Source organism: Clinocottus analis, unplaced genomic scaffold (genome assembly GCF_023055335.1).
Source record: "Clinocottus analis isolate CAN_PGR_092001 unplaced genomic scaffold, fCliAna1.0.p SCAF_89, whole genome shotgun sequence".
NCBI lineage: Eukaryota > Metazoa > Chordata > Actinopteri > Perciformes > Cottidae > Clinocottus > Clinocottus analis.
In genome coordinates, this window is record NW_027176250.1 from 1 (window position 1) to 71926 (window position 71926).

The window sequence follows — 71926 nt, forward strand, 5'->3', positions numbered from 1 at the left end:
GCTGGCGTGTCTGTTAGCAGCAGCTGCTAACAGAACCAGCAGCAGCAGGGCGAGTGACGCTGCCCTCCTCTGTGTCTCGCAGGCGGCTGCACCATCAGGAACCAGTCCAGTCAGGCGCTGGAGCACTGCGCTGAGCTGCTGGGCCTGGAGGAGGAGGACCTGAGGGTCAGCCTCACCTCCAGGGTCATGCTGACCACTGCAGGGGGCGCCAAGGGAACGGTCATCAAGTAGGAGAACACACACACACACACACACACACACACACACACACAGGCTCAAACATTCACTGTTGTTCACTTTACAAAGATCTCGCTCATAACATCTGCAATGACTTCTTTACAAGAAACAGGCATTTTTATGCGTATATACACACACACACACACACACACACACACACACACCCTTCGCTTATACTCTCCCTACCTGACTTGGTATCGTGTGTAACTGGATGAAGTGGCAGCTTCAGTGGATCAGCTGTGAGGCAGGAAGCAGCCGTGCTAACAGGATCCGTGCTAACAGGAGCCCTGCTAACAGGAGCCCTGCTAACAGGAGCCCTGCTAACAGGAGCCCTGCTAACAGGATCCGTGCTAACAGGAGCCCTGCTAACAGGAGCCCTGCTAACAGGATCCGTGCTAACAGGATCCGTGCTAACAGGATCCGTGCTAACAGGAGCCCTGCTAACAGGAGCCCTGCTAACAGGAGCCGTGCTAACAGGATCCGTGCTAACAGGAGCCGTGCTAACAGGAGCCCTGCTAACAGGAGCCCTGCTAACAGGAGCCGTGCTAACAGGAGCCCTGCTAACAGGAGCCGCGGTGGAGGAGTCGGGGGCCCGAGAGCATTATTTCCTTCCTAGCGGCTCGGCGGCGAGGGAGTGAGCGCTCCGGGCGCGGAGAGGAAGCTCTGCCGGACGGCGAACCCGCTCCATCAGACGGGCGCCGCTCTTTTCTGAAAGGTTCAGCGGCTAATGAGTCAATCCTTCGGGTGATGAAGATGAAGAGGACGGAGACCGGCCACGTGCCGCCGGGCAGCGGCGAGGAAACAACGCTCGCTCTCAAAGAGGCCGATCCAACGACCCGCGGCAGAGTTCAGCTCCCCCGTCTGAGGAGTTCAGGTGAGGACGGAAACACAGGAACGATCTTCAGAACATTTTACTGATCAATCAATACTTTCACTGGATTTGGCTCACGCATACTTTTACTTGAATAAAGTGTTGAGTGTTCTCCTCCACACTCACCCGCTGTTGGACCAAACCTCCTCCTCCCTGGAGGGGCCAACATGCTGGAAGACATCCCTTCTTCTTTCTTTCTTTGCTCCATCCCTTCAACCATCTGCCGTCAGCAGAAAGTCTGCCGCCTCCTTGTGCTCCAGGATCTTTTGCTTTCTCAGTCAAAAGGGTTTTTTTCTTTCTTTTTTGGCGTAAATGGAGAGCGTAAACAAGTTGGAAGCGATCGTTCCCATCAGCTTTTCCACCATCTGCCACCGAGCGACAGCGTCTCTGGGAGAACGGCGACCTCTCGGCTCCAGAGAGAAGCCCTTCGGCTGATCCACATCCGACCTGCTGGGTGTTGGTTTGAAAACGCAGCGTGGAGGATTTCAGGAGATGCAACAGTTTTACTGCACAAAATCCTCCGTCAGTCACTGAAACACCCGGAGGTGACCGCCGTCTGTTTTGGCTTCTTCTTTACAGATAAGAAGCCGCAGCAGGTTGTTGGTTTTCTACCGATAGGGTTCACACGCTCATGGGTTTGGTTTAAAGTCATGAACGTTTGGTTTAAAGTCATGAACGTTTGGTTTAAAGTCATGAACAGTTGGTTTAAAGTCATGGACATGTGGTTTAAAGTCATGGACATGTGGTTTAAAGTCATGGACATGTGGTTTAAAGTCATGGACATGTGGTTTAAAGTCATGGACATGTGGTTTAAAGTCATGGACATGTGGTTTAAAGTCCTGGGAATCCATTGGTCAGAATGTTTCTGAAGCTGACGGAGTGAGTTTGTGAGCAGCGGGCTGGGAGAGACCTTAGAGCAGCTTTTTAATTCCTCTTCTCTGTGGATGAACGAGGAGAAGACGACGTTAGCGTGGGCGGGTTTCTGGAGCGGAGGCGAGCGGCTTGGCATTCAGACGGCCGAGCTGCCAGCGAAAACAATGGCAGGCTTTTGAGCGGCCGGGGTTCAGGCTGAACGCCGCTCGTGTCTCTGTCCGACGCCGACTTTGTGCTTCTATATCTGACATGTTGTCATTAACCAGAAACCAGGACAATGTATCTGTGGAACCTATGAAAACTGAATGCCTGCAAGCAAAAAACATGCAAATGCTATTTTTTCCCAGCTCTGGGCTCAAAGAGGATCGATGGCAGATGTCGTTTGACAGGAAGTTTAAGGTTTAAACACAACTTAGTTATTTGAGTCGACAGCTCAACCTGTTATGTTCCCCGCAGGCGCTATTTGTTATGTTTTATAAGAAAGGACCACAAAAACCATAGTAACTCACTGCCACAGACATGAAAACACTAAATGAACAGTCTAAACGGGCTTTTTAATAAATGAATTACATGGAAGTTTAGTCTGTAAACATGGACATTAAGCCGGGTGCTTGAGGTTCACTTGAAGACAATAGAGAACATGAATGTTCAGCTACAAATTACTTACTTTTTTACTACACATACATTTGTTGATGAATCATTTCCCAAAGTTACTCTCATAGCATAACTAGCTAAGTTAACGTTAGCTAGTGTGAGCTCAAGTAGCTGCAGTAGCGTTAGCTAGTGTGAGCTCAAGTAGCTGCAGTAGCGTAGCTGAAGTAACGTTAGCTAGTGTGAGCTCAAGTAGCTGCAGTAGCGTTAGCTAGTGTGAGCTCAAGTAGCTGCAGTAGCGTTAGCTAGTGTGAGCTCAAGTAGCTGAAGTAACGTTAGCTAGTGTGAGCTCAAGTAGCTGCAGTAACGTTAGCTAGTGTGAGCTCAAGTAGCTGCAGTAGCGTTAGCTAGTGTGAGCTCAAGTAGCTGCAGTAGCGTTAGCTAGTGTGAGCTCAAGTAGCTGCAGTAGCGTTAGCTAGTGTGAGCTCAAGTAGCTGCAGTAGCGTTAGCGGGCTCACAGCATTACAAAACACATTTAAGGGAGAAGCAGAACATCTTGAAGCATTTTATTCATCAAAAATCACAAATATTATCTTACACTCAGTTGGTTAGTGACAAGTGAACTTAATAGCATAAAGTTTATATTATGTACAATTCCAATTTAAGAATGTAAAGTACTTAAAGTAAATAAACCAGTGTGAGTAAGAGACGTGAAGCTTTGTTACCGTGTGAGAGTAATTAATGAGTTGAGACTGAACTGAACAAATATATCCACCTACAAAGGAGTTTGTTTTCTTCATTTTTATATTGTAACTTTAATTATTGTGCTGTTTTTATATACGAATTCTATTGAGTCATTTGTATTTTATTATATAAATGAAGACGTTAAAACGGCTCTAAAATCTTTCTTGAGGTGAAGAAAACAAACATAATATGATTATTGTAAACATATAACGTGACATTAATACAACGGGCATCACACACACTCTTTATATAAGTTATACATAACATAATAAGTAGTTAATTTACGTACTTTTTACTTCCGGTGTCTCCCGTTGTTTCTTTCACGCGCTCGCACGAGAATCAGCTGTTCTACAATCAGCTGGTCGAGACGCTGCTGCTGTTGCTTGGCAACTGCGGCGCAGCTGCGCGCGCAGCTCTTTGTTTGCGTTGGCATTGGTGACGTAACGACAGTGGCTTTGATGAGAGCTGTGCCCGCAGCAATGAGAAAGCTTATATACGGTGCAGAGAAGCTCACCAGAGAGAATCTTTCCTTGAGAGTTTTTGCAAACTGCCGAGCAGAAGAAAAACGAAGATAATCCACCACAATATTCTTATTTTAATAATTATAATATTCATACTTTACCATGACAACCCAGAAGATCCCAGAAATCCAGTCAAGCATTTGCTCTCTGATCAAGTCCTTTTTCGAGACCTTGACCCCTGATCAGTTGCTACTCCTCATAACAGGATCGCTGGATCAGACCGTCAAAGCGCTGATGTTGGATCTCATTTCACAAATCATACAGAATTTATCCCGAGTCCTCCAGAATTATATTAGAACAATGAACGCCGACGTGACGCAAGAGCTGGTCCAGTCCAGTCTGGGAAACGCCGTCACGGAGAGTTTTAAAGCTGCTCTTTCCGTCACGGCCCGAGGCCAGAGCCGCAGCGCAGAGGTTTTGAGGGACATGATCTCCGAAGAGGTCCTGGTCAGCGTCCAGTGCTCCATGTCAGACACCGCGAAGGAGCATGTCCCCACCCCCAAAAGGCTGGAAAAGATGCTGAAACTCGCATCCAAGATGATAAAGGCGATCAAAAAGAAAGTGTTCACGCCATCTAAGAAGAGAGAAGATTTAGAGCCAAGCGAACCAATCCCTCAGTCGGTGCTTGCGGAAGAAACAGAGGACATCTGTAATGGGATCCCAATGGACTTCTCTGGTAGTAACTCATCGGATTTCTCTGAACAGAACCTAATGGACGTCTCTGAAGAGAACCCATTGGACGTCTCTGAAGAGAACCCATTGGACGTCTCTGAAGAGAACCCATTGGACGTCTCTGAAGAGAGCCCATTGGACGTATCTGAAGAGAGCCCATTGGACGTATCTGAAGAGAGCCCATTAAACGTCTGTAAAGAAAGCTTTTGTTCTGCAAGTCCTGTCAGCTCGATGAAGGTCACATTTTTGCCGACCAGCGATCGGGAGGGGTTCACCTCGCCGAGTGCTTCCGAACTTTTGGTGGACGAATCGAGAAAAAAGGCCATCTGGCTCGTTGTGGAGAGGCTGGTGTCGCTGACCTATTTGAGGAGCAATGTGAGCTATTATTTGACGGACCCCGTGATCCTCATCGAGCGTCTGGTGGCGAGGACGACGGCCGCGGTCGACGACATCTACTTCGATCCTTCCCCCCAAAACATCGCCGACCTCGAGAAGGTTATCTACAAGGATCTGTACAAGAAGTGGGGCAGTGCGGTGTTGGTTCTGACTCACATGAAAGCGGGGTCACTGCCGCTGGAGAGGTTCATCGCCAATGCCGTTAAAACTCACCTCGCGTTGCAGCACAAGAAGAAGAAGCGCAGCTGCCCTCGCCGGGTCTTCTCGACCGTGAGCAAAGCCTTCTGCAGCCTCTGCACTGCATAGCTGGCAAGACCAGGCCTTACTCCTGCCCCACACGTAGACTGGTTTGCAACCTCCCACACCTAGACCGGTCTATGAAGACCAGTCTACATGTGGGGTAGGACTCAAGCCCTGTGAAAGGGCTTGAGTCCTACCCCACATGTAGACTGGTCTACACTCTCCCACATGTAGACTAGTCTACATGTGGGGGAGCTTGAGCCCTGTGACAGGGCTTGAGTCCTACCCCACATATGTAGACTGGTCTACACTCCCACATGTAGACCTGTCTATGTAGACTAGTCCACATGTGGGAGCGCTTGAGCCCTGTGACAGGGCTTGAGTTCTACCCCATATGTAGACTGGTCTACACGCTCCCACATGTAGACCGGTCTATGTAGACTGGTCTACATGTGGGGGAGCTTGAGCCCTGTGACAAGGCTTGAGTCCTACCCCATATGTAGACTGGTCTACACGCTCCCACATGTAGACCGGTCTATGTAGACTGGTCTACATGTGGAGGAGCTTGAGCCCTGTGACAGGGCTTGAGTCCTACCCCACATATAGACTGGTCTACATGTGGGATAGTGTGGATGAGTACACTATCCCACATGTATACCAGTCTATGTAGACTAGCTGTAGTAATGTTAGCGGGCTCACAACATTACTAGCTAAGTTAATCTTAGCTAAGTTAACATTAGCTAGTGTGAGCTCAAGTAGCTGTAGTAACGTTAGCGGGCTCACAGCATTACTAGCTAAGTTAACGTTAGCTAGTGTGAGCTCAAGTAGCTGTAGTAACGTTAGCGGGCTCACAGCATTACTAGCTAAGTTAACGTTAGCTAGTGTGAGCTCAAGTAGCTGTAGTAACGTTAGCGGGCTCACAGCATTACTAGCTAAGTTAACGTTAGCTAGTGTGAGCTCAAGTAGCTGTAGTAACGTTAGCGGGCTCACAGCATTACTAGCTAAGTTAACGTTAGCACATTTCTAGACAAATCCAATTCCTATGTAGTCAAAGTTAAAAAAAAAAAGAAAAGTTTTTTATAATATAATTAAAACTTTAAGACATAAATAAAAAGGCACATGTGAATTTGTAAGGTAGATTTAGACACACACACACACACACACACACACACACACACACACACACACACACACACACACACACAGAGCTGCAGGTGTGTGAGCTTCCTGGGGTTGAGTCCCAGCAGGTTTTATCTTATTTATATGAAAACATTTCACAGATTACAGCTTTTGGGGAACGCGGATGAAACGAGAGCAGAAGGTGAATGAAGAGCGGCGGCGGGTTGGACCGCAGCCAGCTGGCTGCATCCCCGAAAGCTGCCTATTCAAGTGTGTGTGTGTGTGGGTGTGTGCGTGTGTGTGTGTGTGCGTGGGTGGAGATTTGGATTTAGAGAGGGTGCTAATTAAAACGTTTCTTTTTGTTTTCCTTTTATTTCTGTATTATTTTCTGCTCGGCATATTCTACCAAAAGGCAATCTAATTATGTGCAACAACAGTAAAGCTGATGTGCAACTGAAGGTGTGTGTGTGTGTGTGTGTGTGTGTGTGTGTGTGGAGGAGGTGATGAGAGTCCTGCTGTCCTTGAGTGCTCTGCAGTCTGAGGTAAAAGGTCCTGAGCACAAAGTTGAGCCTCGCAGCAGATTAATGCATTTTATCTGCCTCCGCCATCGGGTCCTTCTGTCTGACACACACACACACACACACACACACACACACACACACACACACACACACACACACACACACACAGGTGAGGGAGCTTCATGCATCTGTCAACAACACAATTATCTGCTCGGGAAGTCAGACGATTCTCGTTGGTTTCAACTGAACCAGACTCATGTTTACATTGATTACTGCAGGCGGTGAGCCAACGTGTTGCAGCTCTACCTGAAGCCTTTTCATGTCTGTCTGTGTGTCGTCTTCATTTCCTCTGAACCAGAAACATGTAGACTGATATTTACACATCTGAACAACATCTCACATGTGTTCCTTTCATGAGAACAACATTATTAAACAGCCCTCGTGGCTGCAGAGACACACACTTTACAACCTCTGTGTGGCATCGTGTGACCTCTGTGTGGCATCGTGTGACCTCTGTGTGGCATCGTGTGACCTCTGTATGGCATCGTGTGACCTCTGTGTGGCATCGTGTGACCTCTGTGTGGCATCGTGTGACCTCTGTGTGGCATTGTGCGACCTCTGTGTGGCATCGTGCGACCTCTGTGTGGCATCATGTGACCTCCCCCCTCCCTCCTGTGTTTCTTCAGAGTGCCGCTCAAAGTGGAGCAGGCCAACAACGCCCGGGACGCCCTGGCGAAGGCCGTGTACAGCCGCCTGTTCGACCACGTGGTGACGCGAGCCAACCAGTGCTTCCCGTTCGATGAGTCCGCCAACTTCATCGGCGTCCTGGACATCGCCGGCTTCGGTTTGTCGCCGTCAAAACCTCTTGTGACCTTGTTTGTGACCTTGTTTGTGACCTTGTCAACAGCTCTTCACCGAGCCCGAGGAGTAACGTTTTTTATTGGATGGGCTTGAATGATAAAACCTGCGTGTTGCTTGTCTGAGTTGTTCCAGACGAAGCTTCAGCTCGTGATTTAATGTTTCAGATGCTCCTTTGATCAACATTCACATCACTGGAGCTCAAACGTTTATCTCTGTACTTTGTACTTCTTGCTATGTAAAGTTGTCATGTAGCTCAACAGCGACACTGCTCCTTCATCACTAAGGATGGTCGAATGCAGAGAATACTTTACACACTGTGGGATTAATAAAGTATAGAAATATATATATATATATATATTCAAAATATGTGTGTAGTACCTCCGCGCCCCACTAGAGGGTCGCGCCTCACAGTTTAAGAACCGCTGCTTTAGGTGAACATAAGTCTGAGATTAACGGTCTTTTCGGGATCTCGGGTTCTTCTCCGGGTCATGACACACCTTTCCACCAGGTGTCATGGAAACTGGGCCAGTTGTTTGTTTGTTTCCTCCGTCATCCTGCTGACAAACAAACAAACTGAGAACAACCTCCTCAGCATCTTGGGACAAAGTCTCTAAGCGGCTTCATATTTGATTCTTGCCAATTTCTTCAGTCGTATTTTTCTCCTTCCTGTTCTCTTCTGGTTGAGCGCCGTGTTTTCCGTGTTTCTGCTCCTCAGAGTACTTTGAACACAACAGCTTCGAGCAGTTCTGCATCAACTACTGCAACGAGAAGCTGCAGCAGTTCTTCAACGAGCGCATCCTGAAAGAGGTGAGAGGAACCTGGAGGAGCAGCTGCTGCGCTCCACCAGCCTGCACTTAGAGACGCAGCGAGCGCCTCCAGGGTCAATGCTGCTCCTGGAAAGGTGTCTCTTTTTCAAATTGTAGGTGTCTCATTGATGAATAAAAGTATTGACTTTCCAAAGCTCAGCCAGACGCCTGAAAACATGAACTTTGATCACTTTTGAAGCAGACTTGTATTCCATAACAAGATTTTTGTGAAGGTATGAGTTATGATTGCTGTTTTAATGACGATGATTACGCCCGGATTCCTCTGAAAGGTGCTTTTACGTAAAAAAATTAATTCGCGTATTTCAGTCTTGAGGGGGGGGGGGGGGGGGCGTCCGAGTCTGCAGCGATCCACGGCGCTATTTATGAAAATAATGATGCAAGACGCATAATTTATGTTTTTACATCACGGACTAGAAAACACTCGAGTGCTAAAAAAACAAACAGTCGCCGTCGGCCTCGGAAAGCTCGCAGCCGTCATTTCATTATCGATGTTTCGAGTGTTTGAGAGGAAATAAATTGTGGGAGAAATGCTGCTCGGCCGCCGACACCGAGGTTCTCCATCCGGTTGAACGTCCTAGAAAGTGAAGCGTGGTTAAAACACGTTCTTTTGATTGTTTAACTTTCATTTTTAAAGTCTCGTTATCAGGACAATTACGCCCTCATTTGACCTTTTTAAAATCACACGTTTACTTAAAATTAGTCGTTCGGCGACCTGAAGGCAACAAAGGCCTCCTTAAGATGACCTGAAGGCAACCCAAAGGTGACCTGAAGGCCTCCTTAAGGTGACCTGAAGGCCTCCTTAAGGTGACCTGAAGGCCTCCTTAAGGCGACCTGAAGGCAACCCAAAGGTGACCTGAAGGCCTCCCTAAGGCGACCTGAAGGCCACCTTAAGGCAACCTGAAGGCAACCCAAAGGTGACCTGAAGGCCTCCTTAAGGTGACCTGAAGGCCTCCTTAAGGCGACCTGAAGGCCTCCTTAAGGCGACCTGAAGGCCTCCCTAAGGTGACCTGAAGGCCTCCCTAAGGTGACCTGAAGGCCTCCCTAAGGCGACCTGAAGGCCTCCCTAAGGCGACCTGAAGGCCTCCCTAAGGCGACCTGAAGGCCTCCCTAAGGTGACCTGAAGGCCTCCCTAAGGCGACCTGAAGGCCTCCCTAAGGCGACCTGAAGGCCTCCCTAAGGTGACCTGAAGGCCTCCCTAAGGCGACCTGAAGGCCTCCCTAAGGCGACCTGAAGGCCTCCTTAAGGCGAACCGAAGGCGACCTGATGGCCGTCTGAAAGCCACCTGAAGGCGCTGGTGTTTGCGTGCAGGCGGGCCGGTGCCGGAGAGCCCGGGCTAAGTGGCATCTAAGTGGTCTTTTGCTAGAGAGCTGGAACGCCCCCCGGGCGTCGGCCCCCTCCTCATTAGACCGAACACGCTGTGAATATGGTTCTGGGTTCTCATTATAAATATCTCGTTTGCATTCCAGGAGCAAGAGCTGTACCAGCGGGAGGGACTCGGAGTCAACGAGGTTCACTATGTGGACAATCAGGACTGCATCGGTAAGAGGACGCTCGTCGCATTCAGAGCGGCGCCGCTGGCTCCACCTCCATATTTGTTGACGAGTGTTTCTCTGCTGAGGTTTATTTTATTCTTTGAATAACTTGACAGTTTTGCCCACGTGTGAGGCCGGCATGAAGGACACGAGGAGCTCTGCGTTCCTCATCAGGAACTAAACATTCAAGCCGAGCTTTCAGATGGTTCAGCCGACACCTGGAGACATCAAACATCCAGCTGGGCCTTTAATGTGTGGACGACGTTCATGAATTAATCCGCTTTCTGCAGTCAAGCAAAAGGCTTCGACACTCCAGTAACTTTCTCGCCGTTGGCGTGGGATGCTCGCCCCCTGCGGTGCGTCACGCATTATCAACCCGAACCAGAAGGAAAGGACTCGGGACTTCCTGTCTGGATCCAAGACTTGAAGTTCTTTGTGCTTAACTTGGAACTTTCCTTTTCTGTCTTTTAATTGGGACGTGACTGTCATGGCTTTGAACTGAAGGTGAACAGTTCAGCGGAGAGCTTGACGTAGGTCTTTCCTGTCTTAACGTGTGACTTGTAGGTCTTAGCTTGGGTTTGGAATTAAGACTATTGGTCTTAGCGTGGGACTTGAATGAGGACTATGATGTAGGTCTTTCCTGTCTTGACTTAGGACTTGTCGGTGTTTACTTGGGACTTTGCGAGGGACTCGACATAGCAAGTTGAGTCTGAGGCGTTGCCTCTGTGACCACAGAGCAAACGTAGCTGCCGGTATCGCCGGATCTCGACCGTTCTCCCAAATACATCTTTGTTGAGTCCCCGCCTGAGGCTCTGGGCGCGTTGCTGCCGCCGGTGTTGTTGCTTTTGTAGTATTCATGCCTTTTAATCTTCTCTCTCCGGGGTCGTGTGCTTCCAATCTTCTGGAGGAGGGGAAGTCGTGTTTGCGAGCCCAGATCGGCAGAGCGCTCGCTCATTACTGGCCTTGATGTGCTGCCGAGAGCCGCCGCTCCACAGTTTGACCCCCGGAGCCTCGGCGCCGTTTTTCACGGACGGAGCGAACAGCGAGGCGCCGCGATGGAAACCCCAGAGCACGCCGACCGTCTGGCTGAGCAGCGTCTCCGCAAACAGAGAGGCAGACGGCTGCGAGGGGGATTGAGAGGGGAGGGAGGTTAATTATGCTTTTTGCTGATGTCCAGCTCTGTGAAATAGCATCAATATTAGATGCTTAACGACAGCGGAGGCAGCAGTCGGGGGGAAACACAGACTGCTTACAATGAGCTCTCTGTGTTGACTCAAACTGAAGATTACCCAAATGCATTTGTTTGTTTTGGGATCCTGTTGTGTGAGCAGCAGCCACTCTGTCCACACCGGAGAGAACATGAAGCTCTCACTCGATGCAGCAGAACATTTCATTCGTACAGACGGGAGATGCATGGGGACCAAAGTAAAAAATAAAACAAACTAATGGGAGCGTTGAGTCCAAACGGCCGTTTATTTTGTCACCGGTTTGGTTCTGTTTGGCCGCTTCGTTTCCGTCCATGTTCATGTTGCTTTCCTTGTGATGGAGGGATGAAGGGATGAAGGTCCGTCTCTGCGGGGTTTTGAGTAGGAAGCCTGGCTGCTGGTCACGGGCTCCTGTTGCCTCGCTTTTCTTGGATGCGGTGAGTTTGTTGTGAGTAGGAGTCAATTCAAGTCAGGAAACATGAGTCAGAGAGAGCCGCTGAATCATCTTCCACAACTTGCTCCTCGTCAGTGAAGCGCTGCTGCAGCGGGCTTCAGTTTCACACCGACAACCCCCCCAGGCGCTCCGTCAGGTTCACCGTGCCGCTGACCTTCTCGCCGTCACCAGAGCTCGCGATGCTGTCGCTGACGAGCCTCTCGGAGTCACGCTGTGTGAGCTGCCAGCCGCTGGTTGATCACACACGACATTAGAGTGAATCCCATGAAACGCATTGCATCGTGACCGCAGAGACGCGTTTTAAGTTATGTCGTTGTCTTTTATTTAATATTTCAATTCAAGCTGTCGTAAATGAGTCAGTTCGGGATGTTTCCTCCTGAAGTCACTGGGCTCGTCTCCACATTGTGTAACTGAGTCGAGCTGAGACTCGTCAGGTGACTCGGTGGCACGTGAAGGTCTGACCTTGGAACTTAACTTCCTGCCGTCCCGTCTTGGTGTTGATGTCTTGATTTGGGACTTCAATCTGGACTTCACAGCCAAGACTCAACTTTGTTTTGACTCAGCTTCTGCACCGCTTACGTAGTGGTCTTGACTTGGCATCTGACTCGTTTCCTGTTTTGACGTGGGACTTAAAGGATCTGTTGGATGTGACTTCAGAAATCCCCCGTGTTGACTCAGCTGAAAGGTCTTACGTTGGAACTTAAAGGTCTAAAATTAGAACTTAAAGGTCTTACGTTGGAACTTAAAGATCTTACGTTGGAACTTAAAGGTCTAAAGTTAGAACTTAAAGGTCTTACGTTGGAACTTAAAGGTCTTACGTTGGAACTTAAAGGTCTTACGTTGGAACTTAAAGGTCTTACGTTGGAACTTAAAGGTCTAAAATTAGAACTTAAAGGTCTTACGTTGGAACTTAAAGGTCTTACGTTGGAACTTAAAGGTCTTACGTTGGAACTTAAAGGTCTTACGTTGGAACTTAAAGGTCTAAAGTTAGAACTTAAAGGTCTAAAATTAGAACTTAAAGGTCTTACGTTGGAACTTAAAGGTCTTACGTTGGAACTTACAGGTCTAAAGTTAGAACTTGAAGGTCTTACGTTGGAACTTAAAGATCTTACGTTGGAACTTAAAGGTCTAAAGTTAGAACTTAAAGGTCTTACGTTGGAACTTAAAGGTCTAAAGTTAGAACTTAAAGGTCTTACGTTGGAACTTAAAGGTCTTACGTTGGAACTTAAAGGTCTAAAGTTAGAACTTAAAGGTCTTACGTTGGAACTTAAAGGTCTAAAGTTAGAACTTAAAGGTCTTACGTTGGAACTTAAAGGTCTAAAGTTAGAACTTAAAGGTCTTACGTTGGAACTTAAAGGTCTTACGTTGGAACTTGAAGGTCTTACGTTGGAACTTGAAGGTCTTACGTTGGAACTTGAAGGTCTTACGTTGGAACTTAAAGGTCTTACGTTGGAACTTAAAGGTCTTACGTTGGAACTTAAAGATCTTACGTTTGAACTTGAAGGTCTTACGTTGGAACTTGAAGGTCTTACGTTGGAACTTGAAGGTCTAAAGTTGGAACTTGAAGGTCTAAAGTTGGAACTTGAAGGTCTAAAGTTGGAACTTGAAGGTCTAAAGTTGGAACTTGAAGGTCTAAAGTTGGAACTTGAAGGTCTAAAGTTGGAACTTAACTTTTCTTTGTACTTGAATCTTGAAGCGTGTGTTCTGCCTCAGTCTTTGCATCTGCTGCTGCGTTGTGTTGTATTGTGTTGTTACGGCCGCTGTGGGAGCCAGTAAATGAAGTAACTTCATTACACTATTCATTGATCCCAGCCTGTTGGGTCCATTACTGTACAATAGTGCTCATTGGCCATTTTCCACAGAAAATCCAATAATTGGTTCTTTAGATTCTAGGTTTGAATGCCAATAATCAGATATTCACAGGAACAGTAATTCCTGTCATTCTGTCTTTAATCTCAACTGCACTTAAACTAAAGTTTTCTATCGATTTGCAGAAATGAACTCCCTCCACATTTTGCCTCTTTTTACCACTTTGTTTCTTTAAAGATTATTAACCGGGTCATGAAGCTTTTTACACCCAAAATGTTGGACATGAACTTACTTCTCTGAGCCCAGCAGGATGTAGTGAAGCTCTTCGGCCCTCCACTCGTTCAGATATTACACCATGCTAACAAATATCAAATTAAAATATCAACAATTAGCTTCCCCGTCACCTTCTGCGTTCGACCAGGTCACACTGTTAACAGCACCGCACCTCTTTAATTACATTTCCAACCATTAGCATCGCGCTAACATCTTTGATTTAATTGGCCGCAGCTGATCCGAAGCGGCTTCATTTAAGCCGTTAAACTCTGGAACAACGTTGTCTCCAGATCGTCGCAGGAACCCCAAATTAATTCCAAAACTTATGTTTATTGTTTGTATTTGTTCAGTAAAGTCTTGGGGAAAAATGTAAATCTGCAAAAAAAATCACTTTTAAAAGATATTTTGATGGTAACTATGAACATCCAGCATGATGTGAACTAGATTCCCCAAAAAGCCTCCTGGAGCGTCAATAAGACCTTTATGGAAAGATTAGGACCTAAAGAACCAGAACCTGCAACAACAATCACAATAAAACAAAGTCTTGTCCTGTTAGGAAGGAGCTTCAGTCAGAAAACTGTCGTTCGGTTCAAAAATGGAAAATCTTTGTATTTTAAGCCAAAAGATTGTCTGAATGGGGCATGCTGGGACTTAAAAATGGCCGCGGGAGGATTTCCACACGGTTTTTAAAAGGCTAACTCCTGACCGTCATGTTCTCTTTCTCAAAGACCTGGTGGAGGCCAAGATGGTCGGCGTCCTGGACATCCTGGACGAAGAGAACAGACTACCTCAGCCCAGCGACCAGCACTTCACCGACACCGTCCACAACAAGCACAAGAACCACTTCCGCCTCACCGTGAGTCGCCTCTAGAGACAGGAAGTCCTTCCTGTTGCTCTAAAACCAACAGGAAGTCCTTCCTGCTGCTCTAAAACCAACAGGAAGTCCTTCCTGCTGGTTTCAAACCAACAGGAAGTCCTTCCTGCTGCTCTAAAACCAACAGGAAGTCCTTCCTGCTGCTCTAAAACCAACAGGAAGTCCTTCCTGCTGGTTTCAAACCAACAGGAAGTCCTTCCTGCTGCTCTAAAACCAACAGGAAGTCCTTCCTGCTGCTCTAAAACCAACAGGAAGTCCTTCCTGCTGCTCTAAAACCAACAGGAAGTCCTTCCTGCTGGTTTCAAACCAAAAGAAAGTCCTTCCTGTTGGTTTCAAACCAAAAGAAAGTCCTTCCTGTTGGTTTGAAACCATAGGCTTGAATTGTCACATTTACCTGTAAAGAGACTTTTTGCCCATTTCTGTGAGTGTTTCAGTGCAGCACTCGTATGAAGACACAACACGTATCACGTATGTGGTAAATGTACATACAGCAGTTCATGTGCAAGAGGTGGTAGAATGTACATGAAAGGTATTAGATACGGTTTTTAAAAGTGTTATAAAACAGTAATAAATAGGCTATTGCACAGTTTGTTCTCTATGTATCCCTTTTGCTTTATACTTTATATAATAATAATATTAAAAACACAGTTTTTAAACACGGTAACATCTTCAGTCCATTATGATGCAGTGAAACTGAACACTGACTCTCTGAAGCTTCGTCTCCAGCCGGCGCGTCACTGTGAACGGCGGGAGGTCTCACTGTGTGTGTGTGTGTGTGCGTGCGTGTGTGTGTGTGTTTGCGTGTGTGTGTGTGTGTGTGTGTGTGTGTGTGTGTGTGTGTGTGTGTGTGTGTGTGTGTGTGTGTCCTTCAGGTACCCAGGAAGTCCAAGCTGGCTGTCCACAGGAACGTGAGGGACGATGAAGGCTTCATCATCAGACACTTTGCAGGAGCCGTGTGCTACGAGACGGTGCGTTCAGGGAACACTCGGCTTTCCAGGAACGAATGTCACAGCGGGGAAATTATTTATGACGTTCATTTAGTTTAAATAATGAATCTGCTTTTAAAAGAAAGAGGCTCAAAATATCAGCAGCATACATACAGGCATCTATATAAATGTTTATTCTTTTAATCAAACTATTGTCTCTCATTCATTTGAGTCATTTAAGGTTTACTGTATGCTTTGAATCCTCATTGTTAGTTTAAATACTGCATTTTATCACTTTTTACTGTCTACACACACATTTCACACAATGTTTGATCATGAACATTTAGTTTAAAGTCATGAACATGTGGTTTAAGGTCCTGGAAATGTGGTTTAAGGTCCTGGAAATGTGGTTCAAGGTCCTGGAAATGTGGTTCAAGGTCCTGGAAATGTGGTTCAAGGTCCTGGAAATGTGGTTCAAGGTCCTGGAAATGTGGTTCAAGGTCCTGGAAATGGGGTTCAGGGTCCTGGAAATGGGGTTCAGGGTCCTGGAAATGGGGTTCAGGGTCCTGGAAATGGGGTTCAGGGTCCTGGAAATGGGGTTAAGGGTCCTGGAAATGGGGTTAAGGGTCCTGGAAATGGGGTTAAGGGTCCCGTTAATCCATTGGTAAAGCGTGTATGAACCCGGGTTCCACGTCTCCGCCGTCTGACATCTTGTTCCTGAGTCTTTCGTTTTGTTGTTTTATTTCTTTAGACCAAGTTCGTGGAGAAGAACAACGACGCCCTCCACATGTCTCTGGAGTGTCTGGTCAGCGAGTCGAAGGATCGCTTCGTCCGCGAACTCTTCGAGAACTCCAACAACAGCAAAGACGCCAAGCAGAAGGCGGGAAAGCTCGGCTTCATCAGCGTCGGCAACAAGTTCAGGGTGAGCTGTGGGCTGAAATGAAGATAATGTGTTCAAAAACAACACGACGGACCAGAAACATCCCTCAGGTTCTCCTTCACAAAGAAGTACACATTAAATACCTAGTCCAGGTCTCCAGGAGTGTGTTTGAGAGCTTCTTCAGAGTTTCACAGCAGCAGATGGAGCAAAGTGAAGTCCTGCTGTGGAAGTATTTTAGATTAAAATAATCTATCTCTGTGCTCTACACACACACACACCAGACTCCATTTGGAAAAACAGCGATTTAAGCTCTCGGGACTCAGGAGCTGCTGCGCTGCTGCTGAACCCGTCTGATAGTGTGTCTGTGTTGTTGTGAGGCTTTAAGTGCTTAAAGGGTCAGTTTGGATTCACCGAAGTCTCACAACAACACAAACACACCACCAGACGGGTTCAGGCCAGAGCAGCAGCTCCTGAGTCCCGAGAGCTTAAATCACTGTTTTTGTGAATGGAGTCTGGTGTGTTTGCAAAAAGCAGATATAACGGCTCCAGTTCCCGTCAGAAAGTTAAATAGGTGAAAGTATTCTAAATATAGCGTTCACTTAACATGGTATTGATTCTTTTAGGAGTCTGAAACGCGTCCACAGCAGAGAAGAAGCTCTAAACATCACGGCTGTCACTTGTGGAGTCTTGAAGTCTTAAAGTCCGACGTGTTGGAGATGATGTATGGAGTCTCTCCGTCATCGGCTGTCACTCAGAGCAGCAGCTTCGTTGTGATGGAGGTTGTCTGTTTGTCCTCAACTGTGACACATCCAGCTCAGAGTCTCACCTGAGACGTGCTCCAGGTGTCAGCTGACCAGAGAAATAACCACAACCACAGCAGGTTATTCAATAAAACATGAAAGCTGTTCTTTAGTTGACACATGAGAACACTGCTGCTATGCTAACAGATGCTAATAACTGTTAATATATGTTAAGAGATGTTAATAATTGATAATATATGTTAAGAGTGGCGTATAGTGGCTAATAACTGTTAATTGCTGCTTCTAGCTGCTAATAGATGCTAATAGATGCTAAGTCTCTACAGTCTCTTTCCGTGCCGTTCCTCCTCTCAGCCCAGTTTGGTTTCTGTGTGTTAACATCACACAGATGCTCATCATGTCCACAGACACGACGACAACAACAACAACAACAACAACAACAGCCCGTCTAGAATGAACAAAGCGTCGCCGTCTCACCTCGCAGGGAGAAGTTTGTCTCTCTGTAGTTTTAAATACTGATGACTCATCACTAACAGCAGAGCTGGAAGACAGAAGCGTTTCTCTTTGTTTAGTTTGTATTTCCTGCTTTAAAATAATTCATGACTTCCTGGCGCTTCTCAGCCTTATCAGAAGCTCCACCCGCCTGGGCCGCGCAGCCGAGCAAAACCAACGACGATGCACATTTCTGCCAAACGTGGTGCCGCTTATCACCAGACGTGAAGAGTTGATCCTCCTGCTGCTGCAGTGCAGAGCCGGCGGCTCGAGAGCAGTTACTGTTGTAGTTCTCCTGTTGGCCACCGGGGGCGCGAGGGAGCGGAGGAACCTTGTGTTTTGTGTCAAAAGCACTTTGGAAATGAGGAATAAAGATCTTCTCCAGGATAACACTCAGAGCGGTGTTTCTGTTTCCTCCTGTTTGAATTGGGGGTAAACATTATTTAAGGCTGTATAGAAGCGTTCATAATGTTCTGTACATGCTGACATAAGGCGGCTAAGCCAGATGTCAACTTGTCCACCACAAAGTGAGACGTTGAGGGTTCTTACGGTCATGGAAAACCTGGAAATGTTCATTTTAAACTAGTTATTTCCAGGCTTGGTAAAGTCCTTGAAAAAAAATTGTCATGAACAGGTCATTGAAATTTAAGTCAAAGTCATAAAATTGGGTTTAAAGTTATGGAAAAGTCATGGACATTTGTTTAAAAGTCGTGTGAACCCGCTGGTGGACATGTGCATGACCTCTGTCCTCCCGCTTGACTCCATCTTGTTTCTCCTGCAGACGCAGCTGAACATCCTGCTGGAGAAGCTGCGCAGCACGGTGGGTGTCCGGTCTCTGCTTCTGCGTGCCGGCGTCCCGATGCCGGCGCCTCTCTCATGTCCACGCTCTCCCCCTGCAGGGCTCCAGCTTCATCCGCTGCATCAAACCCAACCTGAAGATGGTCAGCCACCAGTTTGAAGGAGCGCAGATCCTCTCACAGCTGCAGTGCTCCGGTCAGTGAGGTCCTGTGTGTGTGTGTGTGTGTGTGTATCTATATATCTATCTATAAATTTATAGATAGATATATAGATAGAAATACATAGATATTTTTTTATATATTTGTATATCTAAATCTATATTCATATATATTTTAAATATGTAAGTATGTAAATATGACGTTTCCCACAGAGGGTTGTGAGGGTTTTGTGCATCTGGTGCGTTAACTGCTGGTTGTGTTACTGTTTTACATCTGCAGTCGTCTGTCAACATAAACAACCACATGTTGCTGCTGCTGGTGGAGCCGGTTGCTGGCTGATTTCAGCTGGTTGGCTGGTTGGCTGGTTGGTTGGCTGGTTGGTTTCAGCTGGTTGGCTGGTTGGCTGGTTGGTTGGCTGGTTGGTTTCAGCTGGCTAGTTGGCTGGTTGGTTGGCTGGTTGGCTGTTTGGCTAGTTGGTTGGCTGGTTGGTTTCAGCTGGTTGGCTGGTTGGCTGGTTGGCTGGTTGGTTGGCTGGTTGGCTGGTTGGCTAGTTGGTTGGCTGGTTGGTTTCAGCTGGTTGGCTGGTTGGCTGGTTGGCTGGTTGGCTAGTTGGTTGGCTGGTTGGTTTCAGCTGGTTGGCTGGTTGGCTGGTTGGCTGGTTGGCTGGTTGGTTGGCTGGTTGGCTGGTTGGTTGGTTGGCTGGTTGGTTTCAGCTGGTTGGCTGGTTGGTTGGCTGGTTGGCTGGTTGGTTGGTTGGCTGGTGTTAGCTGGTTGGTTTCAGCCAGCCACCGCTCTCCTCCCGGCCGGCGCTCTGACTCCTCTGTGTTCAGGATGCATCAACACATGCACCGTCAGCGCTTCCTGTTTTCAGTCTCCACCCACACAGGCTGCTGTTTGGTAGAAAGTCCACAGAACACTTCTTCACCGGGGGAAACAAATAAAACCTGTGAGGAAACACAAAGAAAGTCCAGAAGCCCGGAGGAGGTAAAGAACCAAGGACGAGCTGGCGGTGACTCACCAGCCCGAAGGTCACCTCGCTGTTTTAAGAACGTCTATTGAGGACATTTCAAGTGTTTTTCTTCCACCTACAATTTAATGGTTACAGAATTTTGAGTTATAAAATGAACAAAAATAAGCAGACAGGGCGGCTTGTGATCCGTCTTGTCAGGATGATTTCAGACTTTGAAACCACTTTTTTAAAACTAATCCCCAAATCTAACAGCCCCGCTCCGTCCTCCGGTTTGGAAGAAAAGAAATGATGAGCTCGGGTTTAATATCCTCAGGGAGTCCGATCCTGCGCTCCAGCGCACGGACCTGTCGATGCCCCGCACAGATACGCCTCCCCGCCGCCGCCTTTATCACTTTTATTGGACGGGGAATCGAAGCGTCGATAGTTTGGATGAGACCGGGGACGCCGCCGGGGTCAGAGCGGGAATGTTCAGCGGACAGGAAGTCCTCATCCCGGAGCGCCGGCTCGAGTCCCTTTGGCAGCGGCGCTGAGGTGGAGCGGGTCGTCAGATCGGTGGAATATTTATTTACCTTTTTTTTGTTTCTTATTTCATCTCCATTGTTTGTTGAAAATCAGCCCAAGTTGGTCTGAAACTCGTCCTGTCGCTCGGCTGAGGAACAATAAAGTTGTATTGAATTTTCAGTCCATTCACCATTTAAATAAGATGAGATGTTAGTCCTTTATCAGTGGGGACATTGCAGCATTACAGCAGTAAGATACACATAGTAAATATCATATAATGATTAAATGCATTGAATACTTCACCAGATGATGAACGTAACCAAAGTGTTTGTGTCCACTGTGAGCGCAGCTTGTTGTGCAGCCTGACAGCAGCAGGAAGGAAGGACTTCTCTAAAATAATGCACTCAATCCAGAAGGGATGTGAGTGCTGATGAACACTGATGGTCATGTTTAGTTAAGAGATTTCCCTCAAAACCTTCCGTGGAAATAACTTTAATTTACTTTGAAAAGCCATTAAACGGCTCCTTCTGTCTGCAATCTGTTGATTTCATGTGTTTTCCTGATTAACGGCTCGTGTTAGAGTTATGTTTTTTAAATCTCTGTATAAGCAAAAGCAAGTTTCAGGATTTGGTTCTTAATCTGGTCGATTTAACAAAGCAAATCCAAGAACATGAACATAAAGTAGTTTGTTCCCCTGAGACCAGAGCAGCGTGGCGCTCACTCTTTGAGGGTTTAATTAAGTTGAGCGACATATTGGATCCGTGTGGCTTCCGTTAAGTTAGAAGTTAGGATTACGCACACTTAATAAGTGACTTTATTAAAAGTTACCGTAAAAGTCGGGTTACAGGCAGCTGCTACCTTAGCTGGTGTCCCCAGCAGCACTGTAGCAAGCTAGTGCTACTGCTAGCTCCCGCTGCTACTGCTAGCTCACTGCTGCTACAGCTAGCTCCCTGCTGCTACTGCTAGCTCACTGCTGCTACAGCTAGCTCCCGCTGCTACTGCTAGCTCCCTGCTGCTACTGCTAGCTCCGTGCTGCTACAGCTAGCTCCCTGCTGCTACAGCTAGCGCCCTGCTGCTACAGCTAGCTCCGTGCTGCTGCTTCCGCGTTCCCGTGCTCTGGTTCCCGGCCTGACGAGATGGCCGCTAGACTGGAATAAGAAGCGTCAGGTTTTTTTTAGCTTAATCATACATCCAGGTTAAGTGGTTCCTCATCAAAATGACTCCAAGGTGAACATGCACACTTCTGCAAATGGCCTTGATGTAACGGTTAAGACGTCTGGAGAAAGGGCGACACGGAGATAAGCGTGTCATTGGGAAACAGCAATTACAACAGGAGGTCTCACACGAGAGACGTGGCTGCAACTAGTGTTCATCTTTACCTGGATACACCAGAGGAAGGTCGTTCACAGGTGGGACACGGAGGAGGTCGTGTTGTGCTTTCCAAGTTTCAAAGCCACAGAACATATATATATATATATATATATATATATGATATATTCCTGTAGTTTAAGCAAACGCAGCACGTCTGCCTCCAGCGAGGCGTGAAGATACTTCAAAAGAAGCAACATTGAAGATGCAAACTGAACAGACGGAGAATCCAACAATTATTATGTCTGTTCATACAGAGAAAACAGGTCAAATATCACTTCTCATCATCCTCACGGATATAATGAAGATAAAAGATAGGTAGGTAGATATGTGGATAGAAAGATAGGTTAGGAAGCATGGTCACAAAGGAAAGGAAGCATGGTCACAAAGGAAAGGAAGCATGGTCACAAAGGAAAGGGAGCATGGCCACAAAGGAAAGGGAGCATGGCCACATAGGAAAGGAAGCATGGCCACATAGGAAAGGAAGCATGGTCACAAAGGAAAGGGAGCATGGTCACAAAGGAAAGGAAGCAGGGCCACATAGGAAAGGGAGCATGGCCACAAAGGAAAGGGAGCATGGCCACATAGGAAAGGAAGCATGGCCACATAGGAAAGGAAGCATGGTCACAAAGGAAAGGAAGCAGGGCCACATAGGAAAGGGAGCATGGCCACAAAGGAAAGGGAGCATGGCCACATAGGAAAGGAAGCATGGCCACATAGGAAAGGAAGCATGGTCACATAGGAAAGGGAGCATGGCCACAAAGGAAAGGGACCATGGTCACAAAGGAAAGGGAGCATGGTCACAAAGGAAAGGGAGCATGGCCACAAAGGAAAGGGAGCATGGCCACAAAGGAAAGGGAGCATGGCCACAAAGGAAAGGAAGCATGGTCACAAAGGAAAGGGAGCATGGTCACAAAGGAAAGGGAGCATGGCCACAAAGGAAAGGGAGCATGGCCACAAAGGAAAGGGAGCATGGCCACAAAGGAAAGGGAGCATGGCCACAAAGGAAAGGGAGCATGGCCACATAGGAAAGGGAGCATGGCCACAGAGGAAAGGGAGCATGGTCACAAAGGAAAGGGAGCATGGCCACAGAGTTGAGGGAGCATGGTCACAAAGGAAAGGGAGCATGGTCACAAAGGAAAGGGAGCATGGTCACAAAGGAAAGGGAGCATGGCCACAAAGGAAAGGGAGCATGGTCACAAAGGAAAGGGAGCATGGTCACATAGGAAAGGGAGCATGGTCACATAGGAAAGGGAGCAGGGCCACATAGGAAAGGGAGCATGGTCACATAGGAAAGGGAGCATGGTCACATAGGAAAGGGAGCATGGTCACATAGGAAAGGGAGCATGGCCACAAAGGAAAGGGAGCATGGCCACAGAGTTGAGGGAGCAAGCGGAGTAAAGCAGCGGAGGAGTGATGCTCGTGGGGATGTGGTTTTCTGTTTAATCAGGTTGTTTAAACATTGATTTGGAGATCGTTCCGTATTTGTACAAATAACACAATTTGATGGAAGTAGAAGGATCAGCTGAAGGACCTTGACCTGGATGGTGTCTCCTCTGCAGGCATGGTGTCGGTGCTGGACCTGATGCAGGGCGGCTTCCCCTCCAGGGCTCCCTTCCACGAGCTCTACAACATGTACCAGCAGTACATGCCTCCCAAGCTCACCCGCCTCGACCCGCGCCTCTTCTGCAAGGTCGGTCCTCCGAGCTGAACGCTCGCCACGCCGCCGCGTCCCGAGCTCCTCGATGCTCCTCGATGCTCATCGATGCTCATCGATGCTCCTCGATGCTCATCGATGCTCCTCGATGCTCATCGATGCTCATCGATGCTCCTCGATGCTCCTCGATGCTCCTCGATGCTCCTCGATGCTCCTCGATGCTCATCGATGCTCATCGATGCTGCTCCGTGTTTGTTTTGCAGGCTTTGTTCAAAGCTCTGGGGCTGAACGAGAACGACTACAAGTTCGGGCTGACCAGAGTGTTCTTCCGGCCCGGCAAGGTGAGACCTTTTTTATCCTGCTCTACCCTCTCTTCGCGCTAGCTAATAATGCTAATGTTCCCCAAAAGGAAGCCAATAGATGAGGCAGGAAAGCACAAAGGCAGTAGGGCTACAAAGGAAAGGAAACATAGTGACAAAGGAAAGGGAGCAGGGCCACAAAGGAAAGGGAGCAGGGCCACATAGGAAAGGGAGCAGGGCCACATAGGAAAGGGAGCAGGGCCACATAGGAAAGGGAGCAGGGCCACATAGGAAAGGGAGCAGGGCCACATAGGAAAGGGAGCAGGGCCACATAGGAAAGGGAGCAGGGCCACATAGGAAAGGGAGCAGGGCCACATAGGAAAGGGAGCAGGGCCACATAGGAAAGGGAGCAGGGCCACATAGGAAAGGGAACAGGGCCACATAGGAAAGGGAGCAGGGCCACATAGGAAAGGGAGCAGGGCCACATAGGAAAGGGAGCATGTCACGGGGGAGGAGCTTCGGGCGCCTGATGCTGGAAGGTCAGCTGGTAAGTGACAGTGAGCAGCCGGCGCTGCTCTGTTCCTTCAGCAGGCAGCAGCATCTCAAGGTCTCCAGTCGACATCCTCATGAAAGATGCATGAAGGACGAACGGAGAAGCTCAAATACATAAATACCTCCACAATTTACTGAGATATGGATTTGACTTTCACACGCAGATGTTTATCCATATGAAGAATCCATTTTTTTAGTTTCCATCCTCACTGATCACAGCGCCGCCACAAAGTCACAAAGTATTCTGACTCTAATAACGCTGCTGAGACCAGAACGCCTGGAAGAGAAACCTCACACACCCTCTGAGAATAAAGTCACACATTTGAGACCTCGTGCACGCTCCCCTGACCTCGTGCACGCTCCCCTGACCTCGTGCACGCTCCCCTGACCTCGTGCACGCTCCCCTGACCTCGTGCACGCTCCCCTGACCTCGTGCACGCTTCCCTGACCTCGTGCACTCTCCTCTGTTTCAGTTCGCGGAGTTCGACCAGATCATGAAGTCGGACCCGGAGCACCTGGCCGAGCTGGTGAAGAGGGTCAACACGTGGCTCCTCCACAGCCGCTGGAAGAAGGTCCAGTGGTGCTCGCTGTCCGTCATCAAGCGTAAGCAGCGAGAGCGCCGCTCTGTTGGTTCCCATGGAGACAGGGGCGTGGGGGAGGGGCATAGGAGGAGGCGCACAAATTCTGTTCTGAAGGCCTTAACGGTTCTCTTCATATTCACACACATCTTTCTCTTTTATTCATTTCACTTTCTATTCTGTTTATGGATCGAATGTAAAATGAGCTCCGATGGAAGGAGCAGAACTGATTCCTGAAGCATTTCTTTATATCCTCACGTCCCGTCAAACATTAAGTAAAAGCCTCTCAGGCAGCAGTTAAAGGAACTCATTTGGTTCTCTCGTAAAGCGTCGCGTGTTCAGTGAAATGAAAAGTCATTACTTTGGTTCGGTTATCGACGGCCGGACGTTAAATATTCTGAGGCCGTCAGCACACGAGCTCGGCAGCGACGTCATCGATCTCCGTCTGTATTTATCTTCCCTCCTTCGTCTCTCCAGAAGTGAACCTCCTGTTGGTTCTCCGTTAGCGGTGCTGCTAACATTGCTGCTAACATTGCTGGCTCTCCTCCTGTTTGTTCTCTGTTAGCGGTGCTGCTAACAATGCTAGCTCTTTTCCTGTTGGTCTAAACACTGACGGGTTGTTTAAAAAGTCACATGATCAGACATCAGAGAAACATCCATGACGTCCTGGTCTCATGATCTGCTGGTCACGTGATCACATGTCCTCCTGGATACTGGAGGATAAACGGGTTTTCTGTCATGGCGCCGCTGCTCTGAGCGGCTTGGAGCAGCAGTGATCGGCCATGAAGAACATCGGTCCTCTCGGTCGATACGCGAGGCTGCAGAAGCCGGCGGGCCGAAGGTCCATCGATCGGTTGATCGTCACTCTGAGCTGAGACAAAGAAATCCAGATAAACCTCCTAATAGATCTGGACCTTGAAGGCTCCGGTCCACAGGGTCCTAGAGTCCACCCTGACGGGGGAGACGTGGTGAAGTCTGACTTCCTGTCTGTCTGACTTCCTGTCTGCCTGACTTCCTGTCTCTCTCTCTGCAGTGAAGAACAAGATCCTGTACAGAACCAGCGCTTGTATCAAGATGCAGAAGACGGTTCGGATGTGGCTCTGCAGGAGGAAACACAAGCCTCGGTGAGTGGCAGGTCCTCTTCCTCCTCCTCTTCCTCCCCACTCTGTCTTCTCCTTCCTTCCCTCCCTCCTCTCTACCTCATCTTGTGCTTTCTATCCTTTCCTCATTCTCCCTCTTCTTCTGTCCTCTCTCCTTCTCTCTCTTGCCCTCCATCTTTTTTCTATCGTTCCTTTCTCTCCTTCTTCACCTTCTTTTCCCCTCAACCTCTTCCTTCCTGTCCATCCTCTTTTCCACACTCATCCATCGACTTCTCCTTCCTCCTTCTATCCCACCTTTCCTTCTTCCTCACCTTCCTTCCTCTTCCTCATTACTTGTATCTCCTTCTTGCTCTCTCTCTCTCCCTGCCTCGCCTCTACCCTCCCTCTTCCTCCTCCTCCTCTTCGTCATTATCTGCCACTTTCACATCTCAGCAGTGTCAGTCAGTCAGTCTGCCTGCACACACACACACACACATACACACACACACACACACATACACACACACACACACACACACACACACACACACACACACACAGAAAATGTTATTTGGGGAAGAATGTATTTCTTCATCCTCTGCAGGTTTTTATTCTGACCTGGCAACCTGCCGGTCCGAGCTAACAGGATGTGTGATGTCACATGAGGGGGCGGAGCTTCAGATGTAGTGAAACATGTTAATGAGGGGCGGAGCTTCATATTTAATCAAACAACATTAAATGATTTGCAATGAGTCTACATTTTTATGGTGATTTGAAGTACTATAGTTCCAGTTTTTAGTCCTATGAAAAACCTGTTTAAATATGCTAATTAGGCATGATATTGATATGTTATCAATATAATAATATTAACATAAAGGGGAATGTTGGAATGGATGAAGAGTAAAGCCTGGATGGTGGAGTCACCTCAGTCTGAGGGAAAAACTCATTTTGTTCTGTCAATCATTCCGTTGTCCGCTGCAAAATACCACAAAGTAATGATGCCTTCAGGTGCATCTGTGGGTCATGTTACTCTCACCTTCCTCATCGTAAAGACCTGGAGGAGGTTCCTCTGGGGGGCAGAACGGTTTTAGCTTATTGGACAGAAAACAACAAACGCATTTATGACTTATGAGAAATACATATAAATAAATAAATACATGGAGCTGTTTTAACCTGATAAGCGAGCATGTTGATGGCCACGCTGGCCACTGACCAATCACACGTCCACGCCGCCTCACAGCTGCTGCACGTCAAAGAACACGCCCACATGTCAAACTAAAGCTCTAATTGGTTGAAGTCCATGACATCACCACAACGTCCGCTCCCCGTGTCCTTCAACCTGCAAAGGGTTAAACTGCTCCGCTCCCATAGAGACACAGGAGGAGCAATCTGATTGGATGAAAGTCTCTTAAAGCAGCTGAAGCAGAGCAGCAGAGGAAGAGCTGAGACACGATGACATCACTATGACACGATGACATCACTATGACACATGCAGTGTGTTAGTGATTATTAAACTATGAAATATGGATAACTTAGTGACTGTGTTTAGGCCAGCAGAGAAAACCTACAGGCCTGAAGGCCACTACTGCTGTGTGTGTGGGAAGTGTTTGTGCATCTTGACCCACACTAGAGACTAAACGTGTGTGTGTGTGTGTGTGTGTGTGTGTGTGTGTGTGTGTGTGTGTGTGTGTGTGTGTGTGTGTGTGTGTGTGTAGCATCGACGGCTTGGTCAAGGTGCGTAACCTGAAGAAGAGGATGGGCCGCTTCAACGAGGTGGTGGCCGGACTGAAGGAGGGCAAGCAGGAGATGAGCAAGCAGATCCAGGACCTGGAGACGGCCATCGACGCCATGATGGCCAAGATCAAGGTGAGAGAGGGACTCACACACGCACACACACACGCACACGCACGCACACACACAGATGTTGGCATCACTCGTCCATGAAGCCTATCTGTTGTGTGTCTGTTGTGCGTCTGCGGTGACGGACGTGTGTCGGGTTTTGTTCCCCGAACAGAAAGTAGACTTCCAGCATGTGACAGGAGGCTCCGCCTCCTCCGCTGAGTGACAGGCAGCATGAAATTAAACCGCCCGCCGGAGCAGTTTGATTGACAGCTGGTGCTGCACCACGGAAACACAACAGATCTGATCCCCGACAGAAAATAAAATATTGAAAGATGAAAAGTCCAGCTTGTCTTTTCCAATTTATAAACGGTTTATACAACACATGAAGCAGAGACTTCTATACAACCAGAGGAGTCGTCCCCTAGTGGTCAGGAGAGAGAATGCAGCTTTAACACATGAAGCAGAGACTTCTATACAACCAGAGGAGTCGCCCCCTAGTGGTCAGGAGAGAGAATGCAGCTTTAACACATGAAGCATAGACTTCTATACAACCAGAGGAGTTGTATAGAAGACAAACAGAAACATATTTTTTTTTATTTTCCTTTTTATTAATTTTTTTCAAAGGATTTTTTAAAATAGGAAATACTTTTAAAACATGTAAATATTTAACAAAAACAGGAATATATATATTTAAAAAAAGAAAAATCTATATTTTTAAAACATGTAAATATTTGTGTAAGTCCATCTTTTCCATCTTAACGTCTAAACTTGCTGCCGACAGTTCGCAGTAACGAGATCATCAAACTCTCGCCCGCTGACTTCTTCCTGACGTCAGACTTATTGAGTTTTCCACTTTTCTGCCCAGCGATCGCTCCTCCTGATCAATGAGGCCGAGCTCCATGTGACGCATCCTCACAGCGCTGAATCCTCCCCTGAATGTCACTTCATGCTCTTTATGAAAGGAGCGGCACAGCGCCGACCAAACGCTGCAGGAACCCCCAGAGCTCTGATTTCATCTCCTCTGTTAAAATCAAAGAGAACACAGAAAAAGTTTAGGAACATTTTTAGGAACATATTTTTTAGTATTGTACGTTTGTTGTCAGATTGTTGAAGTGCAGATTAAAAATTAATTTATAGCCGAAAAAAAAGACATTTGTAATTTTGCATAATTAATAGATAATGTAATGTGTGTACCTTTTTGTTTAGAGGGCATGGAGAAGTTAAAACTCACCTGGGTGAGAACGTACTCATGACACGGGGTAGTGGCCTCTTGTGGCCAACACGAGTATTACAACAATGTTGTTTCCACAGAGGAACCAAACATAAAAGCAAAACTTCTGTTCTCACCTGTTAAGTCAAGAAATACCAAAGAGATGACAACAGATTTCCTCTAAGCATAGACTTCTATACAACCAAACAAGCACAAAGACTTTTTTTTCGGCAAACCAAGCATAGACTTCTATACAACCAGAGGAGTGCAAAGACGAAGGAAAGTAGCAAATATTCTCTTTTCCGAGGACGTAAGCGGTGAAGAGAGACGTCGGCGCTCTGCAGTCGCAGCTGTTACGGACACAAATGTCAAAATCGCGCAGCGATTTCTTTTATTCCAGGAAGAGAGAGACTGTTTTCAGGAAGCCGGTCGTCCATCTGCCGGGTTTGATACCAGCAGAACGCATGTTCATAAAATATTCATATTGAATCTAAAATACAATAAAAGAACAGAGTGAACCTCGAGGAATAATAATCATGAGATTCAACCTGGAGAAGCTCTGGGGGATTGGATCTGATGAGTCTCTTTGTCTCTTCAGCGCCGCAGAGTCATGTCGGTTCAAGTCCGTCATCTTCATAGCGGCACTACGGAGCCCTGGAGGGGCCAAACGGAGAATACATATGCAAACACTTTATTTATGCACTTAATATCAGTGTGTGTGTATAATATATAACTCAGACCATCCTGTCTCTGCAGAGCACCTGCTGTAACGGTCAAATTCATCATTAGCTTGCAGGAAGTGTGTTAAAGCTGCATTCTCTCTCCTGACCAACAGGGGGCGACTCCCCTGGTTGTATAGAAGACTCTTGACTCCTCAGTCCTAAAATGGTCACTTCCTGTTCAGTGATTGCAACTTAAAAAAAAAAGATGGCGCCAAACTTGAGGCTTCAAAATGTCCAGAAAGCAACGAGTGACATCACAACGACTACGTCCACTTCTTATATTCAGTCCGTGCTGAAAGCAAAACAAGATGGCGACAGCAACAGTACAAGCGAACGCAACATTAAACTCTGTTCCCGCCCCTCAGAGCACCATCATGACCCGGATCGACATCGACCACGAGTACCGGGCGCTGGTGACCCGGTCGGAGCAGCTGCTGACCGCCATGCAGAACAAGAAGAAGGAGGAGGAGGAGCGCGAGCGGCTGCAGCGCATCGAGGAGGAGATGGAGCGGGAGAGGAAGAGGAGGGAGGAGGAGGAGCAGCGCCGCAAGCAGGACGAGGACGACCGCCGGCTGTGAGTCAGGGGGGGCGGGGCTAAACATGACCAATGGGGTTCTGCTTTAGTGAACCGGACTTCATCGTCCACTTCAGCACTTATGTTTTCAGTTTGTCTCGATGTTTCTTCACCGTTCATGATGTTCATAGTTCAAGTTCACCTTGAAAAAGACACGCCCACCTTAAATAAGACACGCCCACCTTACATAAGACACGCCCACCTTACATAAGACACACCCACCTTACATAAGACACGCCCACCTTACATAAGACACACCCACCTTACATAAGACACGCCCACCTCCAGGACACCAGACTCGTTCACTGAAGTCGTAGTTTCAATGTGGAACTTGTTTTTAAACTTTTAATATAATCATTAATAAATAAATATCAGCCTTTCAGGAGCAGAATGAAGAAAGTGGATATCGTCAAATAAAACACTAATAATGTGTTATTTCTGTCTCCATCTCTCTTTCCTCTCTATGATCTGTCTTTCTTTCTTTTTTTCTTCTCCTCCTTTGTCTCCCTCGGTTTCTTCCCTCCATCAGGAAAGCAGAGATGGAGCTGAAGAGAAAGCAGGAAGAGGAGGAGAGGAAGAAGAGAGAGGAGGAGGAGAGGAAGATGCAGGTGGGTGTTGGTTCCTGCATTAACTACATTAGCTACATTAACTGCATTAGCTACATTAGCTACATTAACTGCATTAGCTACATTCGGTGCATTAGCTACATTAGCCTCGTAAGCTACATTTGTATTCAATCACAGCCCAACTATAAATAAAATCGACACGTTGTTTTCGCTGCATTAGCTACAGTAACTGCATTAGCTACATTAGCTACATTAGGTGCATTAGCTACTTTAGGTGCATTAACTGCATTAGCTACATTAGCTACATTAGCTAAATTAACTGCATTAGCTGCGTTAGGTGCATTAGCTACATTAGCCTCATAAGCTACATTTGTAGTCAATCACAGCCCAACTATAAACAAAATCAACACGTTGTTTTAGCTACATTAGCAACATTAGCTACATTAGCTGCATCTGTAGCCAATGACAGCGCGCCGCCGTCATTAACGCTCCCCGGTTGCTCAGGTGGAGATGGAGGTGGAGATGGAGCTGCAGCTGCAGGCGGAGCGGCAGGAGGACGCGACCCGGCAGACCGTCCTGGAGCAGGAGCGGCGGGACCGGGAGCTGGCGCTGAGGATCGCCCAGAGCGAGGCCGAGCTCATCCCCGAGGAGGCGCAGAGCGACGCCGGCCTGCGCAGGTAAGAGCCGCTCACCTGGAGGCCGGCAGACCGGTCACTTCCTGTTTCTCCTGTGACCCGCCCTCCTCCCGCGGTGCTCCCCAGCGGCGTCCTCTCGCCGTCAGATCAATGGGACTCCGTGTTTAACGTCTTCTTCTTCTTTGTTTCCCCTCAGTAACGGCTCCTCAGGCCCGTCGTCCCCAGAGAGAGCAGCGTAAGACCGACTCAACCCTTTAATTTAACCCTTTCATTTAACCCCCTAATCCCACCTGACCTTTGAACCCGTAACACGCTCTGCATGCCGTAGCAACTCGCCAGCCGAGCACAACCCCGAATCCACCGGCCGCCTGAGAGGAGGCGTGGCCTCTTGAATCAAACCTTTAATCCACAAAGAACCAGCTGCTCGCCCCAACATGAACGTTCTTATCAACGAGTCGACGACACTCTAATTTATATAAAGCATTAAGACACGTTAGCTACATTAGCTACATTATCTACATTAGCTGATTTAGCTACATTAGCTGTGTTAGCTGCACTGGCTACATTATCTGCATTAGCTACATAAGCTATATACGTTATAAATAACTTCATATGAAGCATTTAGCAGACATACAGGAGCTGTAAATTACTGTTCATTAGCTACATTAGCTACATTAGCTATATTAGCTATGTTAGCAACATTAGCTACATTAGCTGTTTGAGCTATAAATAACTGTGCATCCCTCAGAATAAACTGCTTCTGTTACAGTTTGCAAAACATGAACATTTGCATTGAAAAAACAAAATGTAAAAACACCAAGAAAACACCATATTCCTTATTATTTAATATTATTATTATCATATTTACAAAAGGATAATACAAAAACATATTTTAAGAACAATAAATAAAGGAGTCTAAACAAACTACTTTAAACGTGCACTCTTTACTCTTTTAGCTCCTTTATGTTATTAATAATCAATAAAATCATTCATAATTTGAGAAAATAATGTTCTAATTTTCTGGAAACAAAATATATTTAGAAGCAAATTAAGAAAATTTTCCCAGAAATTGGAAAAAAAGAAAGATCAGAGAAATATAAATATGCAAAGCTTTATCCTTCTTCACCTGGTTATTGATCACGTCCCTCCTGAACAGTTGTTGATCACATCCCTCCTGAACAGTTGTTGATCACATCCCTCCTGAACAGCTGTTGATCACATCCCTCCTGAACAGCTGTTGATCACATCCCTCCTGAACAGTTGTTGATCACATCCCTCCTGAACAGTTGTTGATCACATCCCTCCTGAACAGCTGTTGATCACATCCCTCCTGAACAGCTGTTGATCACATCCCTCCTGAACAGTTGTTGATCACATCCCTCCTGACCGGTTCTTGTTGTTGTTGTTTGCAGCGCTGCAGGATCCGCCGCGCTGCCCAGCTTGACCATGTAGGTTCCTCTCACACCGACACGTAGAGGTTTAGGTAGAGCGCAGCGTTGCATGCTGGGATGTTTTAGCGTTCACTCTGTTGTCAATGCAGAGGCCCCGAAACGCAGTTCTACCATCTGACCAGCAGGGCAGGGAGAAGCAGTAGAGAGCAGTGTGACGGGCTGTGAGATGGAACACATGCAGTAAATAGACTGTATGCAGTATTTATACAGCATATAAACTGCATGCTGTGTATATATATATATATATATATATATATATATATATATATATATATATGTATGTATGTATGTATATATATATATATATATATATATATATATATATATATATATATATAAATATGTATAAATACTGCATGCGTGCAGTATTTATACTGTGAAGGTTTCCCTCACTAACAGACGTCCTCAGGATTAAAACCTTCTCAGTGTTCTAGATGAGGAAGATTTAAACCAGTTAAATACGTCACGCTGAGATAGACTGTGACCTCAGAGGACTCCTTCATCCTCCTCTTCCTCATTTCTCTCCTTCACCTTCATCCTCCTCTTCCTCGTTTCTCTCCTTCACCTTCATCCTCCTCTTCCTCGTTTCTCTTCACCTTCATCCAGACTCCTTTATCCGTCTTCTACTTTCTGCTTTTAAAGCTTTGTCTGTTTACTCTTGAGAGGCTCTGAAAATAAGTTTTTAATCTGTTTGATTTGCTGCTCATTGATAGATTTATTGATCATTAATCAGCATGTTGGTCTCATTGTAAACGTGCCAGAGTTAATTAGTTATTTAAATCTGTCGTCTCTGAGCAGGTCATTATAATATTAGTGGTCTAATGTTATCATTATACACAATGATACAACACTGTGCCTTTTGTTCCTCCTTTCCTTGTCTCCTTTCCTAACGCCTCTCCTTCCTCCTCACGGCATTCATCTACTACGAGTATCCATGTTCAGTCAGTACTTTGTATACTTGGTGGTAAAAGAACAGGAATAAATAACTCAACATCGCACTAACTTCTGAAAACTGGACCGTCGTACTTTTTAGGGAGCAAATGGCCAAAGAGATGACTGAACTCCTGGCGAGGTGGGTAGCAGCGCCGGGACCAACTGACCGCTACCGCCTGGTCACAAGGTCACATGGTCACATGGTCACATGGTCACATGGTCACATGGTCACATGGTCTGGTCACATGGTCAGGTCACATGGTCAGGTCACATGGTCACATGGTCAGGTCACAAGGTCACATGATCACATGGTCTGATCACATGGTCAGGTCACATGGTCTGATCACATGGTCTGGTCACATGGTCTGATCACATGGTCACATGGTCTGGTCACATGATCACATGGTCTGATCACATGATCACATGGTCTGATCACATGGTCACATGGTCACATGGTCTGATCACATGGTCACATGATCACATGGTCTGGTCACATGGTCACATGGTCACATGGTCTGATCACATGGTCACATGATCACATGGTCTGGTCACATGGTCACATGGTCACATGGTCACATGATCACATGGTCTGGTCACATGATCACATGGTCACATGGTCTGGTCACATGGTCACATGATCACATGGTCTGGTCACATGGTCACATGGTCTGATCACATGGGATGCAGAAATGCTCCCCAGATTATTCTGTTGATCATAATCTAATCCAGGAGTTCTGATCAGCGGCTTGATTCCCTCAGAACATTTTGATTCTCGCTGATTGATTTCTTAATTTTTTTAATTATTTTCCCGCTGAATGTTTTTTGTCTCGTCGTCGTCTTGCTCCGCCCCTTCAGCCTGTGACTCCGCCCACATTCATGAGTTCATATATCTCTGTTTATACAGAGATATGAATGTTATTTATATCGTTATTGACTCAGGATGAAGTTCATATAAATTAAGATTTTTAGATCTAAACCAGAAAACACCTTTGTGGTTTATTTTTTTTATTTTGTAATAATTACGTTTCACTTCACTTTTCACTTCCCTCAGGAACATATTCCGTCTGTAACACGTCTCATGTTGTATTAATCTGATCAGATTCTGACTTTTAGCAGTTTTATGGTGAAAGAAAACAAAAGTGGTGAAAAGTGAAACTTGTGTTTAGAGTTTCATCACACAGATTATGTTTAATAACAACGTTGATTAGATTGTAAATCTAGAGCGAGTTGTCTAGCAGCCTCACATCCTTCATCTGACCTTGAATCAGAAAAGATTTTGGGATTAAAAATGTATTCTTGGATGAATCAGATTGAATTTAGTCTGCAAACAGATTTCTACATCAGAGGTGTCGGTTAAATCTTGTTGGCTCCATTGATCTATTTTCTTGTTGTGAAGACGTTTGGTACACCTTCCTGCAGGGCAGCGTGGATTAGCAGCCGTGTCAAAGGTCACGGGAGCGTCGGGGTAATCTCCCGTCGTCCGGCAGAGCCGAGGTATTTTTAACCGTTAACATCCGGTGACCTCGGTCACGCTGCTGCCCCGTGAGCGATTACCGCGGCTCGACGGCGTCTCCCATCGCTAACGAGTGAATGAGTGATGTCAGTGGAAGTCCGAGGCCAAGAGGGCCCAGGGACAGCCAATAGGATTAGAGAGCCAGCACAGGTCCCGCCCCCGAGCTTCCCCAGTGTTAAAAACCAACCTGCTGTTAGTCCTTTGCTCTAAAAGTGAGTCTCTGCAGCCACGAGGGCTGTTTCATAACGTTGTTCTCATAAAAGCAACACATGTGAGATGTTGTTCAGATGTGTAAATATCAGTCTACATGTTTCTGGTTAAGAGAAGCAGAATAAAGTGAGAGAAGGTTTAGAACAGAGAACATTCAGGCGAGGACCCAATGGCCCCAATGGAGCCCCAATGGAGCCTTTGGGCTCCATTGGGGCTCCATTGGGGCCATTGAGTCCATTTAAATGCTATTGGAATTTCCTCATCTACCAAACCGTATATTTTACTGTATATTACTTTTGGTGTTTAATACATCCAGATACAGCAGTTGTTTTCTTTCATAAAGCACTCTATGGTTCACAGTGTTATACAACGATCTCTCCGTCTTCCCTAAAAGGTTGACAAAAGGTAAACATCCGGCTCGTGGATCAATGGAGCCGCCGGCCCGGCGCCGTCACTCATAATTTAGCACCGAGCCGCCACATAAAGTGTCTTTTCATCCGTCGTGCTGCTGGCGGCTGCAACAGCATGAACACTGACCACGGTCTCGCACCGCGACGGTTCTGCCAAAGCGACTTCCTGTTTGCTTCCTACCACGATGCCGCCAACCGCCTGCAACAAAGCAACTTTACCTCTGACCAATCATTGCTCTCAGGTGGCTGGAGTTTACTGTCAGAGGAAGTACTGTCAGAGGAAGTACTGCCAGAGGAACTACTGTCATAGGAAGTACTTTCATAGGAAGTACTTTCATAGGAAGTACTTTCATAGGAAGTACTTTTCTCGCAGCCTCTACCACAGAACTCGTGTCGTGGTCAGGAAGTGGAGTAGTAATTGGAAAGTATTCGACAGTATTGTGTGTTGCGTCACCGATGGGTCCAACAAGTGGCACATTGTTGTACTTGTACCTGTAAACTCCACCCACCTACTTCTTTACAAGTTACCACATAACTTGAAAGATCCTCTTGATTGTCGTTGCCCTCTCTGTTGCTGTTGCTTGCTGTTGCTTGCCGTTGGTTGCTGACGTCTCCGTTGTCCTCCTCGTCTCCGGCTCAGAGGCCCTCAGGTTCAGGCCACCAAGGCGGCCGCCGGGGCCAAGAAGTACGAGCTGAGCAAGTGGAAGTACGCCGAGCTGCGGGACGCCATCAACACCTCGTGCGGTGAGTTCAGGCTCTTCTGGACGAAACCCGTCAGCGCAAGAAAAACTAAACTAAAGCTACGAACTGAAGAAAATGACTTTCAGGACATTTAGTGAGGATCCTCAGAGCGACATGCTGACCTTCACACATGACACATCAAACTCTGTGTGTGTGTGTGTGTGTGTGTGTGTGTGTGTGTGTGTGTGTGTGTGTGTGTGTGTGTGTGTGTGTGTGTGTGTGTGTGTGTGTGTGTGCAGACATCGAGCTGCTGGCCGCCTGCAGGGAGGAGTTCCACCGCCGCCTGAAGGTGTACCACGCCTGGAAGTCAAAGAACAAGAAGAGGAACTCTGAGGCGGAGCAGCGAGCGCCGCGCAGCGTCACCGAGTACGGTACGTAGCACGGAGACGCATGGCCTGCAGGCTGTTAGCTTAGCATATGTTAGCTTATCTCAGCCTAGCGTTTTCTTTTCATATTGTAACTTTCTTTCTGTGTGTCCAAGATATACAATAAAGACATGAACATAACTAATATTGATTCATCCTCTCTCTCCTCTTCCTCCTCTCGCCCTCCTCCTCTTCATCTCTTATCATGTGATGTGTCTCTCATCCTCTCGTGTTGCATCACTTCCTGTTGTGTAACGTCATGTTTACTTCCAGGTCATGTTGTTCCTCCTGTGGTCAGAGCATGTAAGTGTTTCTCCTCCAGCGCTGAGAGGCGACTAACAGCACAGCTGCTCCTCACTAACCTTCCTCCACCCTATTAACCCTCCTCCTCCTCTTCCTCCATACTAACCCTCCTCTTCCTCCCACTGCTCCTAACTGGGATCTCTGGTTCCTTCTTCTGGGCGCTGCTCAGGACGAGCGAGGTGGAGGGACTCTGAGGCAGGAAGCCGCCATTTTGTTTTGCACCGGGTGCAGATCTCGACTCAAATCCATCAAACGGTTCCTCTTTGAGGCCGCTGTCACTCACACTCTAGTCCGGTCCGGTCTAGTCCGGTCTAATCCAGTCCGGTCCGGTCTAGTCCGGTCTAATCCAGTCCGGTCCGTTCTAGTCCGGTCTTGTCTTGTCCTGTTGGGTTCGACAATAAAAATTAAAGTCATTTTTACTTTAATTGGAAAAAAAACAACAACGGATAAAATAAGTGAGCTATAAAGCTGGACGAGTTTGTTGAATTTGGACAGAATTTCCTCCTGTTTCCTGTCTTTATGCTAAGCTAGCTGGCTAACTGGTGTCTCAGTTTTAATCACCATTCAGGCGAGCAGGAACGAGGTGAAGCTTGAGCCGTCCTTCCCTCCCACTCCCCCGGCTGCACGTAAACATGGCCGCCGCCTCCTGCTGTCACTCGGGGGCAGACGCCTGACGTTGTTGTTGTTGTTGTTGTTGTTGTTGTTGTTCCTGCAGCCCAGCAGAACCCGGGCCCGCCCATCCCGGCGCGGCAGTACGAGGTGGCGATGAACCGGCAGCAGCGATACTTCCGCATCCCGTTCATCCGGCCGGGCGACCAGTACAAAGACCCCCAGAACAAGAAGAAGGGCTGGTGGTACGCTCACTTCGACGGGCCCTGGATCGCCCGGCAGATGGAGCTGCACCCGGATAAGCACCCCATCGTCCTGGTGGCAGGTCAGTGGGGGGGGAGTTTAGGCTGGGTTTAGTCATGGACATTTGGTTAAAAGTCCTGGAAATCCATTGGTCAGATCCATTGGTCATGAACCCTGTTTAGAGGAAGGAAGGAAGGAAGGAAGGAAGGAAGGAAGGAAGGAAGGGAGGGAGGAAGGTAGAAGGAGATGTTGAGACTCTGACGCTCGACATAAATAAAATGAATCAAATGTTTCTTCAAGCCGACCAGCAGAGTCTCTCTTGACTTGATTCATCATCGTCATCGTCATCTCTTCATCATGAAGGTCCCTCGCTGCCGGTCGCTCTGCTCGCAGTCGGCCGTCTCTCGTGATTCATCGATCGGGATTTGTGAACTATTCCCACGAGGACGGCAGCTTTCAGCTCTCGTCAGAACACGATGCGGCTGAATGTGCAGCGCATTGATCCATGTTGCGTGACGCACGCCGAGAGCAACGAGGGGGGAGGACGGGGCGCCGCTAGAAGACGGGGCGCCGCTAGAGGACGGGGCGCCGCTTCAGGACGAGGCGCCGCTAGAGGACGAGGACGGGGCGCCGCTAGAGGACGGGGCGCCGCTAGAGGACGGGGACGTTTATAGAGGACGGGGACGTTTATAGAGGACGGGGCGCCGCTAGAGGACGGGGCGCCGCTAGAGGACGAGGCGCCGCTAGAGGACGGGGCGCCGCTAGAGGACGGGGCGCCGCTAGAGGACGGGGCGCCGCTAGAGGACGGGGCGCCGCTAGAGGACGAGGCGCCGCTAGAGGACGGGGCGCCGCTACAGGACGGGGCGCCACTAGAGGACGGGGCGCCGCTAGAGGACGGGGCGCCGCTAGAGGACGGGGCGCCGCTAGAGAACGAGGCGCCGCTAGAGGACCAGGCATTGTTAGAGGATGAGGTGCCGCTAGAGGATGGGGCGCCGCTAGAGAACGAGGCGCCGCTAGAGGACCAGGCGTTTATAGAGGACGAGGCGCCGCTAGAGGACCAGGCATTGTTAGAGGATGAGGTGCCGCTAGAGGACGGGGGCGTTTATAGAGGACGAGGCGCCGCTACAGGACGAGGCGCCGCTAGCGTAGAAACGTTGGAGGTCGCTGTGTTTTGACGTGTTTCTTGTCCTGCATCACTTCATACTCAGGACAACATCTTAAAGTTTCTCATAGAAAGTTATGGTATAATATGTCATGAAAGCTTTCCATAGGAAGTAACGGCTTCTCCCGGCGTTCCAGGGAAGGACGACATGGAGATGTGCGAGCTGAGCCTGGAGGAGACGGGTCTGTCCCGGAAGAGAGGGGCGGAGATCCTGCCCCGCCAGTTCGAGGAGATCTGGGATCGCTGCGGCGGCACGCAGTACCTCCGGGGCGCCATCGAGAGCCGGCAGGCGCGCCCCACCTACGCCACGGCCATGCTGCAGAGCGCCTTCAAGTAGCCGGTGGGAGGGGCTTCTCGGGGGAGGGGCTTCTCGGGGGAGGGGCTTCTCACTGCAAACAAAGGGACGAGTGCAGCAGCTACACAACACGGATCCGGATGAGCGGACGGCGTTCTCTCTCCCTCTTGTTCCTCCTCCGGTGGTGTTTTTTTTCTTTATCGCTTGGCTTTCGGTTCCTGGGTGGGGGCGGGGTTTGGGTGGAAGGGGGGCGGAGCTTAGCATTGAACCCTATGCAGAAAAATCCTACTAAATTATCACATCTGGTTGGTTTTCCCAAAAGGAATTCTGATCCCTGTAACACGTTGTGCGAGTCTTAACTTTGAGGCCTTACTGCTGCTTTCATTAACAGGGTTTTAAAAGCCACAAGTAGGACTTTTTATTGTTATTATAATTTGTATTTCTTTGTTCAAAAGCTGCCTCCCCAAACAAGAAGTTACTTCCTGTGATTCTGCATTCCTGCTTCCTCCCTCACAGCGCCGCTGTGTCTCTTCTGCTGAAGCCGCTAACGCAGAATCAAGCCACTTCTTGGCTGATGCTTTTGGTTATTTCACCTTTTTGTCTTTCCAAACCGAATGTAACTGGAGACCTCGTTGATTTGTTGATGTCGTGATTCCTCTTTTCTTCTCGCCGTGTGATTTGATGTGCGACGCTAATGAGAGAAAACTCTGGTTTCCTCTTGGAGCAGTAACTCCGCTCAGTGATTTCTTGTTTTTTTTTGGCGTTTTATTAATTAACAAAGCAGAAAATGTGAAATAATTATGCAACTCCTCGCGGGATGTTTGACACCAGATCACACAAAACAAGGCCCCTCATAGCATCTTTGCCAGTTCTGGTCTTTACGCGCTGAGATTCCCTCGAGGCGGCTTCACGGTGTAATTAATCTTAAAAGAATCACTTGTTTATATCGTTTGATGGCAGAAATGTTTCCTGAACCTCCGCGTTGAACTGAACGCCGACGTCTCGACTGTCACCAGGTGACGAGCCGCTGCTACCTGCGGTTGTTGTCCCCGCTAGCTCCCCGCTTTAGCAAGCTAACGCTGCTGCTAGCTCCCCGCTGTAGCAAGCCAGCGCTGCTGCTGCTACGTCTCATCCTCTAAGCCATTAGCTTTCCGTTAGCTCCCCGAAAACCACCGAAGGTAGCAGGACCGCTACCTGCGCTGGCTTTCAGGACCCAGAAAGCTAGCGGTGAGCTAGCGCAGAGCAGGCTACAGCGGGGACACCCAGCGAAGGCTGGAGCGGCTCGTAACCCGACCTGTCCGGTACGCTCGGCAGCTTCCTCTGACGGGTACGAGCTTAAAGACAATCTGCCGTGAAGCTCCGCCTCCAAGTCGCCCAGGTGGCTCCTGAGCTTCCTGCTCCTCTTCCTCCCCGCTCTCCTCCTCACGACGAAGACGACGCCTGAAGGCGTCTCTCAGCCGATCCGGATCGGGTTGTGTTCTCTTCCTGAACGCGGAGAAAGGACCAAAGAGACTAAACAGTGTGGTGCGTTCAGGTTCAACCCGTTTTCTCACCTTTCAAAGAATCCAGTCGGGTTCACGTGTGATCAGAACCCGGTCCCAGGTGACTTCCTGTCTGTTAACGTTCCACTTCCTGTCATCACAATTGTTCCTCGGGAGGTTTTCGTGTCACTTTTCTAACGCTGATCTCTAACAGAATAAAAAGCATTCCACGTGTCCTTGGCCTCCCGGCTCCTTCTTTCAGAGACGTGAATAAACGACGAGGTGGAAGTTATTGTTCAACACGCTTTGTATTTTCAACTATTTGGTTGTGAGACTGAACATTAAAAATGACAATTTAACACTTTAAAAAAAGAAAAAAAATCCAATCTTTTCAAAAGCAGAAAACATTTTGTCTATTTACATAAAATATACAAGAAAATAATTACACGTCATATTAGAGGTCTTTGTGATGACATCATCCTGTCACCTGTGATGACCTCGTCCTGTCACCTGTGATGACATCATCATGTCTACACAAACACAGAGTACAAAAACATTCGCGGGTGGATCAATATCCAGCCGATCCGCACTCGTCTTCGTCGCCAGCGCGCGATGAAGACGAGTGTTATCAAAGTGCCCTAAATGTCATTTAAGGTTTACTGTATGCTTTGAATCCTCATTGTTAGTTTAAATACTACATTTTATCACTTTTACTGTTTACACACACATTTCACACAATGTTTGATCATGAACATTTAGTTTAAAGTCATGAACATTTAGTTTAAAGTCATGAACATTTAGTTTAAAGTCATGAACGTTTGGTTTAAAGTCATGAACGTTTGGTTTAAAGTCATGAACATTTGGTTTAAAGTCATGAACGTTTGTTCATTGCCGTGTAGATTCTTCGGTCTCTACGTGTATGAACTTGTTAATATGAAGATGAGTTTACTGGACATGAAACGTTCAGAACAGAAGTCTTCTGTCACAATTTGGAGCTGCAGAGTTATGAAGAAATGAATAAATGTGTAAAGTCTGCTCGCTTCTGTCTTTGGGTCTGTGATGTTTCTGATGAAGAGGAGCTGCTGCTTCTACAGAGGATGTGATGTCAGGCTGCAGGGTTCCTCTTCCTCCTCGCAGCAGAACACACGTGTGATTCACCTCCTCGCCGCCGGCAGAGCGCCTCACCTTCTGTGGCGTCCAATCCAACATCTCCTCAAGCGGCCCGGCCCGCGGGGGGGGCGCCGTCTTTATCTCTATGAAAAGAGACAAATGAAGGTGTGAAAGCGAAAGTGCAGCGACGGCAACTCTCTGCTCGCGCTTTGTGTCCACCGAAGAGATTCAGAGCAAAGATAGCGAGCACCTGAACGCACCGCCGGCTACGAGAGAGCAGAACCGCTTCTAGTAAGCACGATGGAGGAGAACACAGAACGTACACCAACAACACAAGTACTGCAGTACTCTAGAGCTCTGAAGTACTGCAGTACTCTAGAGCCCTGAAGTACTGCAGTACTCTAGAGCCCTGAAATACTGCAGTACTCTAGAGCTCTGAAGTACTGCAGTACTCTAGAGCTCTGAAGTACTGCAGTACTCTAGAGCTCTGAAGTACTGCAGTACTCTAGAGCTCTGAAGTACTGCAGTACTTTAGACAAATAGATGTCTGGCGGAAGAAAACACGTCAACGCCTTTAGCCAGAGTCTAGTGAATTATATTTAGCTATAGGGAATTATATTTAACTATAGTGAATTATATTTAGCTATAGTGAATTATATTTAGCTATAGTGAATTATATTTAGCTATAGTGAATTATATTTAGCTATAGTGAATTATATTTAGCTATAGTGAATTATATTTAGCTATAGTGAATTATATTTAGCTATGGGGAATTATATTTAGCTATGGGGAATTATATTTAGCCATAGTGAACTATATTTAACTTGTGAACTATAGTTCACAAAATTTAACAAGTGAACTATAGTTTTATATTGTTCATTGTAGTCTAATTTAGTTCACTACAGTCCACTAGTAAAGGTGAGTGCTGCTTCAGGGTTACCTGCACACGGCTCCGCGGCCCGGCTGGATGAGGCACTGGCCCTCGGGGCAGTAGTCCGGCTGCAGGTCGCAGAGGCTCCGGCAGGGCAGGCCGTCCAGCGACAGGAAGCCCGGCTGGCAGACGCAGCGCGCCTCCTTCAGCCGGCCGCTCGCCACGCAGCGGGAGAACGCGTCGCACGCCAGGAACTTACAGGCGTCCGCCTGATCGGCTGCGAGGAAGAGGAGGAGGAGGAAGATGAGTATTCATGGCCCAACCCCGCTGCTTTTTTTTTTTAAACAAATTTTTTTTGCAATGTTTTTTGGGGAGGGAGGGGCTTGGGAGCAAATTTCTTTTGAGAGCAAATTTTAGTGTTGAGAGCTTCTTTTTTTTTTAAGCATTTCTTTTTTTGAGAGAACTTTTTTTGAGCAAATTTTAGTTTTGAGCTTTTTTTTTCAGAGCAATTTTTTTTTTTTTTAGAGGTAATTTTTTTTGAGAGATTTTTTTTTTGCGGAGCAATTTTGTTTTTTGGAGAGATTTTTTGGGGGGGAGCAAATTCTTTTTTTTTTTTTTTTTTAGAGCAAATTTCTTTTTTAGAACAATTTTTAATTTTTTTTTTTAAAGCAAATTTTAGTTTTGAGAGCAATTTTTTTTGAGAGAAATTTGTTTTTTGGAAAGTGATTTTTTTGAGAGAACTTTTTTTATGAGCAAATTGTTTTTGGAGAGCAATTTATTTTTTGGGAGCAAATTATTTTTGGAGAGCGTTTTTTTTTTAAAAAGAGAGAGAGAGAGAGCAATTTTTTGAAATTGAGAGTAAAAATTTCGTGATTATTTACTTACAAACAAGAAATTTGCTCGGGTAAAAAAGACACAAATCTACCTTCATACTGGAGCTGCTTTGAGGTCCAGAGGTTCTGTCCAGGTCTCACCTGCTCTGTGTGTAATGTCTACAGAGGTTCTGGTCCCAAAGGTTCTGGTCCCAGAGGTGTGCACTCACCTGGCTCTACGTCCAGGGACCGGGTGTCGATCTGGATGTGCAGGTTCCTGGAGGCGGCGGAGCAGAACTCCTCCAGGACGCAGTGGACAGCCTCGGTGATGTTGTACGGCACCGACGTGGCGAACTTCACCTTGCTGTTGACGACCACGCTGCCCTTCCTGAAGTTCAGGATCTCCAGGTTCCTGAAGCCCGTCAGGTTGGCCTGCAGGTACGGCAGCAGCTGAGGAAGCAGAGCAGAGCTCACTGCCACGTCGCCTCAGGGGAACGACGCCGGAGGAACGACGCCGGAGACACCTGATGGTCAGCTGATATCAACCTGATGGTCACCTGATATCAACCTGATGGTCACCTGATATCAACCTGATGGTCACCTGATAGTCACCTGATGGTCACCTGATAAAACCAAAGCCCCCCCAGCGCCTCTTTTTTACAAAAAAGAAAAGAATCTTGTTTTTAAAAACAGAAACTTCATTATCTCTGCAACCACGTGGTTGTTCAGCTTCATTTAAACCCTCGTGAGAAGAGACCTGTGGTGTATATTCAGAAGTAAGCGTTATGTTTAAGTACTTACATAACTCGGTAAACTTGCCGTTGCGACCGTAAGGTTCCACTAAACCCGACACGAGTTCCCTTTACAACGTCAGAATTCAATAAAACACATCGCTGTAACCCAACGGGCGAACAACGCAACATCATCAACTCGTCTTTACAAGGATCCATAATTAAATGTAATTACATAAATAAATGTTTTCATCATTTGTAATTGTGTGATCTAAATTTTAAAAAGGAAAAGTCAGTTCAGGTTTCTTCTGGAAGGATTCGCTCTGAGCAGCCAAAAGACTAAAGCAAGCGGCTTCCTGCTGACAGACTGGATTCACGCTCTTGTTTAGGGAGGAGTGATAATCAGAGCTGCATTCACACGTTTATAAAGCCAACAGGAAAACAGGCGGTAAAAAAGGAGAGTTAGAGCATCCCTCTGAGGATTTACGCTGATTAAAAGATGCTACTTCATCTAAAATGTGAGTAGTTGTGAAATAAAACAATTTCTGTCTTTTGAACTAAACAAACCCATAATTATCATTCACGAGAGCTGGGACAGGTTTTCTGTGGTCTGTTGAACCAGTATGAACCAGGACTCCCAGCAGTCCATCATCTCCCATTCATGACCGGTAGCATCGACTTCCTGCCTCGCTAACGCAGCCGAGGCATTGTTTGTAGTGAAATGAGGCCGTGATGCTGGATCCTCTGCAAAACTCCTTCAGAGTGAAGACAAAGCCGCAAATGAACGCGGCCTCTCTGGTTTTAACTGTATAACTAGAGCTTAAAGCTTAAAGCTGTTGTGTTCTTCAGTGTCACGAGAGCCCTGAAGGCCATTGTGGGTAAGACCTGAATCAGGATCTATGTGGTGTTTCTTCACTTTGTAACCTCATGAATGACCCTCAGTCAGTCATACGAGCAGTCTGATTGAGCAACAAGGACTTCAGTTCAGAAGGAAACGTCATGATTTGACTTTGGCTCAGTGAGTTGGCAAAGGTACCACTTCCATCTTGGATGATATTTATATCTCCCAGATGGAGGAAGTTTGTAAACTACTCCGGTTCAAAGCGGCTCTAGTTTAAAGGTTTGATCCCTGACAACTCTTTGTTCACTCACCACGTTGAGGAAGGTGTTCTCCAGCGACCTGTACTCTGGAGACGTCTTGTTGAAGAGGTCCTCGGAGAAGTCCATGTTGGTGACGCGCAGGCTGAAGAACACCACCAGCTCGCGGCCGTGGCTGGCCGTGGTCATGGAGGGCGTGGTCAGGTATGTCACTGGAGGCGTGGTCGGGCGTCTCGTCGGGGGCGTCGCCGTGACGCCGACGGCGGCGCGTTCCTCGCCCGCGGTCGTGAAGCCGCTTCCCTCAGCCGGCGGCCGGTTTGCATCCGTTGTCGCCACGTTGGTTCGATCCAGCTCCACCGTCAGGTCCCGAACCGCCTCGTCAATGACGTCTTCGGTAGCCGCCGGCGGGGCGGTTTGGCTCTCGCCTCCTATCGGCGCCGCCGCCTCCAGGTCCTCGTCGATAACGACGACAGCCGGCTCCGACTCTGTGCCGTCGTCCTCTGAAGACTCGGGAGTCGACTGCTCCGCGACCTCAAAGAGTCCGGCGTCTACAGTCGGGCTCGGTGCGGACGCTTCAGACGCGACCGTCGTGGTTGCCGGAGGTGGAGCGAAGGAGGCCGAAGGCGGCGCCGCAGTTGCAGCAACGTCTGTTTCCGGGGAGTCTTCTGCGCCTTCAGGGCCCTCGGACGTGTCCGGGGCGTCTGGATCCGTCACCTCTTTGAATCGTCGGGACAAATCAAAAAAAGGACGAATTATGTCACAGAGGCTTTCCACGAATTAGACAAATGTCCCTGCCGAGTGTATTACACATAATACAGCCAAAATCGTAAATATTATTCCTTAGTGATTGTCTGACACTCATAAAAGGATCTCTTACATTGTACCACATTGTCTTTAGTACTGAAAGTAATACAGAAGCAAACGGCAAGCTGGCGAGAAACCCAAAGCATATAATATTTACATGTCACCGGATATTTAATTATCTCCGTAGTGCTCAACTCTATTCACAAAGCCCTTTAATCACGTCGTCATGTTCCTCACCTGCTACGACACCAGCAGACGATTCAAACTGTGGATCACTCTTTGAAGTTGCAGTTGGTGTGAGGGCTCCAGTGCTGGTCTCCACGCTGCCGACATCCTCCTCCGTGGGAAAGTCATCAATGGCGGGATATTCGGGGTCAGGCTCAGCTCCACCTCCTTCCGAAGGTGGGATGTCGATCGGCACAAAGTTGTCTTCCTCACGTGGTCGACGGTAGTCCGGTCCGACCGGTGACAGGAACTCGTTGTCTCCGATGATCTGAACGGTATCCTCTCCAAAGTGAAGATCGTCCACGCCGGCCAGTGGGGAAAGGGTTTTAATGGATCCGGCTGGTGGCTCAGTCACGTCTTCCTCTTGTTCTGGTTCTAAAATCACAACGGTCTCGTCCTCTGGATTCGTTTCTGGAACATCACCTTCTGCTTCCGATGCTGACGCCGGCTCTGAAACCTCGGGGGACTCTTCTGTGGGCCGTACAAGGTGAACGGTGCCCTCCCCCGATTCTGATGCTTCCTTTGGACTCTCAACTACCTCCTCTTGTTCTTCCTCTGAAACATCGGTCACCTCTTCTCCAGCCTCTGGTGGAAGTTGTGTTTCCAAATTGGCCATGAGCTCTTTCTCTGGTACTGGGATCACTTCTTCTGCTTTTAGGCTCTCAATTACATCCGTCTCTGGCTGTAGATCTTCTTCTTCTGTCTCTTTCTCTGATTCTGGAGATACTTCTACAACCTCGACCACTTCTTCACTTGGTTCTGAAACCTTTTCTGGCTCTTCTGATTCTTCAGCATGGACTATCTCATCTTCTGTTCCTGTGCCTTCACTTTCATGTCCTTCCTGTTCTGGTTCTGGTTCAGACGACGGTTCCAATTCGTCAACGACACCTTCCACTGGCAACGGAGATTTGACAACTTCTATATCTACTTCTGAAATCTCCACCACGTCCTCGTCTGATTTTACAACCTCATCCTCTGGTTCTGGAACTTCAACGACTTCTTCTTCTTCTTCTTCTTCTTCTTCTTCTTCTTCTTCTTCTTCTTCTTCTTCTTCTTCTTCTTCTTCGTCGGGTTTCACAACAATCACTGCATCCACCTCATTTTCCAGTTCAGGGACTTCAGGTAGTATTTCCTCAATGACTTCAGGTACTATTACCTCAATGACTTTAGGTAGTATTTCCTCACTGAATTCAGGTAGTATTTCCTCAATTACTTCAGGTACTATTACCTCAATGACTTTAGGTACTATTTCCTGAGGAACTTCAGGTACTATTTCCTCACTGACTTCATGTACTATTTCCTCACTGACTTCAGGTAGTATTTCCTCAATGACTTCAGGTAGTATTTCCTTAATAACTGTAGGTACTATTTCCTCAGGTACTTCAGGTACTATTTCCTCAGGTACTTCAGGTACTATTTCCTCAGGTACTTCAGGTTCTATTACCTCAATGACTTTAGGTACTATTTCCTCAGGTACTTCAGCTACTATTTCCTCACTGACTTCATGTACTATTTCCTCACTGACTTCAGGTAGTATTTCCTTAATAACTGTAGGTACTATTTCCTCAGGTACTTCAGGTACTATTTCCTCACTGACTTCAGCTACTATTTCCTCACTGACTTCAGGTACTATTTCCTCAATGACTTCAGGTAGTATTTCCTTAATAACTGTAGGTACTATTTCCTCAGGTACTTCAGGTACTATTTCCTCAGGTACTTCAGGTACTATTTCCTCAGGTACTTCAGGTACTATTTCCTCAGGTACTTCAGGTACTATTTCCTCAGGTACTTCAGGTACTATTTCCTCAGGTACTTCAGGTACTATTACCTCAATGACTTTAGGTACTATTTCCTCAGGTACTTCAGGTACTATTTCCTGAGGAACTTCAGGTACTATTTCCTGACTGACTTCAGGTACAATTTCCACAATGACTTCAGGTACTATTTCCTCAGGTACTTCAGGTACTATTTCCTCAGGCACTTCAGGTACTATTTCCTCAGGTACTTCAGGTACTATTTCCTCAGGTACTTCAGTTACTATTTCCTCAGGTACTTCAGTTACTATTTCCTCAGGTACGTCAGGTAGTATTTCCTCAGGTACTTCAGGTAGTATTTCCTCAGGTACTTCAGGTAGTATTTCCTCAGGTACTTCAGGTAGTATTTCCTCAGGTACTTCAGGTAGTATTTCCTCAGGTACTTCAGGTAGTATTTCCTCAGGTACTTCAGGTAGTATTTCCTCAGGTACCTTGGATAACGTTTCTTCTGATCCTTCAGGTTCAACCACCTCTTCTACTTGTTCTGACACCTGATCTAAGTCCCCATCTCCTTCTGACTCTTCTACTTCTGCAGCATCTCTCTCAGGTTCTGGACCTGGATACAACACATCAAATATATCTTCTTTTGGTTCCTCAATGAGCTCACCTCTAACTTCAACTATTTCCTTTTCTGGTTGCAAAACGTCGACTCCTTCTTCAAACAAAATCTCAACTACGCTGTCGTCTGTTTCTGCCTCTGGTTTAGAGACTTCAGCTACTTCTTCCTCTGTTTCTGAAACTTCAGCTACTTCTTCCTCTGGCTCTGAAACTTCAGCTACTTCTTCATTTTCAGCTATTTCTTCCTCTGGCTCTGAAACTTCAGCTACTTCTTCCTCTGTTTCTGAAACTTCAGCTATTTCTTCCTCTGGCTCTAAAACTTCAGCTATTTCTTCCTCTGGCTCTAAAACTTCAGCTACTTCTTCAATTTCAGCTACTTCTTCCTCTGGCTCTGAAACGTCAGCTATTTCTTCTTCTGGCTCTGAAACTTCAGCTATTTCTTCCTCTGGCTCTGAAACTTCAGCTATTTCTTCCTCTGGCTCTAAAAATTCAACTATATCTTCCTTTGGCTCTAAACCTTCAGCTACTTCTTCATCTTCGGCTACTACTTCTTCTTTAGCAACTTCTGGCTCTGAAACTTCAGCTACTTCTTCTTCTGGCTCTGAAACTTCAGCTACTTCTTCCTCTTCAGCTACTTCTTCCTCTTCAGCTACTTCTTCCTCTGGCTCTGAGACTTCAGCTACTTCCAGCTCCGGTTCTGTCACCTCTAAATTCCCTTCCTCTTGTTTATAAACTTCCATTTCTCCAGGTGTCGGCTGCGCAGCCTCAATCACTCCTCCACCGGGTTCCACCACCAACGCTCCCTCTGGCTCCAGCAATTCAACTTCACCTTCCAACTCTGAGACATCCTGTGCACCCGTCTCCTCGTCCGGGTCATACGGCTCAGCCTCTTCCTCGTCAGGAAGGACGTTAACTTCCTCGTCTTCTCGAGGGATCACACCAGGCTGAGTGGGCGGCTGGCCCGTGACGCCTGACAGCGTTGTGACTGGGAGTCCCACATCAGACACTCCCTCCTCAGCAGACGCTGTGGTCAATGATGTCTGCGTGGTCGGGGTGACAACATCTAAAGCAGGACTCTCCCGGTCCTCCTCGACGGGAGTCAGGTCTTCCTCTGATATCAGGTTGGGAGACAGGCTGACATGTGGAGCGTCTGTCTCCAGCTCCAGAACCACAGGAGGCGTCGGGATGTAGTCCCTCACAAGTTCACCCGTCTCGCTGTGATGAATGGTTTCAATCTCGTGTGTGATGATCGGCAATTCTTCTTCGTCCTCTTCCTCCCCCTCGTCTGACGGCCGGGGCTCACTCACATAAATTGCCTCCGACTCCTGGGTGATGTCCTCCGAGGACGCGGAGCGACGGCCGCCGGTCGCCGCCGTGGCCTCGGCCGTGGGCTGGAGCAGCGTCACGAGGGCGTTCTCCTTCTCCAAGGGGTCGAGCGGCGGCGGCGCCGGCCGAGGTTCATCGTCTTCTGGCGCGTCGACGGAGACTTCAAACTCGTTGTGCGAATCGGGCTGCGGAGGAGACGAATGAACGAGGCGATTAATGCACTGAACAGGAGCGACGGGCGATTCCTCAGTGACGTCGTGTTTCATGCTGCACAAAGTATTCCAGAAACCTGTTTCATTCAGGGTCGGTGTCAGCAAGTCTTTATTAGGCAGGGCCATTCATTTCCATATGTTTTAATAAGAAGACGAATGTTTTTATGAGGAATTGTCAACGGGGCTTCCAGAAAGAATTATGTAATGCCATTTACAGGGGGAATGGAGACAGAGCGTTTTGATAGGTCGAATTGTAAATGCAAATCAACTTTTATGGTTATATATTGTAAACAGCACAACCCGCGGTGGGATGGAGTCTCTGTAATTAAACCATCCTGTTGGGGGGAAATAACACACAGGGAGGAGTCGATGTCTGGCTCAAAGAAACTGTGTTCACACACTGCACTCGATCCATGCGGGGACTCGAACCAGCGACCCTCTGGTTCCCAGACCATGTCGCAGAGGACTGGAACGCATCCCCACTACGCTCGTATACCGACCGGCTTTCAATTGGTGCAAAACAGGTCAGCGAGATATTCAAGAGCATAAGTTTCCAAGAACAACAACACTTGTTTGTGTTTAGTTTGTTTACCAGGAGGAGAAGCTGATGACTTCATATGCAAATACCTGCAAATGATAATCATGAAAAGGCTTCCAATATTAAATACATTATTAAATACATATTTACTGGAGTTTGACCAAATATCTTTCTGTTTTTTTTCAACAACTTTCTCTGACAAACATCTGCTTATTCACCTATTACTTAATTCCTTAAACTATTTACATTCTATTTACATACTTTCAAGGAAATTCTAAATACATTTCTGGACTTTAGTGATGTGTGTTTTAATCTAACACTGAGTTGAGTGTTTCTTTACTTTGTGGCGTCGACACTGAGAATCTCGACGCCCACACACATTAATTTTCTTATTTTTTACCCATTTCAAACGTGCTAGTGAATGATTTCATCCTCAGTAAGTTACAGACTCGCTCAACTCTTTTCTTCACATTTTACATTCACGATATTTCCAACCACATGAAATAAAAGAATGACTCTCCTTCTCTGTGCCTCTCACCTCGTTCACTACTTCCACGGTCGAGGTTGCCGTCAGTGCCGGCAGGAAGATTTCTCCTGTCAGAAAAGCACAAAGCGTTTTTTATTAAGAGGCATGAATTGGATTAAATTCCGTTCATCGTTCACATTTATTTGCTCGCCGTGTTGGAGACATTTCAGATAGTTTTAATATGCTGCAGATCCATCTACGTTATTGGGTTCTGTTGAGGAAAAGCCCGGCACCTGGCTGGAAGTTGAGCGAGTCCAGATCGATGGGCAGCGACGCCTCCTCGCGTAACGCCTCGGTCACCAGCTCCCTGAGGCCGGAGCCCAGCGAGGACGCCGGGCCGCCGGGCGCCGCCTCCGAATTCTTCGAGTTGATTTTAGGCGAATTAATCTCGAAGACCAGAGAGTAATGCACGGAGATCCCCCCGGGCCTGAAAGAAAGAGAGCTCTTATTATCTCTGTGATTCAGAGCTCAGAGTGTTTCACGCTGAATGTTTTGATCAGCTCGTCTCGAATGTTCATCCTCGTGGTGGATCAAAGGGATTCTGACTCCCGGCACGAGCTGCAGAGAGAAGACCGGATGAACTCACAGCCACAAAGGCGACGCGAGGTCGTGTGGCGCTGCAGAGCCTGAACCTCTACTGAGGTGTTGTGTTTTCACCTTTTAAATTAGTCCATGAGACAATTCAAATAGCCCCATTGGAGCCCAATGGAGCCCATTGGAGCCCATTGGAGCCCAATAGACCCATTGGGTCCATTAGGACCGACAGACTCCATTGGGGTCCATTGGGTCCATTAGGACCGACAGACCCCATTGGGGTCCATTGGGTCCATTAGGACCGACAGACCCCATTGGGGTCCATTGGGGTCCTGAAAGTCCGTTTTTAATAGTTGGACCTGAAACCTTTTCATGTCTGTGTGTCGTCTTCATTTCCTCTGAACCAGAAACATGTGGATTGATATTTACACATCTGAGCATCTCTCATGTGTTTTATGATGACTTTATGAAACAGCCTCGTGGCTGCAGACACAACTATCATCATCATCATCATCATCATCATCATCATCATCAATAAGCTGATTAGATTGCTTTGCTTTTGTGAGACCTGATGACAGACAAAAGCACTTGTGCATCGGTTGCAGCTCATCCCCTGCAGCACTTTGTTCAAGCCTCAGACAGCTTTCAAGTGGACCTGAGTGTGTGTCTGTGGTCACACACTCGTGTCCTCAGCCGACTGAGATCCTCGCTGCCTTCGAGTCATTTCAGAGAGCAGCAGGTCGTCCGAGTCTCAGCCGACTTCTGCGCTTCACTTGTTGCCGCGTCGTGTCGCCGCTCGACGTCTTCTCCGAGCAGCTTTCCTTTGTTCCCGCGGTGATGAGCGCGTGCAGCCCACACACTGAACGCTTTTTAACTTCTCAAAGCAGAGAAATGGGCCTTGAACTGTTGTCTTCTGGGAGAACACGAGCCGCTCTCCTCGTTCCCCTTTTGTCTTTGCATGCACAGACCTTCGCTTCCAAAGATCTTTTCATGTATCTGATGTACAGAGATGAGTCCCTTCAAGACCGTCACTCCACTCATCAGAGCTTTTTATCTGAACAATTCAAAGAACTATTCGATGGTCAAACTCTGCAGTTCTAAGGCGCTTTGTCGCCTCCTTTATCTCTTGGTTTTAACTCGTGTGGCAGATGTTATCTGTGTTGTTTAATGTCATGTTTTCATTAAACACATAAACACTGTGTGGACTTCCTGCACAGCAGGGAACCGACAGACGACGTCAAAGACAAGAGAGATCAACAATTTCCAAAATCCAGCTTCAATTTTTTCAGCTTCACGGCCATTTTATGACTTTACTCTTGAGCCTTGTGGCGATGGAGCCTCAGTACAGAGAGCTGAGATTGTTCTGCAATTCTTTATGTAACACATGAGTATGTATGCATGGGTTGAAGCAACGATGGAAGACCACAACAATGAGCTCAGCTGAGGACTTTTACTTTTACAATAAACGGCCCTCGAGCAGCAGAAGTCTGACGAATAAATGACACAAACTCAAATACGCGCTTGTGAATATTGTTCATCTCAGCAGAAACTTTGGGACGTCGACAGCGTCTCTTCTTCTCTCCTCAGTGCAGATTTGGACACTTCCTGTTCACTGGTTGCAAGAAAACAAGATGGCGGAGGTCGTAATGCAAGATGGCGACGATAGAGTCGCCGGACAGCAGACTAGACCCAACCGGCTGGTTCGGCTGAACGTACGCATATTTTCCAGGTTGTAATTTGTTAATTTGTAGTCGACAGAAACATAATTTGTTCTTCTTTCTTTAACTGCAGCGAGTGATCAGTTTCCACGAGGAGCGTTCCCTCGGTTTCGTCTGGCAGGAAGAAGCCTGCGTCCTTCGTCAGACTAGAGGACGAGCTCCCGCTGGGGCCTCGCCTCGCCTTATTGGCCGTGACAGCGCCAGACGCCACAGGGGAAGGAAGTTAACGGCGGGAGCAGCTTGACGACCGTCCACGAGTCCTCGCTGCTCGCCGGCCGCCTCCGATAACGAGGGCCACGCCCGAGTGCTTTGGGACGGACGCGGCGCGCTCACCTTCAAACCGGGAGGACCGACACCTCAGCAGGACGACAGGTCAAAGGAAAAGCTGCACACACACAGGGGAGGAGATGCGAGAGCGAGTGTTTACCCGTCAGAGTCCTGCGTCTCGCTGGCATGCGGGGAGAAGAAAAGAAGACGTGAGGGAAGTACAGAGAGGAACCATGTTTACTTCTCATACCTCTAATAATACTTCTAATACTTCTATCGTCTACAACAGGACAAGTTAGAACTTCATTATGAGGTTTAACAAAGACAAGACGTGTTGAATCCTTCATGCTGTGACGTCTCAACATTTCGTTTCTGCACCTTTTCTTCATCGTTACAGATGAAATCATGGGAATAAAAAGGCTTTTCTTTCGTCTTGTGGGTGGAGCCTGAACATCGCGTGACTCAGACCTTCATCCAGCCTCTTCATCGATCTCCTGAAGCCAACCGGTCCAACACAGCCAGACGTAACGGCTTCCTGGCCTTACAGGTACATGCTTCATGTTGAAGACACTAATCCTCAATAATTATGAGCATAACAGTAAGTATGACTCGAAGGGACTCGGGAGTGACTAGGGAGAGAAGCCAGAGTTTTTAAAATGTGACTTTCCATATCGATAGCATGACGCTACTCAGGATTAGCATACATTTTTTTACATTAGAGCTACTGAATCCACCAAATCCACTGGGACATTTTCATAATTTTGACTTTATTATCTCATTATGATTTTCTTTTTCTTGTGGGCCAAACAGGCTTCCGTAGGTTTCTGTATATTATAACTTCTTTCACGGGATTGAGGAGATATTCTGTGTTCAGTGGACTGCAACTGCTGCAGGTTCTTCTTGAACCCCGCGAGGCGACGGGTGGGATGAAGACGCCTTCTGGCTTCAAGCCCGCGAGCGCTTCCTGCTCGCGCTCACCTGATTCCCAGCACCTGGATGTCTTTATACCCCGGAAGCTTGTCGAAGACGTGCTGCATCTGTGAAGAGAGCAGAGGCCGATTAGCTCGTTAGCGAGCCGGCGGGGAGCCGTGGCGTCGGCGTGAGAGACGGCGTGAATGAGAAGCCTTGGCGTCTATCTTTGGGCCGAGCTAAGCAGCCGGACGCTCTGGTGGCATAATCGTCTTTGCGGCCTCGTCAGGTGACTTCCTGCTCGCATGGCGGCGACGCCGAAGGAGCCAGAGTCTTTTTTTAGGGAGTCTTTCTGTGAGGAAACCACATGGAAGGACCGCAACCCTAAACCCCGCCTACCTTCAATAGGACACGCCCACCTTCAATAAGACACGCCTACCTTCAATCAGACACGCCCACCTTCAATAAGACACGCCTACCTTCAATCAGACACGCCAACTTTAATAACACACGCCCACTTTCATTAAGACACACCCATCTACAATAAGACACGCCCACCTTCAATAACACACATTCAATAAGACACGCCTACTTTTATTTAGACACGCCTACTTTCAATAAGACACACCTACCTTTAATAATGTCAAGCTACACAAGGACACACACCCGAGTGTGTGTTACTTGTGTGTTAGGTTAGTGTCCTAGGGTTCTAGGTTAGTGTTCTAGGGTTCTAGGTTAGTGTTCTGCTTCAGACCCTAAACCCCGCTCTGCTGCTTCAGAGATCTAGTTATTGTTCCTACGTGTTTGGTTTTTTGCTTTATTATATATATATATATATATATATATATATATATATATATATATATATATATATATATATATATATATATATATATATATATATATATATACTCAGCAGGATTGCGTGACCTCCATGAGCCCACCTGGTCCTGCAGGTGGTGGGCCAGGTCGATGTACTGGGGGGAGTCCGGGTCGTCCAGCAGCTCTCGGTACCCCGGATCCACCAGGTCGATGCTGAACTCCACAATCTGCTCCACCGGACTCTCGGGGACGACGTTGGGCAGCTCCGAGTCCTTCAGGAGAACAGAGACCGGTCAGTCCTGTCTGTGAGGCGTCTGGACAGATCCTCACCAGGAGGCTTTCTGTTCACGTCTCTTTCTGCTTTCTTTGGGCTCCAGCGGTAAAACAGAGCTTGACACAGCACGATGTGTCGTTTCCCCTTCTGGAACAAAAGCAGCCGATTTCTACTCTACGTTGACATAGAGACTTAACTTTCCTTTCTTTTTAATCTAGAGCTCTAACGTTGAAATAGTCTCAGATGTTCCTGGGACATGAATCTTCAGCATGAATCATTTGGTCCACTGAAGAATGTAAGACTTTAAAATAACTAAAGAGTTATCTGGAGGACGAGGCTGGAGGCCATGAAGTAAGGACTAAGTCTATTTGAATTAAATTTAGATAGACTTCTATACAACCAGAGGAATCGCCCCCTGGTGGTCAGGACAGAGAATGCAGCATTAACACATGAAGCATAGACTTCTATACAACCAGAGGAGTCGCCCCCTGGTGGTCAGGACAGAGAATGCAGCATTAACACATGAAGCATAGACTTCTATACAACCAGAGGAGTCGCCCCCTGGTGGTCAGGAGAGAGAATGCAGCTTTAACACATGAAGCATAGACTTCTATACAACCAGAGGAGTCGCTCCCTGGTGGTCAGGAGAGAGAATGCAGCTTTAACACATGAAGCATAGACTTCTATACAACCAGAGGAGTCGCCCCCTGGTGGTCAGGAGAGAGAATGCAGCTTTAACACATGAAGCATAGACTTCTATACAACCAGAGGAGTCGCCCCCTGGTGGTCAGGAGAGAGAATGCAGCTTTAACACATGAAGCATAGACTTCTATACAACCAGAGGAGTCGCCCCCTGGTGGTCAGGAGAGAGAAGTGAAGCATCAGCTTCACTTTAAAGAAACGGAAGCTGTCTCCTGTACCCAGCGTGTAAATGTCAGTGCTTACCTCTTCGTCCTCTTCTTTCTTTTCCTCCTCTTCCTCCTCTTTCTTCTCTTCCTCTTCTTCCTTCTTTTCCTCCTCTTCATCCTCTTCCTTCATTTCCTCCTCTTCCTCGTCTTTCTTTTCCTCCTCTTCCTCCTCTTCCTCCTTGGCTGGCTGGCTCTGCTCGGGGCTTGGAGAGGCTCTCACAGGGCTGAGGAGGACGATGGTGCTGGTGGGAACCGGCGGGGCGACGGTCTGAACTTCTGCAACCAAAGTTACACCAGAGAGACTTTGAACGACACAGAATCAGGATGATTGTCAGTCGACACAACCATCAGGACACACTTCACAGCGCATACGTCCTCCAACAGACAACCAGAATCCAATAAAACATCATAATGACACCATGAATCTGTTGGGGATGAATAATCGTACCGGTTCCATGAGGGATCATCGGTGCTCGAGTCACTTCTCTGCAGAGCCAGAAAGACACAGCGTCAACATGTTGGTCATTACGGCCTTCAATATATATATATATATATATATATATATATATATATATATATTACAATATACTCAATCGTCTTTGGATATTTTCAGGCTAACTAGCAGAGCGCTAACTAGCAGAGCGCTCTTCTAGAGACTGAATGAGTTCTCCTTAAAATGGTCCAGTCCAAAGCTTCCTCTGGTTCCTGTGGCCTCACCGTGATGGAGGCCTCCTCATGCGGTTCATCCTCTGGGAACACAGAAACACACCCTGTGATTCAAGCTCATGTTCTCACCCTGAGGATCATGTTCTCACCCTGATGTTCATGTTCTCACCCTGAGGATCATGTTCTCACCCTGAGGTTCATGTTCTCACCCTGACGATTATGTTCTCGCCCTGAGGTTTATGTTCTCGCCCTGAGGATGAGGTTCATGTTCTCACCCTGAGGATCATGTTCTCACCCTGAGGATCATGTTCTAACTCTGAGGATGAGGTTCATGTTCTCACCCTGCGGTTCATGTTCTCACCCTGAGGATCATGTTCTCACCCTGAGGATGAGGTTCATGTTCTCACCCTGAGGATGAGGTTCATGTTCTCACCCTGAGGATCATGTTCTCACCCTGAGGTTCATGTTCTCACCCTGAGGATCATGTTCTAACCCTGAGGATGAGGTTCATGTTCTCACCCTGAGGATGAGGTTCATGTTCTCACCCTGAGGATCATGTTCTCACCCTGAGGTTCATGTTCTCACCCTGAGGTTCATGTTCTCACCCTGAGGATCATGTTCTAACCCTGAGGATGAGGTTCATGTTCTCACCCTGAGGATGAGGTTCATGTTCTCACCCTGAGGTTCATGTTCTCACCCTGAGGATCATGTTCTCACCCTGAGGTTCATGTTCTCACCCTGAGGTTCATGTTCTCACCCTGAGGATCATGTTCTAACCCTGAGGATGAGGTTCATGTTCTCACCCTGAGGATGAGGTTCATGTTCTCACCCTGAGGTTCATGTTCTCACCCTGAGGATCATGTTCTAACCCTGAGAAGGAGGTTCATGTTCTCACCCTGAGGTTCATGTTCTCACCCTGAGGTTCATGTTCTCACCCTGAGGATCAGGCTCATGTGTTCCTCGGATCCGCTGAAGTTCCTGGCGAGGTCTGAGATGTAGAGTTCCTCGTGTTGACACGTGTGGACCCACTTCTGGTACTCCGTGGTGCCGGGGATCCTGTCGAAGAAAATCCTGAACGCCTCCCACACAGCCTCCTGACAAACTGACACACACACACACACACACACACACACACACACACACACACACACACACACACACACACACACACACACACACCAGGCGTAACGTAGTGTTACCTTGTGATGAGTTTAGGAGGAATCTTCACAAACAGACAAACAACATAAACGTGTTCTTCCTCTCGAGTGAGGAAGACGAGTGGAGGAAGAGAAATCCATGAGTCGGTCTCTTTAGTGTCTCGCCTCGAGCGGATGAAAGAAGACGAGATAGGAGATGAGGAGAGAGATTGCTTCTTCATATTGAGCTCCAGAGGAGATTAAACGCTGACGCGCAGAACAGAAAGCAGCCGTCTGGGTTTGTGAAACTCTGACATTCAGAAGCAACATTCATGCATCGAGGAACACCAGGAGTTATAATTCATAACCGCTATCGTAGTGATGGCACAATCAGCTCATCTGTTTTAATCTAAAGGGATTAAATTCAGTTTGAACTGATGATTTAATAATGAAATTACCAATAACAAGAGGAAGAGTGCATGACCGACCACAAGGTCTGGACCTGGACCAGCAGCTTCCTGGTAAAGCTCCATCGTCTCCCTCACCTGTCCTTATGTCCTTCTATCCTTATGTCCTTCTATCCTTACGTCCTTCTATCCTTCTATCATTGTGTCCTTGTGTCCTTATATCCTTGTGTGCTTATATCCCCACGTCCTTCTATCCTTGTGTCAGTGTGTCTTTCCATCCTTCTATCCTTGTGTCCTATCAATGTGTCCTTGTGTCCTTATGTTCTTGTGTCCTTCTATCCTTGTCTCCCTGTGTCTTTCTCTCCTTCTGTCCTTTTGTCTTTGTGTCCTTCTGTCCTTCTATCCTTGTGTCCCTTTATCCTTCTATCCTTATGTCTTTCTATCCTTCTGTCGTTTTATCTTTCTATCCTTATCTCATTCTATCCTTCTATCCTTGTGTCCTATCTTTCTATCCTTGTGTCCTATCTTTCTTTCCTTGTGTCCTTCTATCCTTATGTCTTATGTCCTATGCAGCGTCAGTAAACAGGTTTCATTGGTTTTGTTTCTGTCCCCGTTTGCAGCTGAAGAATATCAATCGGCTTCGTGTCAAAGAAGGAAATCAATCAACCTCAAGCGACTGTGAGCTTTGGGTTCTAACCCTCGTGTGAAACCAGGGCGAGCAGGTGAGTGACGTGTGTGTGAACCTATGACCTGGTGTAACCGCGTGGCGTCGGGGGAGCGGCTACCTCGGAGCTGGTAGTAGCCCTGGTGGCTGGCCAGCACCTCGTCGATGGTCTCTTGGGGGCAGATCTTCACTCCGGCGTGCAGGAACACCGACCTCTTGGGCCGCCGGCGGTCCACTCCGAACCCAGAACCTTCCGTCTGCGCGGACGTCTTCAGCAGCTGCCACATGCGGGCGGAGCCGCCGGCCTCCAGCCCGCCGCCGGCCTCTGGACAGGAAACACAGATTCAGGGTCAGACCAGAACCGGGACGGTCCCGGTCCTCCGCTCAGAGCGAGTTTCAGGAGCGGCAACGTCACAAGATTCAGGAAACATTTGAAAACAGCTAAGATTGGATTGAGAGTCGTCGTGTGTTCCCGGCAACAGGGATGACTTCATCGACTGTAAACCCCGCCCGTCTGGGACGATAAGCTGCTTTAATCAAGCGGAGCGTTTAGGGGAAAGTAATTTGTCCTGAAGGTCTGCGCTGAAGGTTCTGACGTGATTAATGCGTGAAGACGGACCATCGACTCACATTTATGAAACTGTCACTTAGAACTGTTTAAACAGACAATCACAGTCAGCCAATCAGACAAGAGGACCCGCCTCCTGCACCCGGAGCAGCTAACAGCGCTAACCCACAGTGCAATTTCTACAGGATGCTGTGTAGCATGGACCAACAGGATGCTGTGCAGCATGGACCAACAGGATGGTGTGTAGCATGGACCTACAGGATGGTGTGCAGCATGGACCTACAGGATGCTGTGTAGCATGGACCTACAGGATGGTGTGTAGCATGGACCAACAGGATGGTGTGTAGCATGGACCTACAGGATGGTGTGTAGCATGGACCTACAGGATGGTGTGTAGCATGGACCTACAGGATGGTGTGTAGCATGGACCTACAGGATGGTGTGCAGCATGGACCTACAGGATGGTGTGTAGCATGGACCAACAGGAACATGTTGTGTAGCATGGACCTACAGGATGTTGTGTAGCATGGACCTACAGGATGGTGTGTAGCATGGACCTACAGGATGGTGTGTAGCATGGACCAACAGGATGGTATGTAGCATGGACCTACAGGATGGTATGTAGCATGGACCTACAGGATGCTGTGCAGCATGGACCTACAGGATGGTGTGTAGCATGGACCTACAGGATGGTGTGTAGCATGGACCAACAGGATGGTGTGTAGCATGGACCTACAGGATGGTGTGTAGCATGGACCTACAGAATGGTGTGTAGCATGGACCAACAGGATGGTGTGTAGCATGGACCTACAGGATGGTGTGTAGCATGGACCAACAGGATGGTGTGTAGCATGGACCTACAGGATGGTGTGTAGCATGGACCTACAGGATGGTGTGTAGCATGGACCAACAGGATGGTGTGTAGCATGGACCTACAGGATGGTGTGTAGCATGGACCAACAGGATGGTGTGTAGCATGGACCTACAGGATGGTGTGTAGCATGGACCTACAGGATGGTGTGTAGCATGGACCTACAGGATGGTGTGTAGCATGGACCAACAGGATGGTGTGTAGCATGGACCTACAGGATGGTGTGTAGCATGGACCTACAGGATGGTGTGTAGCATGGACCTACAGGATGGTGTGTAGCATGGACCTACAGGATGGTGTGTAGCATGGACCTACAGGATGGTGTCAACACAGTCGGGGTCAACACTGAGTTGGTAAAGGAGTTCTTGAAGGTCATAGTGAGGTCCTAGTGAGGTCATAGTGAGGTCCTAGTGAGGTCCTAGTGAGGTCCTAGTGAGGTCATAGTGAGGTCATAGTGAGGTCCTAGTGAGGTCATAGTGAGGTCATAGTGAGGTCGTGGGTGTGAGAGCCTTTTCCTGGAAGGAGAAGTCGTTCAGTCTGGTCAGGGTTCATGTTCAGGTGGTGTGTGATCCACTGAGCGATGCCAGGCAGACAGCAGAGATTCCTGCTGCGACCTGTGTTCATGATCAGGGAAACGAGAGGATCAGCTGGGTGTTGAGAGAGTTTGTGCACAGAGAGAAGAGGAGAGGACCCAGGATGGGGCCCTGAGGGACCCCCGTAGTGAGAGGACCCAGGACGGAGCCCTGAGGGACCCCCCGTAGTGAGAGGACCCAGGACGGAGCCCTGAGGGACCCCCGTAGTGAGAGGACCTAGGACGGAGCCCTGAGGGACCCCCGTAGTGAGAGGACCCAGGACGGAGCCCTGAGGGACCCCCGTAGTGAGAGGACCCAGGACGGAGCCCTGAGGGACCCCCCGTAGTGAGAGGACCCAGGACGGAGCCCTGAGGGACCCCCCGTAGTGAGAGGACCCAGGACGGAGCCCTGAGGGACCCCCGTAGTGAGAGGACAAGGTTCAGATCCTCTACAAGTCAGCTGGTAGGTGAGGTTGTTGAGGTGGGATGAGGAGAGCAGAGCCTGTGTTCAGGTGGGTTTGTTTGTCAGACAGATTATGAAACAAACTCCCGGCCTGATTTCCATGAAACCTGGTGGAGGTCTGGCATGGAGCGGATACATGCGTCATCGTTCACTGATCTGCACCCTCCGAATACTTTTTCTGGTTTTCTCGACTCTTAATCAGCGGCATCTGCACTGAGTCATGATTTATTTTTTGTGTGAACAGAAACCTTTTTGGAGCGTTTTCCATTCTCTCTGCTGGACGACCTTGTTTGCTGTCGAGTGCAAATTTCCTCTTGAGAAACGAAACACAATAAATAACCTTTGATGGACTTTGAGACACGAAGTAAGGGGAAAAAAAATCTACTTATGAAAACTAACTTTTAAAAAATCTTTTACAACAAAGTAAACACACGTTTCCGGATGAAGGCCGTGAATCATCAAACTCTTCTAGTGCATAAATGTGTTGATGGAGCCGTGTTCAGAGCCGCTCGGCTTCATGCATCTGCCTGCAGGGTTCGGGGTCCGCTCTCCCTCCTCGTGCCCACTCGTACTAAAAATAAAAGCACTCGCTGTACCTGAAGGGTGCTTGGAATAAAAAGCATCCACCAAACATTAGTGTACTGCACGTACAAATGCTTTTGATCATGCAACCCAGCAGGGGTATTTAGGCCGGCGCTAAGCGGGTGTTGTAATTCGGCACCGTGCTCAGCGGCGCTTCAGTAGAAATGTTTGGAAGTGAAAACGAGAGTCACGGGCCGGATGCTTTCTTTTATTTACGATGTTCTGATTGTACAAGTGTCTGATTGTATACTACAGGAAGCGACTCTACCTCTCTCCTCTCTCTGTCTTGTTTATAGTCGTTTCCCACAAATAAGTAACTGTGATGAAACGTGTCAAGGTGTCGCCGAGCCGGCCATCAGTCTTCCAAAGCGTCTTATTATCCGCGCTGCGCTTCACTCGCTCTGCGGACGTGTTTGCTCACATCCGTGACTTTGACTGTTTGAGGAACAAAGACGAGGACACGGGGAGGCACTCCACTTCCCTGCATGCTGCATTCAAGCAGACGTTTTGTTGTGCGCTCGGGTGGAGAGTCCAACACCTGTGGTGGTTTCACAGCCAAGTGCTTACGCAACCGTAATAGGCTTTGCTTTGCATTGTGACCAAGTTTAGTACGCGTGCAAATAGTCTTTAAATCCTTGCATCTGACTGCCCTTATCTATTGAGGGTGTTAACATTCTTCTTCTTTTGTGTGTGTGTGCAAAGAATAAAAGTAGGGGGAGCCTCTCTTTCCCCAGTTGTAACAGGACTTAAGGTGTGAGGGCTCAAAGGGGTTCTGGCTTTTGAGAACAAAACGAGGCTTACCTTTAATTCCAGCGGCTTGTGGAGCGAAGACGAACAGCAGCGCGAGTCCCAGTTCCCACAGCATCCTGCAGGAAGGGGCCCCGAAAACAAGTAAATCCAGCAGGCCACAGGGAGGTGGAGGTGTGGGGGGCTCAGGTGGAGCTCAGGTGGAGCTCAGGTGGAGCTCATGGGAGCGGTCCGGTTGCAGCACGGTGAGTTTGCATTGGAGACGCTCTCCCCCGGATCATTCAGGGCCCTGAGCTCCGGCTGAAACGTTGGTCCTGAAGGATCCTCCTCCTCTCAGAGACTAAGACGTTGGTCCTGAAGGATCCTCCTCCTCTCAGAGACTAAGACGTTGGTCCTGAAGGATCCTCCTCCTCTCAGAGACTAAGACGTTGGTCCTGAAGGATCCTCCTCCTCTCAGAGACTAAGACGTTGGTCCTGAAGGATCCTCCTCCTCTCAGAGACTAAGACGTTGGTCCTGAAGGATCCTCCTCCTCTCAGAGACTAAGACGTTGGTCCTGAAGGATCCTCCTCCTCTCAGAGACTAAGACGTTGGTCCTGAAGGATCCTCCTCCTCTCAGAGACTAAGACGTTGGTCCTGAAGGATCCTCCTCCTCTCAGAGACTAAGACGTTGGTCCTGAAGGATCCTCCTCCTCTCAGAGACTAAGACGTTGGTCCTGAAGGATCCTCCTCCTCTCAGAGACTAAGACGTTGGTCCTGAAGGATCCTCCTCCTCTCAGAGGGTGAGATGCGGGACAAGAGTGCGGCAAGAGTGACGAGGTTAAAAAAGTAGGCAGCGTTTCAGGAATAATCTGTTTATCTACCGCTCAGACATAATCCGTCTTTACCCCCACGGGCCTCGCAGCACCGGCGTCATCCTGTTAGTGGCTTTCTATGGAGGCGGGGCGAGGAGCGGGGGGGCGGGGGCGCATCTGTCAACAACAGACACCAGTTTGTTCAGCACCAGTACCACCAGTACCAGTACCAGTACCACCACCAGCGCCAGGTCTCCCTGCAGGCGTGGGTCCAGCGCTGATTCAAACCAATAAAACTCACCGTGTTGGACGGGCTCGACAGCTCCAGAGAACCGGACTCATCCGGTGGAGAACCCATGCCCATCCCTCCAGTGGGACGGTCTATACTGGTCGACCTGGAAGCATGCTTAATGGTCATATCATGTCCTCAAGACGCTGGCCTCCTCTGGTGACGCCTCCTCCGTCCTCAGTGGAACAGATCATGTGATTCCCTGTCAAGAGTGTGACTTCGGCCATTTTACGAGCTTTTCAACATTTTTGAAGCTAGCATTTAAGCTAGCAATTTAGTTAGCTTTTTTACCAATAAAAATCTCACTGGAACGTAATATTACTGATCGTGACATAATCTGAGCGGCGCAGCTCTGACATGTGGTCAAGTGTTTTGTGTTTTCTGAGAAAAGATGACTTTATTTAGTTTTACTGACTTTCATCCTCGTGAACTTGTTGCATCTTCAAGTGTCATATCGCAGTATTTCCTGCTTTTATCAGTCCGTCCCCTTTTTTTTGTTGCAACTTTCATTATTCATTCAATTTGCATGCTTTCAAAATGATGATATGTAGAGATATGTTCACGACGCGGTCGTCTCTACGCTGTGACATCGCCGTCTGGCCGGGAGGAATAAATGAATACTCAAATCCTTTGTTGACCGAACTTTCATGCTTTTGTTACAAATCCCATAAATCCTGCAGCTTATGCTTCGTCTCCCAGAGGAATGAGACTCACACTGAAGATGTCGGTGTCTGGAGCACACACGCCGCTGCAACAGGACGTTCTGGGGTTTGTGCTCAAGACGCTTCATTGCAGACGGGAAGAAGAAGTACAGGAAACAGTTTCTATTCAACATTCTGAGAGAACACAATATTAAAATGTTGCACAAAGACAGAAATAATTACAGATGAGCCGACTGAGTCCAATAAATACACTTTAGTTGTGTTCAAACTTATTTTTCCTTTTTCTGCAGAAAAATGCAACACTTTCCAGACCTCTTAGATTTCCTTTCATTACTTGGTTCATTGCTCAGTACATAAAAGCTCAGAATAATACATAAAGGTGTGTTTTCCTCCGACAGGGTGGTGGGAAAGTTCAGGTCAGCTGGAGCTCAGACGTCAGTTTGTCATCGAAAAGAAGATTAGAAAATGCTTTTAATCTCTAATCCGCTGGCTGACGTCCAACTGCTCGTGTTTGTGTTGTTTGTGTTGTGTTTGTGTTTGTGTTGTGTTGTGTGCCCGTCTGTCCAGCAGCACGGCAGCAGGAGTAGTAGTAGTAGTAGTAGTAGTAGTAGTAGTAGTAGTAGTAGTAGTAGTTTAATTCAGGCTTCAGACTGAAACTTTCCTTTTAGAGACAATTAAATTAACAGACTGTTCAGTAACAAAACAATTGTCTCAGTTAAGATGTGAAACACCTGCTAGCAGAAAGCGACAGAGCGGTTCCACGTTGCTCATAATCTCCACCGTTAAATTTGGGTTGTCAGACTCCACTTTTATCCTCAGCTTTCAATGTCGGTGTGTCTACTTTGTGTATTTTTCTGATTCTAAATTTAGTAACAGTTACAGAGACGTGCTAGCTAGCGAGCTATCTAGCGAGCTATCTAGCGAGCTATCTAGCGGGCTATCTAGCGAGCTATCTAGCGAGCTATTTAGCGAGCTATCTAGCACTAGCTAGCAACTCAGTAGCAGCAGCAACAGCAGTTTATAAACCACGGCGGTTTGTTTCAGATTAATTACAACATTTTGTCGTATAACGCTGCTTGAAATGCTCCATTTTCAGTTCAGCGCGAGTCGCTCCAGCATGAATCGTCCTCGGGTCGTCTCCGCTCACAGAAGAACCGACCGCATCGACCCGGCACATCGACGGCAGAAGGAAAGTTCCCAGCGGGCCTGAAACCAGTCGAGCGCCACTGGGAACCAGATCGTTGAACCGATGGTCCGTGTTGTTTGATGCAGCAGCCGGTCTCGAGGATCCAGTCAGTAAACCGTCCAGAACCAACGTCAGTAGAACGAGTGTAATGAAGCCGGACCGCAGGATGGTACCGCATACTGATTCTCTCTTTCTCACTAAGAAGCGGCACCAGGGGAGTCCTTCCCGCTGCCGGCTCGCTCTCTGCAGAACTCTGACCCGGCAACTTAATCAATGAGAGCGATTAGAGCAACAAACGGCTAACGAGTCTGGCTCTCACGTCAGGGCTGTTTCACCGAAGGAGATAAACGGACACACAACTTTAGTGGTTGTTACCTTTGTGACAACGTAATGTGCTCCAAGCGACGGCGTGCATACCGACAGCAGGACGGAGTCACGCTTCCTGCGCATGACTTCCTGTGTCTTCCTGGTGACTTCCTGTGTCTTCCTGGTGACTTCCTGTGTCTTCCTGGTGACTTCCTGTGTCTTTCTGGTGACTTCCTGTGCCTTCATAACAAATAATAAAGACACATTCTTGCCAGATTTTGAAAATGACATTAATCCTGAAAAAAGGAGTAAAATAATCTGACATATTTATTGATAAAGAAGACAAACAGCACCATGCACTTCCTGCTCGGCGTCTTCCTGCTCTTTGTCTTCCTGCTCGGCGTCTTCCTACTCGTCGTCTTCCTGCTTGTCTTCCTTCTCGTCGTCTTCCTGCTCTTTGTCTTCCTGCTCGTTGTCTTCCTGCTCGTCGTCTTCCTGCTTGTCTTCCTTCTCGTCGTCTTCCTGCTCGTCGTCTTCCTGCTCGTTGTCTTCCTGCTCGTCGTCTTCCTTCTCGTCGTCTTCCTGCTTGTCTTCCTGCTCGTCGTCTTCCTGCTCGGCGTCTTCCTGCTCGTCGTCTTCCTTCTCGTCGTCTTCCTGCTTGTCTTCCTGCTCGTCGTCTTCCTGCTTGTCTTCCTGCTCGGCGTCTTCCTGCTCGTCGTCTTCCTGCTCGGCGTCTTCCTGCTCGTCGTCTTCCTTCTCGTCGTCTTCCTGCTTGTCTTCCTGCTCGTCGTCTTCCTGCTTGTCTTCCTGCTCGTCGTCTTCCTGCTCGGCGTCTTCCTGCTCGTCGTCTTCCTTCTCGGCGTCTTCCTTCCCGTCGTCTTCCTGCTCGTCGTCTTCCTGCTCGTTGTCTTCCTTCTCGTCGTCTTCCTGCTCGTCGTCTTCCTTCCCGTCGTCTTCCTGCTCGTCGTCTTCCTGCTCGTTGTCTTCCTTCTCGTCGTCTTCCTGCTCGTCGTCTTCCTTCTCGTCGTCTTCCTGCTGGGCGTCTCTAACCAGGGAATCTAACGGGTTTCTGGGTTCAGCCTTTATTTATTTCCAGAGCTTTACTTCCTGGTCACTGGAACGTATTTCCTCTCGTGGATACTTGGGCGTTCGCTTCCTCGCTCATGAATAAAGAGCAGAGGACGGCGCTCGGGGCTTCCGAGAAGCTTTAATCTGGATCCCTGAACCTTTCCGACCCGCTGAACTACAAAGAGACGCCGCCGGGTTGCTTCTGGTATCGAGGACCCGAGAACGCTCCTCCGCGCTGCCGGATGAGTCGTTTTTGAACCCAAATGGAAGAGCTTTCCCGAGCAGCTGTCACATTTTTCCAAGTCAGATTATCATCCATGTCTTTGTGGAAATGATTCTAATTATTTTTTTAAAGAGATGGAAAGAACATGAATAACTTAAAGGGGTAATGTTTGATTTCTCAGCACAAGAATGAGAAAAGATTAATGGAAGCTAATTTTGACATGAAACATCATTAACGCTCAGTTCTTAACTCCTCTGCAGCGTCCTCATTATTATTCAGTTTAAAAACCACAAATTAAAAGCTAATGCATCAGAATACTAAACCATGGTGTCCGGCTGATTCAATCACGTCAGCGCAGGAAGAACAAACCCTGAGAGCAGCTGCAGGCTGAAGACTCAAGCTGCAGGAAGATCTGTTCCTCTGAGAAGGAAACGGACGCCTCGTAGGAACTAATATAGATAATACTCACACTACGATATTAGCATTATATACACCCAGATATTGAAACCTTGCATCACATATTTAGTATTGTTGTCATTGTCCGATGTTTTTAGAAGGATGGAAGGTTCCTATATTAAATAAGTGTAGCGCCTGGAAGTTAAGAGTGTAATTTAAAATGAATCACAGGCTCTGTGGAGGAAAGACTTCTACTGAAAGAGAAAGACTTCTACTGAAAGAGAAAGACTTCTACTGAAAGAGAAAGACTTCAACTAAAAGAAAAAGACTTCTACTGAAAGAGAAAGACTTCTACTGAAAGAGAAAGACTTCTACTAAAAGAGAAAGACTTCTACTGAAAGAGAAAGACTTCTACTGAAAGAGAAAGACTTCTACTGAAAGAGAAAGACTTCTACTAAAAGAGAAAGACTTCTACTGAAAGAGAAAGAGGGGAAGATCGAGCCAAAGACACGGAAATACTTCTTAAATGAGAATAAAGCAAATTATCTTTGCAGGAAAAAGTCCTTCTCGGATCAGGATTAAAGTCACACAGTGTGCGACGTCGTCTCCCACAAGATTACGTTCCCAAACTGTGTTTTTTGTTCTCTCTTTCATTCTGAGGGGGACGGATCTTCTGCACCAGTTACGGACGCAAACCAGCCCCAAGCCAAGAAGAAAGTTTTTAAAAAACGTTTCCTTCATCATTTTTACTTTTTGAACCCAACGACAGTGTTTTGACTGAAACTCCGTCCTAACAGGACGAGACTTTGTTTTATTGTGAACATTGTTTCAGATTCTTCAGGTCCGAATCTTTCCATGAAGCTGTGATGTTAGTGTGTGATGTTGTTCAGGCGCTGAGCAGACAGCTGGAGCAGCTTTGTGTTTTACATCATTTGAAGCGTTTGGTTCGTGTTTTAAAGTGCAAGAACAAAGGAAGCGCCTGCTTACGTTTAGTAACAAACAGCATAGTTTGATGTTACTTGAGCTGCAGCCGTCATGAGGGAGGCAGCGTGGCGTCTGCTTCATGCAGGACGCGACCTGCGGCCTCCTGGGTGAAAGTCTTCACGTGTGCATCCTGCTTCCTCTGCAGGTGATTCACTCAGGAGCTAATTAGCATTCTGGTTGCGTAGCTCTTTGGGAGACGGTGTCTGATATAGAATAGCAAAAGTAAAAAATGATCGCAGGATTAATGAGAGTCACAGAAATCGGGCAAAAAAAGTGATGCGTGTGCATTAATATTCAGTCATGACACGATTTCAAAGAAGTTCCACATTAATTCATGCGGCGCGTCTCCAGTTAAAGGAAAGCTCGCCGCGTTACAAAGACATGCAATTAAAAGTTTTTCATGGAGGAAAAAAGAGACATTTTCTCCAGTAAATGAATTCACTGGATTTAATGAGAATAATGGATCATAAAGGTTTTATTGTTCCAGATGGTGAGCGGACAAAGAGAAGTTCTTCTGCACTGGATGAGATGTGATCTGGAGGAACGAGGCGGGAGGAGCAAACCTCCTGCCTTTAGGACGGAGGAAAGGTGTCTCCTTGACCCCTTGACCTCTTGACCCCTTGACCTCTTGACCCCTTGACCCCTTGACCCCTGGGGGGGCAGACTTCCTCTTCCTCCTCAAGTCACTGCTGCCATTAAGAAAACTACAAAGACTGATGAGGTGATTATAAATAACCTCAGAAAGGACGACGACAAGTACGGAACCATTTACCCTCACAAGGTGTCCTATGTGTGTACTATATATATATATATGTATATATATATATGTATATATATATATATATATGTATATATATATATATGTATATATATATATATATGTATATATATATATATATATGTATATATATATACATATAAATGTATGCATACACATATATCATGGTAGAAAAGATCAAGTTCAGACTGATCTACTGAAGGATGAAGATTAAAGCTGTTTTTTTCTTCATGAATCAAAAGGAAGCTGCACATCTATTTTAAATGTCACAGCTTCAGATCCTGATCCTCACCTCTCTCTCTCTCTCTCTCTCTCTCTCTCTCTCTCTCTCTGTCTCTCTCTCTCTCTCTCTCTCTCTCTCTCTCTCTCTCTCTCTCTCTCTCTCTCTCTCTCTCTCTCTCTGTCTCTCTCTCTCTCTCTCTCTCTCTCTCTCTCTCTCTCTCTCTGTCTCTCTCTCTCTCTCTCTCTCTCTCTCTCTCTCTGTCTCTCTCTCTCTCTCTCTCTCTCTCTCTCTCTCTCTCTCTCTCTCTCCAGTGTGTTTGTGTAATTTAATAATTAAGCTTCACGGCGTTTAAAACACTTTTTCTTGAGTAATCCTCATGAATTTGAATAATTCCCATCGTGAGATAACTGAGTGTGTGTGTGTGTGTGTGTGTGTGTGTGTGTGTGTGTGTGTGTGTGTGTGTGTGTGTGTGTGTGTGTGTGTGTGTGTGTGTGTGGCGTTGCTGGTGAGCCAATCTCTGCTCGTCGACCAATCATATGCGAGCATGGTCAGTTACACACTAACACAAGCTCACACACACACACACACACACACACACACACACACACACACATTCTGTCAGACATGCACACGCTCCTATTTTATTATATCTTTTGTATCTTTGATTTGTTTTGGTTCTCCCTCTTAATAATATAATTTGTTGGTGTACATATTTATGTGTATATATACACATGTATATTTATGTGTATATGTACACATTTATATATATATATATATATGTGTATATGTACACATATATATATATATATATATATATATATATGTGTATATGTACACATATATATTTATGTGTATATGTACACATATATATTTATGTGTATATATATATATATGTGTATGTGTACACATGTATATTTATGTGTACATGTACACATAAATGGTGAATTCCAACAGCTCGAGAGAAAGAGACTTCATTTTGACCCGAGAGCGAGAGTGCTGCTCTGCAGGCTACACGCTATGCAGGCTACACGCTATGCAGGCTACACGCTATGCAGGCTACACGCTCTGCAGGCTACACGCTATGCAGGCTACACGCTATGCAGGCTACACGCTATGCAGGCTACACGCTATGCAGGCTACACGCTATGCAGGCTACATGCTATGCAGGCTACACGTTATGCAGGCTACACGCTATGCAGGCTACACGTTATGTAGGCTACACGCTATGCAGGCTACACGCTATGCAGGCTACACGCTATGCAGGCTACACGTTATGCAGGCTACACGCTATGCAGGCTACACGCTATGCAGGCTACACGCTATGCAGGCTACATGCTATGCAGGCTACACGCTATGCAGGCTACACGCTATGCAGGCTACACGCTA

The 71926-nt window shown here is 47.5% G+C and overlaps 1 protein-coding gene and 1 long non-coding RNA gene across 2 annotated transcripts; one reads left to right on the forward strand and one right to left on the reverse strand.

The window, feature by feature from the left end:
• Positions 1–82: 82 nt before the first annotated feature.
• LOC137780728 (unconventional myosin-VI-like) lies at positions 83–39462 on the forward strand (the record flags this gene model as incomplete). The annotated part of the gene is made up of 24 exons (XM_068568915.1): positions 83–227; positions 7472–7629; positions 8362–8453; positions 9940–10012; positions 14475–14602; positions 15493–15588; positions 16298–16468; positions 18458–18496; positions 18576–18669; positions 23034–23164; positions 23392–23469; positions 24453–24582; positions 25591–25681; positions 27352–27502; positions 29776–29984; positions 30514–30592; positions 31055–31227; positions 31382–31420; positions 32598–32633; positions 36343–36446; positions 36683–36814; positions 37082–37111; positions 37827–38045; positions 39263–39462. Coding segments are annotated over 24 exons (2798 nt in total), but the record flags the coding sequence as incomplete, so codon positions are not given.
• Positions 798–3684, reverse strand: LOC137780726 (uncharacterized). The gene is made up of 3 exons (XR_011077163.1): positions 3606–3684; positions 1235–2046; positions 798–1098 (listed from the first exon to the last, which is right to left on the reverse strand). It is a non-coding gene; the product is annotated as an uncharacterized lncRNA (long non-coding RNA).
• Positions 39463–71926: the final 32464 nt, after the last annotated feature.